The following is a 72,089-nucleotide window of genomic DNA, read 5'->3' on the forward strand; positions in this document are numbered from 1 at the left end:
GTTCCCGGAGGTCCCGTTTTACCTGCACCCAGGGCACCCGTGCAACCGGGCCAACCCATGCCCGGTCCTTGGAAACAACTCAAGTTGAAAACTACTTACGATGGATCTCTCGAAATCCTGCCCTGTTTCTTGCATCAGGTGGACAGCTATATGCGAGAACAAGGACAGTTCTTCCCTACAGAGGACAGCCGGGTTCGCTATGTGGCTTCCCTTTTGACAGGTAAAGCAGCCGACTGAATGGTCCTCCAGTTCGACACCCGATCCCGCTCTATCCGTTCCCTCAACAATTTCATGACTGCCTTACGGAGGAGGTTTGAGGACCCCTTTCTGGGGGAACGAGCCAAAGCGGAGCTTCTACAACTAAGACAGGGCTCTACTCCAGTTTGAGAGTTTGCCGATGAATTTCAAAGACTAGCAAGCAGAATTGTGGGCTGGCCCGAAGCCACCCTAATTCACCATTTCAGGGAAGCCTTACACCCTGACATTCTGAACTGGTCGTATATGCGGGGTGATCCCGACACCCTCGAGGATTGGATCCTATTAGCTGAAGAGGTGGAAAGCCGCCGGCGCTTTATTTCCCTTGTCCGCCAAAGACACAAGGAGAAAAGCGTCCAAAAACCGCAGCCCAAGGCACCGCCTCCCAATCCACGGAAACCCGCGCGTCCACCCCAGGATCGCGAAACCTGATTTCAAAGAGGTGCTTGCCTCACTTGTGGGGAACTGGGCCACTTTGCAGCACTCTGCCCACATCGCCCTGAACCCTTTCGTCCCAGCATGACAGCCCGAGCTAGAGGACGACCTCAACGCAGAGTCACCGCGGCCACCCGCAGCGCAGCGACGGGAAGACCCACACCCTCTGCACTTCACGTTGAGGACTCATCTATCCTTCCTTCATCGAATGACCCCGCCGGGTCCCGGATTACAAATGCCCCATTGGGGGACAACTTTCCTTCTTCTGACGAAGAGAACCCATGGAATCCTCCAGCTTTAAACCTGGAATCCCTCCTTGATTTGTCAAAAAACGGCTCCGGTCTGTGGTGAGTGGAGCGTCTCCACAGACCTCTGCAGAATCTCCTGCTAAACCGAAAGCTCCCACTAAAGTAAAGGAAGTAGAAACCACCGTTTATGTGGACGCAGTTTTACAACACTATGAAGGTGGTCCCCAACTACCCGTTAAGGCACTCATTGACTCTGGTTGCGGTCGCACTCTCATCAATGAAGCCACATTTGCAGCACTCAAAGTCAAGTCCGAGGCTTTACCAGCCCCGTCCAATTTGCCCAAATGGATGGGAGCCATTTCAAGGGGGGCCCAGTTGATCATCGCACTATAGGGGTGGCGATGGGTATTGGCTCCCACTGGGAGCAAATAGACTTTACCATAGCCCCTATCCGATTTGAAGTGGTCCTGGGAATTAACTGGATTAAAGGTCATAGTCCCAGTATAGACTGGGAGACGAACACTATCTCCTTTGCCAACCCCAAATGCGACCAGCACCGACAGCAAGTTGCGGTGCTGTCTCCACCCGCTCCGGCATTAATCTCCAATGTCCCATCACCGCCGTCCCTACCTGATGTATACCAGGACTTTGCGGATGTCTTTAACATTAAAGAATGTGATGCCTTACCCCCCCACCGGGCCACTGACTGTGCTATTGAGGTGGTGAAGGACTGCACATTAACCAAGAGTAAGATTTACCCTATGAGCACTTCCGAGCGCACTGTACTACGGGACTTTTTGGACAAAAACCTTGCCAGAGGGTTCATTCGCCCATCGAATGCTCCCAACTCAGCCACCGCGTTCTTCGTCCGAAAAAAGGAGGGCGACCTGTGACTCTGCATTGACTTCCGAAAACTCAATGCAGTTACTCAAGCCAACTCCTATCCTATACCGCTAATTTCAGATATTTTGGGGCAACTACAAGAGGGACGTATATTCTCCAAATTGGACCTAGTAGAAGCCTACTACCGCGTCCGTATCCGCGAAGGGGACGAACCCCTCTCTTCCTTCTCTAGCTGTTTTGGAATGTTTGAATTCCTTGTGATGCCCTTCGGGTTAAAAGGGGCCCCGGGGGTCTTCATGCAACTCATCAACGAAATCCTCCATGATTTACTGTACTGCGGGGTGGTAGTTTATTTGGATGACATTCTTATTTATTCAAAAACCATGGACGAGCACGTCACTTTGGTCCGAGAAGTTCTGCACCGCCTGCGCAATCACCAACTCTTTGCAAAGTTGGCTAAATGCGAATTTCACCAGAGCAAAATAACTTTCTTGGGATATATAATCTCCCACCATGGCCTTAGCATGGACCCGACCAAGGTCCAATCCGTCCTCGATTGGACTCCTCCCTCCAACCGCAAGCAAGTACAACAGTTTCTGGGCTTTGCTAATTTCTACCGCGGATTTATCCCTAACTTCGCCCAAATAGCGCTGCCCATCACCGACCTTCTGAAAACCAAGGGTAAAGGAAGCTCTGCTACATTACCCTCCGCTAAGGTACTGTGGACTGATCAATGCCAGACCACCTTTGTAGCCCTCAAACGCCTTTTCACGTCGGAACCTGTGCTACGGCACCCAGACCCAAATCGAATGTTCATTGTACAAGTCGATGCCTCCGATGTAGCTATGGGAGGCGCCCTGCTCCAAAGAGGACCAGATGGTCTCCTTCACCCCTGCGCTTACTTCTCAAAGAAATTTGCGCACTCCCAATTGAACTGGCCCATTTGGGAGAAAGAAGCCTCGGCCGTTCACCATGCACTTACTCTATGGCGACAATTCCTGGAAGGGTCTAAAGTCCCCTTCGAAGTTTGGACCGATCACAAGAATCTGGCCGCCCTCACAGGAACCCATAAGTTATCCGCGAAACAACAACGTTGGGCGGAATTCTTTGCTCAGTTTCGTTTTGTCCTGAAGCATGTCCCAGGAAAACAAAACGTTCTCGCAGATGCTCTCTCCCGATTGCCTCAATACCCGACTAAACTCGATCGGCCAACAGACTCTTTATTTACGCCCGCGCAAAGAGAAGCCCTGCCCGTACTGGCTGTACAAACCCGATCCCAAACGCTGCCCCAGCGGAAACACACGACAGCCGGTGAGCAAGCTCCTCCAGCCCTACCGGCCGCCCAGCTGCCCCCACAACGGAAGCACACGATAGCCGACGCTCCAGCTCTTCCAACCCAACCGGCCGCCCAGCCGCCTGCAGTCTGCACACCACCGCACGTAAGCGCTTCCCCCTCGTCAACCCCCATAACTGCTCCTACTACCACCGTAAACAAGGGGGGGTTCCCGTCTCCGAGTCTTTCTTAAATTCCCTTCGGGAACAATGCCTTATGGAACGCTCTGCTCAAACCCTGCCTCCTGGTGTAATCGAACAAGGAGGCTCTTGGTATAAAGACTCGAAATTATATGTGCCCAAAGCGCTCCGAAAAGACGTCTTACACTTGGCTCATGGAGTGAAAACAGCTGGACACTTTGGGTTCCTAAAGACCCTTCACCTGTTGCGCAGACAATTTTGGTGGGGGGGAATGCGTTCTGACATTGACTCTTTTATTCGCAGCTGTCCTGTTTGCGCCACAGTCAAACGATCTCAAGGCAAGCCCCCAGGACTACTGCAACCACTTGAAATACCCAGCAAACCCTGGGAAGTGATTGCTATGGATTTTATGACGGATCTCCCTCTCAGCGGGGGAAAAATTGTGTTATGGGTTATCACTGACTTATTTTCTAAGCAAATACATTTGGTTCCATGTGCAGGGATCCCCTCCGCTCAGAAGTTGGCCCGCCTCTTCGTGTCACATGTCTTTAGACTACATTCGTTTCCGCGCAAGATAATCTGCGATCGCGGAAGTAGTTTCGTTGCTAAGTTTTGGAAAGCTTTTCTCAAATTGGTGGGGGTGGAGCAGGGATTGTCTAGTGCATACCATCCCCAAACGGATGGTCAAACCGAACGTGTCAATGCTGTACTTGAATGCTATTTGCGCTGTTATGTCAATTACCACCAAGATGACTGGGTGGAACTGCTGCCTTTTGCAGAATATGCCTACAATAATGCTGTACATCAGTCCACAGGTTTCAGCCCGTTTTATGCAGTGTATGGACAGGACTTCGGTCCTATCACCCCAATAGAAGGATCAGAGGGGGAGGGGGATGCCGACATCGCCTCTTGGGCACACACCCTCCGTACAACATGGCCCTGGCTGGTTAGCAACCTAGACCGAGCCAAGCGCAAATACAAGGCGCAGGCTGACAAGCATCGTTCCCCCGGTAGGGACCTGCAAGTGGCTGACTTGGTATACCTTTCCACCAAGAACCTGCGCTCCACCCGTCCGTGCCATAAGCTCAGTGCTAAATACATTGGCCCATTTCCCATCACCCGCCTCATAAATCCTGTCACGGTGGAACTGTCTCTCTCCAAAACTCTAAGGTGTGTGCACCCCGTTTTCCATATCAGCCTTCTAAAGCCCCATGTTGCTTCCCCACAATGGCACCCGGAGCCGCCTCCTGACCAACCCATAATGGTGTGGGGGGGGAAAGAACATTTCGAAGTCTCCAAAATCCTGGATTCCCGCATACACCACGGGGCCTTGCAATACCTGATCCGCTGGAAACACTTCCCCCCTGCCTATAACGAATGGGTTCGCGCACGGGATGTCTCCGCCCCCAAACTCGTCAACGCCTTTCACAATGCCTACCCGAACAGACCAGCCCCCTTGCCGGATGGGAGGGGGCCTTAAGGGGGGCAGGATGTCAGGCTGTTATCTCGGTTTAGATGTTTCCTTTCGTTTCTCTGCTGAACCGTCCAGACTTCAAGGACGGCTACACATACCAAAGCCTGGGAATGCTACTCCTGGGAAATAATGTTCTGTTTATGCTTTGTAATCTCCCGCCGTTTCTCTGCCTTATATTTTCAAATAACGGGCAAGACAAACTATAGCTGTCATCTTGCCTTCAATGCACTGTATTGCCTATTTGACCAGTAAAGCCATCTGCTTGGAATCTGATTGTCTCTGTGGTGATTTCTGGTTCGATGGGTCAAGAGCTTACAGCAAGACCGTGTGTCTCGATTTCAAAGGGGAGCCTGTCTCGTTTGCAGAACCATAGGCCACTTTGCAGCAGCCTGCCCACTTCGACCCGACCGATTGGTTCCTTCTCCACTGGATGGACCGCCCCAGAAACAGGGGCGAACTCAGCGAAGAGGCACCGTGGCCAACCTGGAGCATTGCTCCAGGACGAACCGCGCCATCGGCTCTCCACGTCGGAGAGGCGCCTTGTGAATCTGCACCGGCGAACCCATCGAGGTTCCGGATTACAAGTGCCCCAATTAGGGACAGCTCACCGTCCTCGGATGGGGACAGAGACTGGGACCCCCCTGCTTTGAATCTTGAATCTCCTTTGGATCTGTCAAAAAATGGGCGGGGTTTGCGGTGAGTGGAGCGACACCGCGGACGCTCGCAGCTTTTCCTTCAAAACCCAAAGCTCCAGTGAAAGTGAGTGAGATCGAAGATACTGTGTATGTGGACGTAGTGTTATGGCACCATAAAAGGGGCCCCCAGTTACAAGTCAAAGCGTTCATAGACTCCGGTTGTGCCCGCTCCCTGATCAATGAAGCCACTTTTAAAGCATTCAAAGTCAAGTCAGAGACCCTGCCAACTCCCATCCAGTTTGCCCAAATGGATGGCAGTGACTTCAAGGGTGGGCCAGTAGATCGTCGCACTCGCGGAGTGGTGATGGGCATTGGCCACCATTGGGAGCAAATTGACTTCACTATAGCCCCTATCAGATACGAAGTGGTGTTGGGGATTAACACCACATGAGATCCTACATGACTTGTTGTATAGGGGCGTGGTGGTTTATTTGTATGATATTTTTATTTACTCTAAAACTATGGACGAACACGTTGCCCTGGTAAGGGAAGTATTGCAATGCCTCAGAGACAATCAGCTCTATGCTAAAGTGTCCAAGTGTGAATTTCACCAAAAACAATTAACCTTCCTGGGCTATATAATTTCACACCATGGACTCACTATGGACCCTGACAAGGTGCAGTCGGTAACCAGTTGGAAACCACCCTCCACCCGTAAGCAGGTTCAGCAATTTCTTGGGTTCACTAACTTCTACAGGGGGTTCATCCCCAACTTCGCTCAAATCGCACTCCCCATCACGGATCTCCTCAAGACTAAGGGAAAAGGCAGTGCTGCCGTGTTGCCCTCCACTAGAATCAATTGGACCCCCCAGTGCCAAACCACGTTCGATACTCTCAAGTGACTGTTTATCTCTGAACCGGTGTGAAAGCACCCTGATCCTGATCAGATGTTTATAGTTCAGATTGACACCTCAGATGTGGCAATGGGGGGCGTACTTTTACAACAGGGGAGGGACGGTCTTCTGCATCCATGCGCTTACTTCTCTAAGAAGTTCGCGCAATCTCAGCTCAACTGGCCAATCTGGGAAAAGGAAGCGGCTGCCATCCACCATGCCCTTACGGTGTGGAGACAGTTTTTGGAAGGTTCTAAAGTCCCTTTTGAAGTATGGAGCGATCACAAGAACCTGGAGGTGCTCACGGGGGCCCGTAAACTGTCCGTGAAACAGGTACGCTGGGCGGACTTCTTTGCTCAGTTCTGTTTCATCTTAAAACATGTACCGGGGAAACAAAATGTCCTGGCTGATGCTCTTTCCAGACTTCCCCAATACCCAACCAAGGTTGAATGCCCCATGGAGTCCCTGTTCACTCCTGCTCAAAGAGGTTTGCTGCCCACTCTAGCAGTCCAAACCTGATCGCAAACCCGGCTCCTGCCACAGCTGCCACAAGGGGGGGCACTCCAAGCCTGACCCCGCCGGTCGGCCCGACCTCGCCGCTCCCCCTGCCTCCATTGCCTGCTCCGCCGGCACCCAAGCATCCTGTCAGTCCAGCCATCCAACCCCTCTTGGAGACATCAGCTTCCCCTCCCGCGGGCACGGAGCCCACGCTACCTAATGGGGTGGATCTAACAGACTTTTTTTTAGCCTCACTTCGGTCCAATTGCCAAGCCAAACTCTGTGCGCATACCCTCCCCACCACTCTAACTGAACGTGGAGGTTTCTGGTACAAAGATACTAAGCTATATGTGCCTAAAGGACTAGGGAGAGAAGTACTACAGCTAGTCCATGGAACCAAGACCGCAGGACACTTTGGGTTTCTAAAAACGTTGCATCTGTTACAGAGACAATTTTAGTGGGCGGGCATGTGAACTGATGTAGATTCATTCATCCGCAGTTGCCCAGTCTGCGCTACTGTTAAGCGGTCCCAAGGAAAACCTCCCGGATTGTTGCAACCATTAGAGACCCCCACTACACCTTGGGAAGTTATTGCAATGGATTTTATGACTGACCTCCCCCTCAGCGAGGGAAAAACTGTACTTTGGGTGATCACTGACTTATTCTCTAAACAGATTCATCTTGTCCCTTGCGCAGGTATGCTGTCCACTCCGAAACTGGCCCGCCTCTTTGTGTCGCATGTCTTCCGCCTACATTCCTTTCCGCGCAAGATAGTCAGCGACTGCGGAAGTAGCTATGTAGCTAAATTCTGGAAAGCTTTCTTAAAATTGGTGGGGGTAGAACAAGGTCTCTCAAGTGCCTTCCACCCCCAAACCGACGGCCAGACGGAACAGGTTAATGCTGTGCTAGAATGCTATTTACGTTGTTATGTTAACTTCCATCAAGATGATTGGGTTGAATTGTTACCCTTTGCTGAATATGCATACAATAATGCTGTCCATCAATCCACTGGGTATAGCCCCTTCTGAGCCGTATATGGTCAGGACTTCGGCCCCATCGGCCACTACAATGTCTCAGGGGAGGAGGGGGGCGAGGGTGTAACCGATTGGGTACACACTATTCAAACAACCTGGCCCTGGCTGATTAAAAAGCTGGAACGGGCCAAACGTAAATACAAGGCTCAGGCTGACAAACACCGCTCACCAGGGAAAGATTATAAAGTGGGGGATCTGGTGTACCTGTCCACCAAGAATCAGCAGGCCAACCGCCCGTGTAACAAACTCAGTGCCAGGTACGTGGGACCCTTTCCCATTTCTCGAGTCATCAACCCAGTAACTGTGGAGCTCTCGCTCCCAAAGTCTTTGAGATGGATCCATCCCATATTCCATGTCAGTTTACTGAAACCGCACATTCCCTCCCCAGAGTGGCACCCAGAACCCCTCCCAGAACCGCCGGTGATGGTGGGGGGGGGAATTTTGAAATTGCAAAAATCCTAAACTCACGTCTCCATCATGGATCCCTCCAGTATTTGGTTCGTTGGAAACACTTCGGTTCTGCGCACGACGAGTGGGTGCGCGCACGTGATGTTTCTGCACCCCATTTGATCCGTCAGTTCCATACGGCTTACACTCACAAACCTGCACCCATACACGGAACGGGGAGGGGGGCCTTAAGGGGAGCAGAATGTCAGGCCTGCTCTTCACTGAGACAGCCAGACTGTGTGTGTGTGTTATGATTCCACCAGGTGCGGTTCCAAGGCCAAGCCTGGTAACTGCCAAATTCCTTTTCTCTGTGAGAACTGCTCTTGTAGGGGGGGGGGTTGCTTTCACTATCTGATATGACCAATGCTCTTCCATATAGGCCTTAGCCGTGCCTTTAGTTCTCATTTGTGCCAATTTACCTGTTAGCTCTGTATACCTGTAGGTTTTCTAATAAATCAGCTCTCTTTTGGGCTCCTCGTCTGTGGATGTTGTTTATGGGATTACCACGGGGACAAGTGCTCACAATGGGGGAGACTTCTTAGCAGTAGTGTGTGTGAAAAGGATCTCGGGGTCTTAGTAGACCAAATACTGAACATGAATCAGCAGTGTGATGCAGTAGCTAATTTTATATTAAAACCTATAGTTATTATAATAAGATCGATTTCAAGGTGGATAATAGCTACATATGATTTGATAATATGAATTTACTATATTTTATTTTGATACAAAAAAATCAACTATATGTATGTGACAATATTAGGATTAGAACTTTATACAAGAGAGTATATAAATGTATAATGTGATAGACGGAAATGAAGGGGAAATCTTTATATTTTACTCTAATGTATTTGTATTTTCAACAATAATTCACTGTTTTTTACCTTTCTTGACAATTTTTATTAATTGTTGAACTGTTAGTTTTTATTATTTTTCAAAATATATAAACAATTATAAAAAAAACATTTCTTGGTGGACAAGAAAGGAGGTGGCAAACAGCCCATTTTAGATCTTAGGGCTCTGAATAAATTTATATCTACCAAATCCTTCAAAGTGGTATCCATTCCAGAGATTAGTGCGCTTTTGACTCAGAATGTGTACCGCAGTCTTAGACTTAAAAGACAACTATTTTCATATCTCAATCAAGGGAGAGAGCCAGCGTGGTATAGTGGTTAAGAGCGGTGGTTTGGAGTGGTGGAGTCTGATCTGGAGAACCGGGTTTAATTCCCCACTCCTCCACATGAGCGGTGGAGGCTAATCTGGTGAACTGGATTTGTTTCCCCTCTCCTACACACAAAGCCAGCTGGGTGACCTTGGGCAAGTCATTCTCTCTCAGCCTCACCTTCCTCACAGGGTGTCTGTTGTGGGGAGGGGTAGGGAAGGTGATTGTAAGCCAGTTTGATTCTCCCTTAAGTGGCAGAGAAAGTCGGCATGTAAAAACCAGCTCTTCTTCTTCTCCTTCTCCTTCCAGTCTTGCAGAAAGTCCTTCAGGTTTTCATGCAATGGCATACACTACCAGTACAACATCCTACCATTTGGGCTTTTGACTGCCCCTAGAACGCTGACAACACATTTCCCATCACATTGCGAGGAGTAGCACTTACTGCTCCCATGTCTTGCCTCATTTTTGCTTCTGGCAATGTTTGCTGCTGCTTTTTGAGGACAGGAATCATGACAATGCTGTGTTGGTTCTTGAACTATGTTGCCATCTTTTGTTTTTATAATTAAATGGCACGTTATAGAACGATCCTGTCTGCATCTCCAAGTCACCACTCCATTGATAGTGCGAAAAGTGAGATACTCAAACCCCAAGTAAATCATAACTTTATTGTTCTTCTGGCAAACTCCACTGTTTGCACTACAAAAAAATAAAAAAATAAAACTCATAATGTACATTTAAAAGAAACAGCAATAAAATAGTTGTGTAATAATTGTGCAAGTCAGTAGTGTGCCTGTGCAACTCAGGCTTGAGGCAAATGCTGAAGAAGGCCTCTGGCACACCACCCTGCCATCCCCCTGCTCCCCGGGCCAGTCCTCATCTGGAGGCCTGGTCTACCCAGGGGCCCATAGAAGCCAATGGATAGACCTGGCCTCCAAGGGGGGGAAACCATCCCCCTCCAGAGACCAGGTCTACCCTTGGCTTCTATGGGCCTCCAGAGGCCAGGTCTACTGCTAAGAAAGCCAATGGGTAGACCTGGCCTCTGGGGGGAGACGTTTCCCCCCCCCCCTCAGAGGCCAGGTCTACCGATTGCAACCACTGGGTAGACCAGGGGTGGGGAACCTCAGGCCCGGGGGCCGTATGCGGCCCCTGAGGACATTTTTGTGGCCCTCGGGAGCTCCGGGAAACCTGCCGCGGAGGCGGGGTGCAGGGTAGCCCTCCCCAAGGGTGTTCTTGGGGCCATGGCTTACAGCACCCTTGTAGCGCCCTTTGGACCTCCTCTCACCGACTGTCGGTTGTTGGTCGGCGAGAGGGGAGGGGGAGGGATGCTTCCCCCAAGGCTGCCCCCTACAGCTGTGGCGTGCAGGAACGCTGCGGCACATTGTAAGCCCCTCTCGCTGCCTGTTGACTGTTGAGCAGTGGGGGGCGGGAAGAGTCCCGCGGCTCCCGGTGGCAGAGCATGCATGCGGGAGCCGATTTGGCTGGTTTTTTTTTATGGACTCTGGGGGGGGAGTGCATGGAGACTGGGGCCCGGTTGCTTGGTGCTCTGTGCGCCGCCGTGTGTGTGGGCGGGGAAGGTGGGGTGGCTGGGGCCCGGTCGCGCAGGCCGGTATGCGCGGGTGTGTGTGTGTGTGGGGGGGAGGCTTTTCTCTCTTCTTCCTCTTTTTCTGTCACTCTTTCTCCTTTCCCTCTCTTCCTCCCTCTTTTTCTGTCTCTTTCTTTGTCTACCTCCGTCCTTTTTTTTCTTTCCCTCCGTCCTTTTCTTTCTTTCTCCCCCTCCATTTCTTTCTCCCTCCCTCCCTTATCCTCTTTCTCTGTTTTCCTTCCTCCCTTGCCAATCGATTGTGGGCTGCGCCCCCCTGGCGCCTTGGTTTCTGGGGCCCACTGCTGGCTGCCCTCCCCCCTGGGAGGGGGGAGGGGGCGCCCTGCAGGCCTTCTCTGGCTGGCCTCCCCTGAGGTTGCCAACCTCCAGGTAGTGGCTGGAGACCTGGCAACCCTAGCCTCTCCCCCCCACTGGGAGATCTACACCTGGTGTGGCCCCCGAAAGATGTTATTAATGTGCAAATGGCCCTTGGCAGGAAAAAGGTTCCCCACCCCTGGGGTAGACCTAGCCTCCAGATGCCCATAGAAGCCAATTAGTAGACCTGTCTTCCATGGGGTGGGGGGGGGGAGTCAGCCCCATCAAGAGACATTTATGTTGTATCCATGAGTATTTTTCCGTGTTGGCTTCTTTCCCTGTGGGCTTTTTTCAGTGTGGGCTTTCTTCCAGCTTTCTTCCATGTGGGCTTTTTTCTGTGTGGGCTTTTTTCCATGTGGGCTTTTTTCTTGTGTGCATTTATGACCGTGGGTTTTTTTTCCTATGGGCAATTTTCATGTGGGCTTTTTCATGTGCGTTTTTTTTCATAGAACCTATCTGGCCATACAAGGCCTAACTATTTTTTCCCTGTTTGGATGACTGGCTAGGGCTGTTGATTCGGTTCATCCCGAACCGAAAAACAGCCAAATTGCCCCTGATTCAGCGGTTTTTAGTTCGGATGGAACCAAACTCAAAAAAGGCGGGAAAATGGGGAGCCGAATTCATCGAGTTCGGGGTGTTTGGTGAATAAATTCGGCAAATTCAGGGTTCGGTGCAGCAGCATAACCATCAGTTCGTAAGCAGCATTCTCCCCCGGCCAATCGGTGGCCAAGCTGGGTCTTCTTCTGGCTAATCAGTTGCGATTGAGTGCATGAGCCCAGCTGCTATGCGGCCCGGCCGGGGAGAGAAAGAGAGAGTATCTGTTTGTGTGTGAGAGAAATCCCCGTGGGGCAGGGTGCTTGCGCACATTCGCTCCTTTCCATGGCTGCAGGGGGTGCATTTTTGGGGGTAAAGACCCCAAACTTTCAGCATAGCTTCAGAGGAGCCTTCTTGCAAGAATCCCCAAGTTTTGTAAAGATTGGATCAGCAGGGGCTGAGATATGCCTCCCCTTTTCCCTATTGGGATGAATGGGATCAGCCGATCCTATGTGCATCTCGACAGCGGCAAATCCAAGGCAAAACCTCCCGTGCTTAAATGGAACCATATTGGATTACCCAGTCCTCCAAGTCCCTCCTGATGGAACAGAAGACATCCACAGTTAGACCCCTTTTGGGGCTTTAATCTAGAATTTTTCTCCTGTGTGTGTGTGTGTGTGTGTGTGTGTGTGTGTGTGTGTGTGTGTGTGTGTAGGGGGGAAGCAGAGTCTGTGTGTGTGGGGGGAGGGAGCAGTTTCTGTGGGTGGGGGGGAAGCCAAAGGGGTTTTTTGCCCATTCTGTCTGGGGTGTGCTTGCCCCCTCCAGTCTCTCCCTGGTTTGAGGGGGGGGGCTTCAGTTGTGTGTCCTCAGGTTTTCCCTCATTCATAAGATCGGTTAGGTCTATTTTGATGCTTGCTCAAAAATTGTTTTCAAATTGTTACTTAAAGAATGCATTTGCCTGGTCCCGAGTCTGATGCAAAAGGGGAAATTCCACCCCTTCCTGCTCCTGATGCTTAGCTAGCATGCCCCTGTCCCTTTCCATGGTTTGCAAACTCCCAGGCGTCAGGTGTTGCTTTGCATGGTTGCAAACATGATGCTTTGCATGGTTGTGTTGCTTTGCAAGGTTTGCAAACTTCTTCTGTCCCTGTCCATGGTTTGCAAACTCCCAGGAGTCAGGTGTTGCTTTGCATGGTTGCAAATGTGATGGTTTGCATGGATGTGTTGTTTTGCATGGTTTGCAAACTTCTTCGCACCTGCCCCGCCCTTGCTCCCTGCAGCTCAGCTGTTTGTCAGGGCTGGGAGCTTGGGCGGCAAGCTCTGCTAATTGCAAATGCACATTAAGGAAGGGGGACCCCTTTCGGGGCCCATATCTCAGCCCCCGCTGATCCAATCTTTACAAAACTTGGGGGTTATTGCAAGAAGGGTCCTTTGAAGCTACACTGAAAGTTTGGGACCTCTACCCCCCAAAATGCCCCCCCGGAGCCGCAGAAAGGTGCAGTTGTGATTTTAATGGCTTTATTAGGCCGAAGTTTCCCCCGAACTCCAAACCTCATGCCGAATTGCATGGACCCGAAATGGGGGAGTTCGGACTTCGGCATTTCGTGAATAAAAACGGGCCAAATTTTGCTGAATCAGAATTTTACCGAATTCTTTTTTCCAAAAACCCTATGACTGGCTCCTGGTGGGTCATTCACCATCAGCTTTGACAGAAAGTGTTAACAAGACAATGGATTTTTTTGTTGACCTTAGGTCTTGTGGTAAACACAAAGAAATCTCGGACTCAGCCAGTTAAAGACATTGAGTTTATTGGTGCACTGTTAAACTCGGAAGTGGGTCATTTCTTGAGACACCATTTTGGCCACAACAAGCTATCAAGTCTACTCTTCTGGAATGTGTCCCAAGTCAAAAAATTTCAGCTCCTTAGGAACCATCTTCAGCATATTTTCTAATACAGCTTTCTTCTTCATTACATTCCAGAATATCATCAAGATCAAAAGTTACTCCTTCAAGAAGGTGCTGATGTGTGCATTTCCACTCAAAAATATAATTTGAAAATAGAGGTTAGAGATCAGAAATGCTTGACAGCGGCATTCCCATTGCCACTGACCATATGTAGAGTGTATTTAGGAAATTCTTCAGGGTTTGCAGAGATCATGAATTGTGAAACCCCTCCCCCCAAAAAGTCCTCAAAATTAAGTCCTCGTTTTTGTACAATGTTTATCTAAATCAGTTTGCTTTAAAGACACTTTGTGAATTAAGAACACTGACAATTTGGCTGCAATCATAATTATGAAAATAAGGATGCTCACACATATAGGGTTCATCAGGAAATGACTGGAACATTAGGTGATGTGAGTAGACAAGCCATCCGGTTCATACACTAGATTAATCTCACATCATTTCATGGGATACATTCAAGAGGTGGCTGTTCACATTTAATGATATGGAGTCATGTACCGAGAATCAGTCCTAAGAATGCTTTAATTTTTATTTATTTTATTATATTTTTATCCAGCCCTTTCCCGACCAAGGTTCGGCTCAGGGCAGCTGATGTTTTTATAATTATGTTGTAACCCACCCTGAGCCTGGCTTGCCAGGAATGAGGGCAGGATATAAATGCAAATAATAAATAAATAAATAAGCTCACACCGAAACAACACTTCAACAATAATTCAAATTAAATACATCATAACATTAGAATAATCTATAATTTAAAACCTTCAATATAGTCTAAAATTGAGCAGAAAACTACAGAAAGATCCAGATGATGCCTTTCATACCAGTACTTGTGGTAGAACAGGTGAGATGAAAACACAGATGCAGCAGGGAGGCCAGCTTATGATGGAACCGTCACTGCCCCCAACCATAGGCCTGGCAGAACATCTCCATCTTACAGGCCCTGCAGAATTGAACTAAGTCCTGCAGGACCCTGGTCTCATTTGACAGAGAGTTTCACCACGCCGGAGCCAGAGCCAAAAAGGCCCTGGCCCTGGTTGAGGACAGCCGGTTACTTTCGGGCTGGGGACCACTAATAAGTTGGTACTAGATGAGCGCAAAGCTCTTTAGAATTGATCCATCTGCCTCACAGATGTGTCTGATGCCAGAATGGATGCTCTTCACCCTTTCCCTCCCAAGGAACTTTCTGTTGTCGTGATTGAGTATAAAATTCTGGTACTGACGAAGGCAGGCAGAATTAACAACATAACTGCTTTGAAAGGCAGGTATTTTAGAGGTGCCTGGATCTCATTTAGCTGGGTTATGTGACTTATGGTGTGAAAAGCAGTGTGAAAAGTGTGCTTCTGAGGAGAAAAGGGACAGTGTGAATTATGCTCCGATTACGCATTTTGTTCCTTACACCTCTCCGCCCCAATCGGGTTGAAATATAACAGGCTACCGAAGAGGCATGTTGGAACCTCATGTTGTTTGCTCCAATTGTAAGAAGTATTATACCTGTCTAGGTCCTTTTTATCTTGAATCATAAAATATGTACAGCGATTACTCTAGACATATGCTTCCAAATGGTCCTGAAGTGGGGTTATCTTGGGTGAGAGAGCTTTAGTGGATAACAACAGGATCCAAAGGCAATTTGGCGCTTCCTTGGGACATGAAGAAGGGGTGGCAGTGGTTAGTTGGCTGTTTACAACCCTCCCCCCAAGTGAATAAACTGCTGCAGAAAGGGAGCTCTGGAGAAAAGAGAGACGGTGACAGGCTATTGTCTGGAGCGGAGCCAGTAACCGGATTTTTCAGAAAATAAATGAATGTATAAATAAAAGGAGCTGTTTACTGTGCTCCGGACTGGAACAGTTTCTAATCAAGACGGTTGCAATATTGAAGGGGGAGGGGGGAATGTGCTGAATAAATAGCAGGCTTGAGGTGTCAATTAGGGAAGTCCAGGAGCAAAAGGGGGGGGGGCTGCTCAATGGAAGGTCACAGCAGGATTGCAGCTCACTGTGCCGGATTAAAAGTGGACAAAGACTCACCAGGCCACCCCCACCCCAGAGAGCGGGTCAGGGATGAGAGAAATGTTAAGAACAGAGGAAATGATCACCACAGTCATCATAGCAGTGCCTCTGAGGATGTCTAGAGTTCCGCTCCACTAAATCGTTCAGGAAATGAGACAGAAGGAGGCGACCGCTGCCTTGGGGCGGATCTCCGCCTGCCTTCTCCTTTCAAATCCATTCTCGCCGTCCTCGGGAAGGCCTGACCCGACGCCCTGGTTTGGCCGCCTCGCCTGCTCGGGGAATCCCGCTGCGAGCTCAGCCAGCCAGCCAGTCGAAAGAGCGAAGCGGCACTTTCTCCCCAGTATACCCTGGGAGGGAGGGAGGGAGGAGGCCGGCGAAGCTCGCTCCAGAGGCGGGCGGCTGTGACGGGTAGCAGGGAAGGAGGCGTGAAAGGGGGGGCGGGGGGAGCCGCAGCCAGAGAACCGCTCGCCTCGCTCTTATCTGGGTCAAGAGGGTTGCAGCGCCGACGAGCGCCCGGTCGGAAGCGACAGACCAGGCGAGGCGAGGCGAGGCGAGGCGAGGCGAACCCGCTCTGCGCTGCTGCGGCGGCTGCTTCTGAGCCCGGGAGGCGGCGGCGGCGGCGGCGGCGGCTTCGCGAGCTGGTTGCCGCCTCCCCTCCCCCGCTCCCCTCCCCCGCTCCCCCAGCCGAGCGAGCTGAGCCAAGGCCAGGTGCGCTGCGGCTTCTCCCGCTCCGGCAGCCTGCCTGGTCCCACCCCCGGCACAGCCCAGCCCAGCCCAGCCCAGCCCAGCAGCGCCGCGCCGGAGCTGGGGGAGGGAGGCTGGGGCGAGCCTCCGGGCCCCGAAGCAGCCCGCGCTGTGAGCCAGGGAGGGAGCGCCGGCCGTGCCAGGCCACCCCAGCCGAGCGCCGCCCTTGGCCGCCCTCCCAGCCCGGCGGCTGCTGCCGGTGCGGCGCTGCTCCAAGCAGACCCCAGCCGCGCTCGGGAGCGGTGGGCAGCCTCGAGTCAGCTGTGCCCCGCCTGCCCCTCGCCTGGCGCTCCGGGCAGGGGCGGCGCACCGGGCCGTCCCTCTGGCGCCGGACGTGGGTTGGAGTGCTAAGGCGCTGCGCGTGGAGGAGGCTGCTGGCCAGAGTCCGAGCGGAGAAGCCAGCCTCCTTGCCCTGGATTGCAGGGCTGCTCGGGGGGCGGGGGGATGTCTCTCGCACGGCCAGGCAGAAAGCTTCCGCACGGTTCCCTGGGAGTCAGCCCCCTTGACTTCAGCGGGACACACGCCCCACTCAGCGTGCACGTCTGTGCCAGACACCTTTCTGACTTCCCGCCGACAAGCCCTGAGAGACCCTCGTTATTCCGGGACCTTCGTCAGCGTCCTCCTAATTGGGGCGGTGGGCAGCAGGCAGGCACGGCTGAGGGCGGCTTGGCGCTCACAGAGCAGCCCAGCCTTGGCTGTGGCCCAGGATCACTTCGCAACCCGCCAGCTCTGGATCTCAGCCAAGGGAAGCCAGCCGAGAGGAGCCGCGGCAACCGCCCTCCCGGCGCACGTTGCTGCTGCTGCAACCTCCCGCTCCTCCCTCCCCTCCCCTCCCCCCCCTCCCCTCCCCCCCCCCACCGGTGCAGACGCCCCCGCTCCGAGCCCCCTCGCATTGCAGGGGATGATGGATCGTGCCTGGCGGGGGTGATTTGGTGTTGATCGCACATTATCACTGGCAGGTTGCACCGGTTGCTGATGGACGGCTTCTACCGGCGGCTCCTGCCCATGCACACTCGTGGGGGGAGAGGCTCCTTCCCTCCCTCCCGCCCGCCAGCGAGCCGCACGGAGAGGACCGAGGCCTCCTGAGCCTCTGTCAGAACATCTCGACCGGTGTCACCTGCCTTCCGCCCACCGCCGCCACCAGCCCTGCGTTCCCGCCCTCGGCAGCTCGGAAGAAGTCGACTGGGGAGGTTTCACTCTCCAGCAGCGCCGCAGAAGCTTTTGGGGAACATTTTGGGGAGACGGAGCAGATTACAACCCCCACCTCCCGCATCTCCAAAACGGAGGATGCTTTCTGTTGACTCAGTTAAACACGGGGGTCTTCGGGGAAAGAAGCGCTTGACATATGTGACACTCTGCTCTTGGCCCTGGCACAAAGCTGGCTGGCTCGCCCGCCTCCTGCGGCGCTGGGTTTCGTAATGAGGGGGCCGGAAAACCTTGCCTAACCTTGGCTTTCCTGCGCCGAAAGCCAGGAAGCAGGCGGCGCTGCTGGTCTAACACTCACGGAGCCTTTGCTGCGACTGCAAAAGAAAGGAGTGTGTGTGTGTGTGTGTGTGTGTGTGTGTGGGGAGGGGGGAGGGTAAACCCTCTCTCGGTCTTCGCTGCCCGTCACAAAGCAGATCCTCTCTATTCCGTCCGCTTAAGCCGGACTAATTGATGGGCCACAAATCTAGACTTGAAGGTAGCCCACTGATGTCACCAGGAGCGAAACAGCCACTAAGTCTGCGCTGGGCAGCCGCCGCCAGACAAAGCAAATGCCGATTTTTAAAAAGTGTATCCTGAACTTTCTTTGGCTATTTCTACTCTGTGCCTCTAGCCAGGACAGAACATGTAAGAAGAACTCCGGGCTCAGTAAATGTGGGCATCGTTTTTTGCTTGCTTCCAGGTTAGCATATCGTTCCTAAGCCCCTTGCCTTGTACCTTGAACCCACCGATTTCCCACTGTCCTTAAAAGTGGTGGCTAAGAAGGCCAGGCAGGAATCAGGAAGTCCCGGTTCCAGTCTGGCTCTGCCGAGAGCTGGCTGTAGGCAAGCCAGTCTTGAGACGCCCGCTTTCCCCAAAGGCGAGCAACATTACAGGTCTGCAGGAAGACAATGTATGCCAAGCGCTTAGAAGGAGGAGGAGGAGGAGGAGTTGGTTTTTATATGTTAACTTTCTCTAACACGTAAGGAAGAATCAAACCGGCATACAATCACCTTACCTTCCCCTCCCCATAACAGACACCCTGTGAGGTAGGTGAGGCCGAGAGAGCTCTAAGAGAGGTGTGATTAGTCCAAGGTCATTCGGTTGGCTTCATGTGTAGGAGTGGGGAAACCAACCGGGTTCACTAGAGTCCGCAGCTCGTGTGGAGGAGTGGGGCATCAAACCCAGTTCTCCAGATTAGAGTCCACCGCTCCTAACCACCGCTCTTAACCACTGCACCATGGTGGCTCTTTGAGCATTCGGAAAGCACCATCGATACTAACATTTATGCTTTGGACAATCGTCCTAGGCGTCTTCGGCATAAGTGTCTCCAGTGCGAGAGGGTTAGTCTGGGATGCTCTCCAGATCAAGCCTGCTGGAGAAATTAGGCGCTTGCCAGGAATCCACAACACCGCAGCAATCCCAAAGGGTGTGTGGCGGCTTTGTGGTTACCCTGAGGCGCTCTGCGTGTGTCCAGAGGGCCGCTTGGTCTGGGTCAGGACCAAGGCCTGACGTCGCTGGAAAACTCGTTATATTTAAATCAGCGGGACTTACTTGCAAGCCTAAGCCGTGGAAGAGGGCTAAGCGGACCAGACACCGGAGTGTGCAGCCTCTATTCATTTCCACGGGAGCTGGCGCCACAAAACCTTTCGAAACAAATGGAGGTGGCAGGAGAGCGGCCTGGACTGGAGGATTACGCAGGAGCAAATGAGGCACTGCTGGGGGAGGGGAAGGAAGGGTGTGAATCTGCCCAAAGCAGCCGGAAGCAAAAGGGGAAGGGGAAGGGAGTCGGGACTGCCGTTCCCCGGCCACCGTCTTTCTTGGCCCCAGAGCGGGAAGCGTGGGTAGGCAGGCAAGCGGCCTCCCCAGCTTTCTGGGGTTAACTCCACCCCGCAAGTTCAGTTAACTGAGGATTGTTTTCTGTTTGGAAATCGGAGAAGCAGGGAGGCTATTGACAGGGAATCTAGCGTTCGCTTTCCCTCTGGAGAGCTCAACAGCTGCTCTCGGGTGGGCAGCGCCTTGAAATCTATTTAAAGAGAGGGAAAGGGGAGGAGAACAAAGAGGGGAGCGAGGGAGGGAGGGAGGAGGGAGGGGAAAGAGAACAAACCGGAGCCTCGGAGGGGGGAGAGAGAGAGAGAGAGAAGAGGAAAGGATGGGGGGGGGGCCAGCCTTAGCAGAGGCATCGAGCTCTCACATCTGTACCACGCTCCGATCGATCAGAGCGATAATATTTGTCAGCGGCAAACCTCCTTCTTTCTCCCACCCTCTCATTCCAAGCAAGGGAGGGGAAGAAGGAAGGTTTCTGGCCAAGAGGCATTTCCTGCCGATGCAATAAAAACGCTGTCTGGGAAAAGGAGAGATCCGATCCGAAGCAGCCCCGATCCACAATCCATTTAAAGAGGAATATTTCACCTTCTTCCTGATACACCATTTAAAGCACCATATATCTCTCTGGACCCTCAGCATGGAAAGCAACTTCCAACTAGGGGTCCCTAAAATCTTAATGTGGATTGGGTTTACGCTGACCTTCATATTAAATTGTTGCCCTGGATCTCAGTGAGACTTACTTCTACCTAAGGATTCTTAGGATAGCAACCTAACTTCACAATTGTACGTGAACAGGTCCCTTGGGAGTAAAATCTGTGGGATCTGTCCAAGAAATGCATCCAGGTGTGGAGTGCAAATCAGACTAAATCCGGTATTTGGAACTAAATAGTGTGTGGATCACTATTAATGGTATACAAACTCTTTAGAAACTGCTTGTCAGTCTAGTGGACAAGGCAATCTCTTGCACTTGTTAAAAAAGGAGAGAGGAGGAGGAAAGGGCGAGAAGCAAGTCTAATTGATGCTGCCAAGCAAGAGATGCAGCCCGATCCTATGCAGGATTACAATCTTGTTCTTGAAGCCCAGCGCTTTCCCACTGCCATCTTCCGCACGTCCATTTCCTCTTCAGACCAGGCTGTTTGAGATCCTTTCCAATGTTTCTCGGGAAAGGATTCATCCCTGAGTGCAGCGTGGGTGGTGAAAGACGGCGAGTCTCTCATTGCTTGGGCAGGCATAACCGCACTTTCGCTCACCGGGACCGGACAGACGACCTTGGCCCGAGGCCAAAAGGGCCCAACGCTGGCGCCCTGCGGACCGGCGTGGAACGAAATATTTCTGATCTCAATGGCAGTTACCTCTTTCAGCGGTGGGGCTTCAGCTCCCACTGTCTTTCGAGGCAACCACCCTCGCTTTAGGGGAGTCGTGGATCCATTCCTGCCCCTCAGCCTTGGCCTCCCAGAGAGTAGTTCCCACACATGCTCCGCATTTTGCACAGAGGTAGCAGCCTGTTTCCTTTAGCCGGGATCAGCGGGAGGGAGGGAGGGAGGCAGGGAGGCAGGGAGGGAGGGAGGGGGCTGCGGAGCAGACCAGCCCGAGCCTGAGGGGCGTCACGCAGAGGAGCCCTGGATCTCAAGCAAAGGCCGAAGCAGCGCTTCAAGATCTGCCCTCCTGGCTTCCTCGGACAGCGCAGCAGGCGGGTGCCTCGGCGTGCTCCGAGGGCCCTGACGTGGCTGAGAGCTCAGCGGAGCGCGAGTCTTCTTTCAAGCGGCCCTTTGTGCGCCGGTCCTTCTGGCGGGAGAGGATGGGTGTGGAGAAGAAAGGAGAGGCGCAATGCCTCCCCCTCCGGCGGCTGCTCTCGGGGAGGGGGAAGCCTACTCCTGGAACACAATAGGAGAGCCAAGCGCCTACGTGTGTTTGCCAAAATGCAGATTTCGTTGTTGGGGATGAGAGGAAGAGCCCCTCATGCATAGAAAGCCGTACAGGGCTAGAAAGGTCTCCGAGAACCCGCAGGAAATGTTTACAGACGACCGGTCCCCGGCAAACTTATTTCCACGGGCTCTGCTTTTACACAATGGCGCTTGAGAGCCCCAGTTATAGCTTCACCGAAATCAAGTCGACAACCTTCAAGCTGAGAACTGTAGATTCAGGGTAGAACAAGCCCCCTATTTAAATGCTCCAACGCAAAATGGCTCTAGCAGGGTTCCTTCCAGGCACTGCAATGGGAGGCCTCAATGTCCATGGTTTCAAAACAGGTAAAAGGGAAAGAACGGCTTCGCTTACCTGAAAGTAAGAACCACGTAGATCAAGGAGACTTTTATGCCTAGATCATCCAGGCGGCAGAGGAGATGCTAAAAGTGTTCCTGGACAGCGTCTGTCTAATTGTCCAGGGGGTCATACAATGTTATATTCACCCAGTCCTATGAAATATATTAGGTTAGGGGAGAATGGAGTGCGCCCTGTCTAACCAAAGTTGGAACTTTCCTCCAGTTAGACTGGAGCAACAGATCAACGAAAGGCTTCTTAGGCTGGCCGTTGGATCCCTCCCAATGACAGGCTCAAGGGTCACTCAGCACACTTCATGGCTGAGTGGAGAATGGAACACAGTCTGACCACTGCTTCACACTGCTTTTCACTCGGGTAGCCCGACTGAACGCTTCCCCAAAATAAAATTAACAAAACTCGCAGGGTCCAGAAAACCAGGTGTCACAAAGAAGAAAGAGTTCCAGTCTGGGTTCTCTATATACCAGTAAGTTGCCAAGACTAGCTAGTTATGTGTTTTTTAGGGAACTGTGTTTCTTTTTCCCGTTGGGAAGCATTCAGCAAGGAGATTCCTTCCCTGCGGCCTGAAGTGCTACAACCCAGGAAGATTTTTGCCACCTGGTCTGCTTTCTGTGCGAACTTGGCCTTACCGCCCAGTACAAAGCATTTGTATCGATCCACCCCAGCTCAGTGATCCTAAAGGCAGTGCGCAGATCCTAGTCAAAGACCTTCACCAAACGCACAGAGCGGCTTGAAGCTGCAGCCCCACCATCGCCTGACATCTTAGCTCTGGCTTCTATGTGATTAGGCTGAAGCACCCCGTGGGCGGACTTAACTGGAATAGGAGCGTGTCAGGCTTTTGACAGAGAAGTACATTCCAAAGAGATGAATCGGACTTGGCCTGTGGGCGGATCGAGGTGTTCTGCTCTTGAGAAACATGCCAGGCAGACCTGTCAAGTACCGGAATCATTAATAGTGTTAATACCTGCAAGAATTCAAGAGACCCTGCTCCGGCCTTGCTGTCCAGACCCTGTAAAGGCAGGTGCTCAAAGCCTGCTTATGGGACTAGATAAGTGAAAAACGCAAGCCGTCAGGAAGCGGGTATGGTGAAAGGCGTTCAACGGAGCACATTTCAAGCGCTCAAAGCATTGCGCTTTCTGCAAGCTATCTTTACCGGGGCCCTGCGATGCAGTGGGACAGTGCAGATGGCCTAACGAGGCTGCAGGAAAGACGCCCCCCCCCCCCGCCTCCGCCGCCGCCGCCCAGCCTCGTGTTGACAAGGGGTTTGCTGCTGGAGTCGGCGTCGCGGCATGACGGGACTCGCTGCTCTCCGAGGAAATCCTTTGGGGTCTCGGCGTGCTGCGCTCCTCCAGCTGGCTCTTGCCTTCCCGGCTGCCCTTTTACTGCGGGCAGGAAGCCGATTATTGTCTAACCACGGAGGAGGAAAGGAGCCGCTCCCCCCAGCCTCGAGCGAACCTTGGTGGTGAAGCCCCTTCGCAGCAGCAGCCGTTTCCCCCATGTCGCTATTGAGCAGAGAAGGCCGACTGTGTTCTCCCACACAGAGGCGCGAACAATGATGACATTCAGACCAGGCACCGTACGGCGCCCTGGCGAGAGAAGCGCCATTCTTTGTGCAGCCGGAGGAGGGAAAAGCAGCCGAGCCCGGTAAAGGTTCGCAGAGGCTGAGGTTTTTCGGCCATCTCCTATGGGCTCTGCTAGATTTTTCCTGAAATAACTTAAAACTCTGGTTGAAATGTGCCCGGCATTAAGAATCCTTATAATTTTGTAACTCCTAACTAATAAGCTCACTGATCGGGGATGGTAACTTGAGTGTGAGTCGCTCCAGTCTGTGGGCCTTATTCTCAGGTAAGGGTCAGCATGTGTGTGTGGGGGGAGGCGACGGGACCCAGCAGCTTGTAAATCCAGCACCAGTCGGTTCAAATGCCTTGGGGCTGCCAGCTTCTCTCCTGGGGCTTATAAACGACGTACAAGAAGGGAAGAAGGAAGGGACCAGAGGGTTTGGAGGCAAAATGAGTTTTCTTCAGAAACTGAACTCAGATCCGGCACAGTTCAAATGGAGCGCTTGGAGTTGTCGGGTTAAGTCAGAAAGACTTAACTGGTCAAGAACTTCCAGTTAACTGGGGCTGGATCTGGACCCTGACCAAGGGGCAGTTTTCCTGGCACCCCACTGAGAACACATCTGCAGGCTCTGCGTGGAGCAACTTCATTTGAGGAGACTTTCTTCCCTGTTGAATTTTAGCAACAAAATCAGGGTTTCAGATTGATAAATACCAAGAGGAATAAGTGTTGGTCTGAAGAAAGAAACCTTTGGCACTGGAACCTGACGTGCCTAAACCTTACTTCAGAAACTAAGAAGGCCTCCTAAGTGATCAGAAAAGTCTGGCTGGGGTAGCATTTTCAAGACTTTTCAAGAAGAGTTTTTTGAGAGCCCATTCTTGAGCTGCCCAGCAAACTTCGGTCTTGTGTTTCCTGTGGGAGTTAGCTTGGGAGTTGAGCTCAGTTCTTCAAATATGTCAAAATCAGAGACTGCCTCTCTGTATATGTATATGCCTGTATATGTATATGCCTCCATGTATATGAAGTGAGCTGTGAATCAGGGCAGCTCATATGGAAGCAAATGTTAGTCTTTAAGGTGCCACTGAACCTTTGTTCTGTTGTTCTACAACAGATGAACTACCCCTTGGCAATCCTCCTTGTTTAGGCTTCTCTGCAGAGGAAGCAAAGGGGAGGTGGATGGCCCAGACACCCTTGGGAGGTCACCTGGAGGGCCCTCTGGCCTGGGAGCATTGGAGGGCCCTCTGTTAGGCCAAAGGCTCCAGCTGAGGGAGCTGCCATGCCTGTAGGACACAGTTCCTGGCCTTGGGTTCACTCTATTGAGGCAAATGTCTGAGGACTTAATGCTTAGGTGGCTGGGTTTCAGCAGGACAAATCAGCCCAGTGCTCTGTAAGAAAACCATTGGAAATCACTCCAGCCTGGTAGGGAAGGCAGTTTCTCAGTTCCCCCATGCTTTAAAGAAGAAGAAGGCGGCTTCACGGCTTGATTTTTTGTTATTGGCATTTATCAGAGGAACTGCTCACTTTGGAGTAAATGTGTTTAGGATCTCACACTAAGAACAGACCCTCAGGTAGTTGGCATGAAGTGGCTTTGAGCATGTTCCTGGGACCCCTTACCTGATTGGAGGGACTAAATGTTCCCCGCCAAACAGCAGCAAACAGATTCGTTCAGAGACAAGGTCTTGCACTGTTCTGAAATTCTGCTCCATTGAAGAAGCAATTCATGTAACCAGAGTCATCCCTAGCTAAGCCTTCCTCCTCCTCGGCAGGCTGGATTTGACCTTGGCCCCCTTGATTGGGGCTGTTGTTCTGCTGAAGCTGCTGCTCTGGGGATATTTCAGGGGGGATATCCACCCGCCCTTTTTGCACCAACCTTATTTTCAAAGGAGGCAAACAGTTTCTTCCACCATGCCTCCCGAGCCTGCTCTAGCATCACACCTTTCCCCTTCCTGTCTGAAGCTCCAGAGATACTGCTAAATTCTGAGCTCCAGAGATACCCAACAGCTTCGATCTACTGTAGCGGAAGTACACAATTTGGTGTTGATTTTCAGTTCTGAACACCCATTATGATTCAACTTACTTCCGTGTAAGTACAGTAAGGATCACGGGCTAAGTTGGTTGCGCCGAGTTGGGCCGTGATCGGACTGAAAGACGGGAAAGCAGCTGTGTGATCCATGGCAGGAAATCATTTGATAGGCCAGGGCGGGGAGAGACAACAATAGCTACAAGCTAAAGGAAGGAAGGAAGGGGAAACCCCACGTTATAAATTCAGAGGCATCTGTAAGAGAGACTTTTATGAAACAATAGATGTAAGGGGAAAGGTTTATGTCCTTGACGTTAGCCTTCTCTGCAATAACAACAGATCGATTCCTGCTTTTTCACAAATGCACCCACGGACAGCATGTTCGATGGTTTTTATATACACAGGCATACGTGAAACCGGGAATGTAAATAGATGTCTACACTTTGAAATGTTAATGTAAAAGCAGAGCGTCGTGTGTTTGGCAGCCTTTGGCAACGCAGCCAAGAAAGCAAAACGCGATCCTCGAGCAGCGAAATAAAACATGCCCCCCCCTCCCCAATGCAAGTCGAGGCTCCAAGCGTACGGATGTGTGTGTGTCAAGTGCCGTCAAGTCGCTTCCGACTTATGGCGACCCATGGAGGGGAGGGGGGGAAACCCCGAAATGCTGCGACGAGAGGTTGCACTGAAAGGATCTTAGGGGAAAGACAGTGCAGGAAGAGAAGCAAAACCCCCCAAGACCCATCCGTGCGGGAGGGAGATCCGGAGCTGCCAAAGAACTCCTCTCTCGCTTCTGCCTGCCTGCCTGCCTGGGACACGTCGCGCCTGCGCACTGTGGCTCTTGATTAAGGCCTGCTCGCGAAGCGCGCCCGAAACAGCGTTCCCTGCCGCCCGAGCAACCTCTCCGGCATCTTGCTCCAGCAAAGGCATAATGCACATTAATATGAAACGGCTTGCTACACAATAAGGCGATGCTAATTAGGAAAATGATAGTGTGGCGGGGGGGGATGCCCTTTGTGTTAGCTGCGTGTGGGGAAAGCGGCACAGTGGAACCGCTTCTCTGGATATTCCTAGCCCTACAAAGTTTTCTAGCCTTTTGTTAGGCTAGCAAGTAGTTGGGGATGCCTAAGCGAGACCCATATCACCGCTAAGAGGCATGGTCTAGAGCCTCCAGCTACCTTCCTCCCTTAAAACCAGTTGAGGTACTTAGGTTTAAGCACATTCATCATGATTTAACTTCATGGGACCCAGCTGAGCCCCAGTTCTCACTGAGGCATGAATTTTTGTTTGGATTTTACCACATCAGATTGCAGGTGATGTTCATATGGTGAATATAAAAAATTAGCATGTTTGAAAGAAGACTCGGTTACACTCCCTTTCCCTGCCGTCTTGTTTTCCGTGTGCAGGGAGGTTATGGGAAATCCTTTAATAATGCCTAAGGCCTTTCTCTTCAGCCCCCCTCTTCACTGAGAGGAAATGGGGGGGATTGGGTTTGCAAGAGATCAATTGCCATTCTGTGGTTCATATCAGATACGTGCAGCCTTCAGTGTGGGCCCTGTGGCTGACCTTCTCCACTGGCCTCTGGATAAAAGGTAAATAGGCTCCCTGCCTTTGAGAGGTCCAAGACCTCTGAACAGAATGTTGGGGGCTCACAGTCATTGCTTTCTGTAAGAGTAAATTGGTCTGAGTGAAAATACATTTTGTAGATGAGCTTGGAAGGAATAACCACATTATTAATACGTTTTGGGAGAATAACCAAAACCTCAAAACAACTGAGGATATGAGGCCCAAAAAGTTAGGATGATGGCTAGGCTCTGATATTTCAGGCAGGGATGTGGCCCTTCATGGATGCCTCCTCCGCCTTCCAAACAAAGGGGCCGTTGCTGTCGGAAGTACAGCTCAGCTTCAGACACCATTTTCAGCACTCTCAATTCTGAATCAGTCATGAAACTGTAAAAAAAGGAAGCCATTAGAATTGTGCATACCAATGTATCCGGATTGAACATAAACCCGAAATTAGCAGTTTTGGCCATGCTGAAGCTGAATAGACGATTTCTGGTTATTCGCCTTTTGCAGAGTCTCCATTTTGTGGCCCTCCTTGCGTTTAAAGGAGAGCTATTTCCTTTCTTCATAATCCTGCTCCCTGGCTGGTTTCCAAGAGGGAGGGAGAGGCATCTTGGAGTGGCCAGTAGGAAGGCTCATTGGAGCTTCCCAAGTGGTCAAAGTCAGCTGGTGCAGTCTACCTGGACTGAAACAGAGGACAACCTAGAGAGGGGGAGGGAGGAGGGCCAGGAATTCTCAGTGGCCAATAGGAACCCAGGTAAGGAACAGTATCCTTTCACCAATCACAGAAAGTGTTTTTTGCTGGAATAATTTTCAAACTTTTCTGTGCCTGGCCAAAGACTATAAAGCAGGTCTGGTTCCCACATTACTCACACAGGTTTGAGAGAGTTTGGTGGCAAAGCTTGGCTTTAGCTCCTGCATCCTCCCTCTGCATCCTCCTGGTGCCTCATGCTGACCTGCTGGATTACAACCTGCTGCTTGGATTGGATTCCTTCCTGCTGCCTGAAGGAGAAGACATCGAAGGGTTTGAGATATCATTGTTTTCCTTTTAAACAAGTAGTTGTATTTGGGGCTTATTTTCTAAATTTTGCTAGAAGCCAGCAGGCCTTGCCGTGTTGGTTGGGGGGGGGGGTTGCTAGTTTTAGGGTGTGACTTGATTGTTTTGGGTGGGAGACCCTGCTTCTGTTACTCCGCTGCTTGCTATTACACAGCTCCACTGTTTGAATTTTGGGGGTTTCTCTGCCTCATTGCTGGCTTTCCCCTGAAAGGAGGTGTGGTGATTTGATTGGTTGGTTGGGGTGGAGGACGTGATTTGTTGTTGATGCCATCATTCTCATTGTTGCCTTTATAGAGAGGTGTTTTGTGGCAGTTTGGTGTCTTCTTGTGTTCTCTCATCTGCATAAGGTTTTGGTGGATTTATTGAGTCTAGCATACTCTCCTGGAAGGAAGGTTTGCAGTTCAGCCATTTTAGAGACACTGCTAGCTTTAATCAGGGCCTGTTAGGAACTTGTTGGGTTACATTTCCCTCAGATGTAAACCATAGCTGTAGGGTTGTAGTTTCATACCAATTAGACTTCTGTTAGGTCTTAAAAAGAGTGAAGGATATTGATTTCCAAATACTTAAATAAATAGCTTAAAATTAATTGGTAGGCTCTCCTGGGCTCTATTGAGGCTGGCTGAGGACAGAGTTACAGTTCCGCGGTTAGGGAAGCAGTTCCTTATAGAAAAAACTCCTCCTGGATCCTTGGGATTTCATTGGTGGAGCACAGTGTTAGATAGGGTTTAATTCTTCCCATTTTTATAAAGTTTCCTAATTCCATCTCCAGGACAGTGTGAGAGGTTAAACTTGGACTGGTCTAGACCAGAAACCCATCACCAGGTAGTTGTTTAAAAAACAAACAACTAATTATTAACTCAAGGTTAAGGTAGGGCCTCTTTTAAAAGAAACAAAAACCTTCTCAGTTTTCTGGGGTGGGGATTCATAAAACCTTTTCAGGGCCGGGACTGATCATAGTACAGGAAAGGTAGCTAGAGGCCCTCAATTTTCCCTGGATTACAGATAGCCAGAGTTTGGCCCAGGGGAACAATGAGTGGCAGAGGTGCAGCTCAGAAGGGCCCCTGGGGCAAAGAAAAGGAGAAGACTAGAGGGGGAGAGGAAGGGAGGGTGACAGCTACATGGAGACAAGCTCCAATGCTGCAGTCCACACAGGACTCTCTTTGTCGAGGGGGCCTCTGGAGCTGCCCCACCTGCACAGGTGACTGCAGGTGCTGTCTCTGGGCAGGGATCTGCTGCTCATGCTGTCCCTTCCCCTCCTGCAGTTCTGTTGACCCTTCCCAGCAGCAGAAAAAGAAGGAGCAGCCCAGGGTGTCTTTGGGGCTGAGCTTCATGGAGCTCACCCCAGGGTCCAGGAGGGTGGTGGTCCAGGAGGGTGGGTCTAAGAGGAGCTTGCAGAGGTGCTGGGCCAACCATAACCCTCACCTCCTTCACACCCCAGCAGTCCGTCCAAGGGGAGACAGGAGGAGAGGGTGGAGGAGGTGCACCCAAAGGTGCAGCCATCTCTACCCTTGAAGTCTGGTGAAAATTGGATCAGAGGGATCCAATTTTATGGGGTCTGGAAGGGGCCCTCCTCCATAGAAATGCATGGTAAAGTTTACAATGTTTTTCTATGGGGAATGGGGGCTACCCCTTCTGGTCCCCATAAAATTGAACTCCCTGACCCAATCTTAGCATAACCCTAACTTCAAGGTTCATGCAAGGAGAATCCCTTGAAGCTACCATGAAAATTTGGGAAGTCTGCCTCCTAAAATGCCCCCACAGGAGCTTTGAATTTTTTCCCCATAGACTATCATGGGAAATGGGGAATAAGCTGAATACCCATATTTACCAGTATGGGTATTCGGTTTATTTCAGGTTTACAAAAAAAAATCAGGCCCAATAAACCCGGACCTGAAATTTACCTTTTTTTTTTTTTTGGCGTGACCCTAGAAGCAATCTTACTGTGCATTTCCTTTACTTCATTCACTTCTTTCATCTAGCTTCCAAGCAGTTTTGAAAACTGGCACCTTGCTTTCAAGGGTGGTCTGGCCATTTAACTCACAGGGAAATTTCCTAGTGGGCTACTGCCTTGGGGTGGCACACTAGTAGCCCAGACTATGCAGAGTCAAGCTGCAGTATCTCATCAGCACTTCAGGGACCACTTGTCTTAGACTCTTCAGCAGCAATGATAATAGATGCCAGCTCAGTAATTGCCTCTTCCTGCATCGCTGCCAGTTTGCAAGATGAAGCAAGGATGCCCATGTTTCATGCCGCTTCGTCGAGTAGGCAAGCAACACGGGCTTGTTGTGCAGCAGCAGGGCCACTCAGTGTGTGGCTTGCTACCAAGGCCATTTTAACTTCCTGGTATGCTCCTGCTGGCTTTGTAGAAGTTCACCAGTGGTCCAAGGCCCTCTGGCCATCTAGCCCACTTTTCACTGTTCCACTCCCAACATCTTGCCTGCCCATTTCCCTTCATTTCTCACTCGCTACCCTCTGCATTTTCCATCTGCCCACCATTTCAATGCCCTTTTCAGGTGCATTTCTGCCTGCCAATAAATCTTTAAATCTCCTTTCCTCCTCATTCCGACTGATGATCCCTGCCGTCAAAGTCACCTTCTCTGCTGCCTTGATGCAGGCTTCACAGCTATCTCTTTGCTGTAAATTCTGGCAAAAGGGCACCATCCACAGTACCACTTTCCTCTCCCATATTGTCTTCAGGGTCCTCGACAACAGGGTACACAGAGGGACTGAGTAGGGCAGGGAGAAGCTGAAGCTGGGAGATGCAGGAACAACTAATGGCAAGCTAACCGTTGTTCTCACCGTTCTGAAGATGGTTTGGCAATGTGCCAGAAGTAACAGTGCCACATGGCCACCCTGAGATAGGTCTGATAGGACCATGGGGCCTAAGGCTAAGACTGCTGTATCTGGCTATCCTTGTGCTTCATGCCTGCCCCCACACATTTAAAGTCCTGTTTTATTTGCCAAAATGAACTTTGATTTCATCATGTATTGAAGAAATTCCGTTGGAACTACAAATATGTGTGCAACATATTCCCCCCCACACACACTCCAGAAGTGGTAACCAGCCTGTTACAGCCTGACGGTTCTGGATCCCATCTGACATTCCAGTGGTAGAAAACTTGCTTGGAAGAGAGAAGCCCTCTAAGATCAGTGGGGCTAGCTGTGCTTTAGAGATATTAACAGGTGTGCAGAGGAAGGCACTGGCAAACCACTTCTGTTAGTCTCTTGCCATGAAAACCCCAAAAAGGGGTCGCTATAAGTCGGCTGTGACTTGACGGCACTTTACACACACACAGGAAGCACCAAGTACGCTAAATGAAAATGACAAGACTCCTAGCCACATTAAAGTTATTTATTTTTGCAGGTACAATACTAGGATTTGGAAAATGCAGTTTCATTCCTATGCCTGTTTACTCAGAAGTAAGGCCCGCATGACACAATGCTTTCTCCTAGGAAAGTAAGCATGGGACTGCAGCTTTGTTTTTCTCCTGAAGCAAGAATCCACACCAAGACCCTTATAAGCCTATAAGTGAGTGTGGCCAACCATACATATGAAGCTATAAACGTTTTAATTTCTTTGTATTTGACTAAAGCCTACTCTTAAAAGGAGGCACTTAGCATCCTAGATCATTTATCTGCAAGTAACCTTCATACTGATTTCTATGCTACGTCCTGTTTCAGTGGTGGCGTGACTTCGCATATGAAAACTGAAGCCTCCTCCTTCGGATGCAACACGTGCCTGTTCAGACGCTACGGGGCCCTTCGACTCTCCACTAGCACTTATTTTGGATGGAGTACAGACCTCCCTGCCAGTCCTTGCAGGCGTTAGGAGAACCCTTGCTCTGATCCGCGCAAAGCCAGCCCCGTTCCGGCCCTCCATGTTGGCTGTCGGCGCCTCTCCCCCGTCCTCCCTTGGCGGTTTTTCATCGCCTCCGCCGGTGGCCCCGACTCCCCTGCCCGCGCCTCTCGCGGCGCTCCAGTTGCCCTTCTGCTCGCCCAGAGTGAAAGCGACGGGGGCCGGGGGGCCCGGGGGGTCCAGCTCCTGCGAGCGCGCTGCCAGGCTTGGCGTGTTAGTCCGTTTCATTCGGCGGCCACCAGTCCGGGCTGTGCGGCAGGGAAACACAAAGCGGGGAGGGGAGGAGACGAGGCAGGCAGGCAGGCAGGCAGGGAGGGAGGGAGGGAGGGAGAAGCGGCGGGGAGGGAGGGATGAAAACACAGCCGGAGGGGGGAGGGGAATCTGGCAGCGCAGAGCAGAGGGGAAGGGCTGGCTGCGAGCCTGGAGGTTTATCACCTCGCCCTTGGCTGCGTTGCAGCCGAGGCTGAGAAAAGTTGAGCCTGCCTGACGCGCCACCCCCCTCCTAGCCATCAGGCTGAAGACACGCCGAGAGCAACATCCTTCCGCTGGATGTCGGCAGCTCTCAGGCAAGGAACGACTGGCTGGCTGATCCCCCTCTGCTGAGAATAGCGTTTAGCCGCTCATGCATCATGGGTGTCAAATAAAGGCCTGATTGAGGCCCTCGGCGGAGGAATTAGCCGGCCCGGCGCTGCAAACGCACGACAGGCAGGGAAGTGCTGCTGAGCCAGTCTGCTTTCGCCGTTTAGCCACAGCCACGCCAGGAGGCTGTGGTGGGTCTCTTAATTGCTCGGGTGCTGTTGTCGATTTCCTTCTGCCATTCCCACCGACGAACTCCCCCCCTCCCCCCCCAGTGCGGCGCGGGAGGGGGGCGGACAGCTGGGTCACAGGAGCGCAAACGAGGCTGACAGACCAGCTCCGGCGGAGCGCTCGGCTGAATGAAAGCAAGCGACGCTCTCGGGATCGGAACGCTCAGCCTTCCGTCCCGATCCTACACATTGGTCGGTGGTTAAAAGCCTCCGGTGGCGTGGCCGGGACTTGCTTCCTACTGCCTCGGCTACGGGCTGTGATGCTTCTGGAGCCTACAGCCTAGTTCCCGCAAGGCAGGCCAGCCAAAGCGTTTGTCCACCGGACTTCGGCGCCATCAAAGATGACAGGAGCCAAACGAGCTTTAATTCTGGATCGGGGTTTGGATCTGGCGCCAGGCAGCTAGACAAAAAGAGAAAAGGAGGGAGCTGATGGCGGAACCGATCCCCTTTAGATGGGACGCTTCCCAAAGGCTCCTCTTAAAAAAAAAAAGCTGGAGACACTTTTTGCTGAGGAGCCCAGAAGAGCTAGGGCCTCCCTCCCCACTCTCTCCCGGACATGTGCTCTTCGCCACCATAAAGGTCAAACAGAATAGAACCACTGGTTTGAATAGCCCCCTGAATGTGGGCCTTCCTTCCAAAATGCCTCCCCTTCTTTACATAAATGAATGGCCAATTCACAGACTATTGAGATCCATGGCCTAGATTTTAATGGATCCGGATGGCGCCCAAAGCAAAAGTCATCCAGCTGTGGCAATTAAACAAGAAGGCAACGACTGTGAGATTTCTTCTTTCATCTCTTACCAGATCCTACTTACATTGGGTATAATTTAATTTAAACGAGGTTTACTTTCAAGGGGTGCATTTAGAACTGCTCTTTTATTTTTTAAAGGTGATACGTGATAACATTAATGCATACCAATTACATCCTTTATTTACCCCGGTCCTACTCATGAGTGGTAAAAACGGTGGATATGTAAGGAACCAGGAGGTGGCATATTTAAGGATTAATTAACAATAATGTTTTCCTGCGCCTGACTTGTTAGAATTGCATCTTTTTCATCGGCCATTTATGCATAGGAGGTTTTGCCTTGGATTTTCCGCTCTTTAGATGCGCATTTTCCCCATCCAAATTCTCAAAACTCAACAATAAGCCCCCATGCAGAGTTTTGAGAATTCGGATGGGGAAAATGTGGGTTTAGAGAGCTCCAAATCCAAGGCAAAACCTCCCGTGCTTAAACGGCCATCATTAGTTTTGCCTTCAGCTCTGTGTCTGCGGATACTTTGACCAAGACTGAGGAATATTTCAAAACATTTCCTTTTTCTTCTGTGGTTGACAGCCAAGGTTAAGATGGAGCCCAGGTTTGTTAAAATACCACCCGAAAGCCTGTTTTCAGTGCTTGGATCTGGCTCTGGAAAGTAAGAAGGATGTCTCAGAGCATGTGCAGAATGCCTCCCAATCTGCACTGTATAACTACCACGCCTTGTTTTTTTCCGGTGGGGAGGGGATCTGCTTTTTATTTCTCTGAATCAGAAGTCAGGTTGCCTCAGCGTCCCAGGCGCGCCTCTATTGAGGACTGTTGAGGACGTGAAATTATCCTCTTGCGTGTTCACCAGGTTTGGGAAGCCCGCCGCCACCATCCTTCCCTCCCTGTGAGAATTTCAGACGACAAAATGCACCTTTCCTATTTTCCATGGTTTAAAACAATTCTACAGGCCAATACAATTATGCCAACTATTTCAAAGTGTACTTAGAAGATGAAAGAGACATACAGAAAGGAGAGAGTAAGGGGAGAAGGTAGAGGCAGGAAATTGCTTTGGGCTGCTAGCAGTGCGTCAAGTTTCAGCCCTCGCTGACATTTCTGGCTCCGCGCCACAGTCCTGCAAATGGAAAATTAGGTGGTGCGGGAGGTGCTCCATCGGCAAATGGGGCCAGACCCCCCCCCCGCGCGTCCCTTGGGCAGAGCGGCCCTGGCGAGCGTCGCTGTGCGACAGAGGGGACGAATCAGGCAGGCAGCTGAGCGAAGCGCCGGCACCTTCCGCAATCCATTCAGGCAACCAAGCGCGTGAAAGGCTGCTGATCGCCTGCCATTGTTGCGCGCGGCCGGTGTGGGAACCGGAGCCGCGGCTCTGGCAAGAGATAAACAGCCTCTGACAGCGCCTCCTCGCCAGGGGATCGCCTCCAGTTGCACGCGGCGGCGGCGGCGGACGCTCCCAGGTCGGTGTTGCTCTCTTTCCTGCAATCAGTAGTCTCTCGTTCCTTTAGGTCCCGTCCCTCCCCCTCCCCCTCCCCCTCCCCCTCCCCCTCCCCCTCCCCCTCCCCCTCCCCCTCCCCCTCCCCCTCCCCGTGCTTGGAGTCCGAATCGCCCTGCTGCCTTCACTTAACGACAGCGAGGGTTCCGCAGACGCGATTGATCTTGGCCACCTCGGTGTTCAAAGCTTAACTGGGCACGCAGCTTCCGAGCAGCCAAACGACTCAAATCTCCAAACCCATAAGCCGAAACCTGGTCGAAAGCTAAAACTAAGATCCCCTATCCGCAAATCGGTTGAGTGAGCCCTTTTTAAAAGCCCTTTGAGTGAAAGTGCCTGGCTTTGCTAGCAACCTTGAGCCAACCCTTTGTCTCTCCGCGAATGATTTAAATGCCTCTTCTTGTCTCTCCTTAATGGTGTTGTGGATCAGAGTTATTAATTTCCTTCCTCGAAGTGGTTTGGCTCTCATCGCTAAACCTGGGGCTGTGGTAGGGAAACACTGAAATGTTTCAGGAGCTGGGGCGTGGGGGGGCTACCCGAGTCGCGCCCTTAAGAAATGACCCTGGCAGCCCGAGGTTATCATAGTTAGGGATGGCCGCGACCATTGGCTCTCTCCCTGCTAGAAGTATGGCTGTGGGATCGCAGGTCTTTATGGATAACAAGCGGAAAGTGAGGGATGCTGTCAGGCTGGATTGGGGGTGGGCGGGGGTGGCAAGTGGAGAGAGGCTACCGATCTTCGATTTAAGCCAAACAAGCCCTTCCCATAAAGAGACCCACACAGAGGAAGTTTCGACGCTCCTACTTTGAGGCCAGCACTTCTAGGGCACATTGGTGACTACTTTGCCTAGGAAACCAGACTATAGAATAATACCCTCCCAGAGACCGGTTTCCTTTATCGAAACATTCCCTCTAGTCTAATTGGAGAGTAGGCATTGCAGAACTCAGTTTTCATGCCTGCAGCTCTCCCCGAGTGCCTTCGAGTTCCCCCTCTTTTAGCAAAAAGATCACCAGGTTTATAGGAAATGGGAACCTTCTCCAGAGGAGGCCCACGGGGAGTGGAGCTTCTCTTACCCGCAGCAGCTGTTGGGCCAAGAGGGACAAATGCTGGGACACCGGGCCATTTAGTTGGCCTTGCAACTGGAATTGACTTTCAAGAAAAGGTGTTTTACTATTGACAACCGAGCCGGCTTTAATCCAGTGCACGCTTTCTTTGGAGTAAGCCCCACTGAATACACTAGGGCTTACTTCTGAGTAAACATACATAGAATCGTGCCCTTGGAAGAAGGCTCGGTGGGCCCGTAGTTCAAGCAAAGTTCCAGTGCCACTCAACCTTAGGACAGGCACATGTTTTAATAGCAAGCTCTCCAGTCGAACCGGTTTGGGGATCGCAATCCGGCACCTTCTTGGTTTCGCTCTCTTCCTGGCTGCAGCGCGGTGGCTGGCAGCCTTTTCTGTCTGGCCAAAGACCAGTCGAGCGGGGAGGCTCCCGGAGAAAATCCTTGCCTCGGGCTTTTCCTGTGGCGGGAACTTGGAGGAGCGCAGCACAGGCAAGCCTTCCGGCAGACCTGAAAATGAGCGACGAAGGAGTCTCAGGAAGCCTTCCCAGCGCCTGGCTCACCCGGATCTCTCTTGGTGGGGGGGGGGGGGAGGGCTGCTCGGCGTCTGCCTGGGGGACGCGGCTGCCACATTTCTACCGTCAGAAGCTAGAGCTGGGACGTAAAACCAGTCCCAAACATTGTCACAGAGAGCACTCGACTTTTACTTCCCAGTAAATAGAAAGCCAGGTGTCTGCATGTCTACAATGCATATCTGAAACTGCTTCACGTGTATTCAGAGGGTTCGATGCCGCCTCGTGTCCCCTGTTCCCACTAAAAGAAGAGTTCTCCAGTTCTGGGCGGGGTCTTTCCCCGTCCTGCTCCTTGAGGTACTTTTGAGAGATGGATGGTTTGGATGCTGAGGGAAAACACTGCACACGTTCAGAGGTCCTCTGTTACTTCACTTCTGAGAGGGCGAAGTCCTGGCCCTGAAAATAGCTGCAAGTGATCTGACGTTGTGAAAACCTGTCAGTTTTCAGGGCAGAGAGCAAGGGCGGATTCTCAGCAGGGCCTTCGGTTGCTCCGTCGCCTCCGCCCTCTTTCCGAGGGGGTACTTTGATTTGTTTGTATGGCATTAACGTGAGGTATGAACTGCTGGACGTTATTCTAAAGGAGGCGGGTAAAAACGTGTGTCTTTGTTTGCACCGTAGCCAAATGCCGCCTCGTGGTGTCTTATACCATTCTTTTCCGTGCAGAGTTTCGGCATCGCATGTTCATTCTTGAAATGCAACCGTGTGCAGTTAGTTGTCTTTGGCTGTGGGGCAGGGCTGAAGAATGGTCCAGCCACCCCTCATCTGGAAGGAAGGGAAGGGAGAATGCCCTCTTCTCGCTCATTCCTAGTGAGTCATCCCTTCGCAGCCGAACAGAGCTCGCAGGTGCAGCTAAGTTGGGCATTGCTACTCAGAGGAAGAGGGAGGCTTGGGTAAGGAGGCAGCCTGCGGAGCTGGGGACTGTCTCCACTCGACTCCCCCCCCCCCCCCGCTTTCTGCTGCTGGCAGCTGAATGATTAGTCCAAGCCCCCCCCCCTCTCTTCCCCCGGAGCTGAGAAAGCCTTCTTGGCAATGCCTTAACGCCGCCGGCACCGCGTGCTCTCGGCGGCCTGTGCCCCAGGGAACGCAGGCAAGGTTGTGCCAAACGCTGTTTTCCAGGAGCGCTTACTGCGCTTTTAGGGGATTGTTTCCCCACCCCCACCTTCCTTCTCTGGTGTGTCTCAGGCTAGTCTCGTAAACTGCTAATGATTTATTACCTAGGCTAAGTGCTTAATTTGTGAATATGAAACAGATTAAAAGGAGATCGGCATATTTTAGCAAGCCGACCACGGCAAGGCCAGCAGCTGGTTCGAATTTGGAGGAGGTATTTCTAGCCTCCTGGAGAACACCAGCCAAGCCCGTGAGTGAGTGTGTGTGTGTGTGTGAGAGAGAGAGAGAGAGAGAGAGAGAGATCTCGATAAGAAATACCACAACTGACTTTCCCTACTTGATTGGCTGAAACGCGACTCCAGACATGTTTACTCGGAAGTAAATCCCACTGGATTCAATGAGAGTTACTCTCCAAAAAGGTGCATCCAACGGTTGCATTACATGGATATCATGGATTTTCTTCCGACTATGCAGTGCAATCCTAACCAGGTTTATTCCGAAATTACAAAGATTGCAATGGGACAAACAACCTAAAGGCCACATGTCACACTGAAATCTAAACCCCTTCAGACTTCCTACCAATGGTTTTTTGCCTACTATAAGGGGGGTTAAAAAGACAACAGAAAGGTAAATATTTCTCGGTGCACAATTATAAATGATACTCTATTCCCAGGTAGTAATGAAGTAGTAGTTAATCCGAATTAATCCGCATCTAGTAGAAGGCTACAATGTATATGTGGCTTTAAGTCCCAATATTTGTGCTTGTAAGGTGTGGCTCCAGATGTCAATAAGAAGGTGCAGGAATGACTGAAGGTGAATGGGTTTTTATGTTACTTGTTTCGGAGTAATTCCAATGAGGTGAATCAAACAAAGGAAGGATGGCAAATAGAGAACAATGGGTAACTATTATGGCTGATTTTGATCATCAAGTCTATGAATTTTAAGTGATCAGCTACAAAGAGGAAGAGGTTTTATGGCACAATACACCGAGTTGGTAGCTAAAGAGTTAATTAAATCAGTGCGCGTCCCTCCACCCCCTTCCAGGATTAACTCCAAATCAAGCCAGTGCAACTGCAGACTGGTGGTCCCAGCAAAAGGCACGTGATGCTAAGAGCCACGTAAACATCCAGTAGAGAACAAAGACAAATCAGTACAGTCAATTCTGCAGGCAAAACTTAAGCAGCGAGGAACGAAGGAAGTTCTTGCCAAAAATAGCCAGGAGATAATCAAAATAAATACCTTTGATGTAGCCGTGGTCGGCTCGCCGCCACTTTGTGTGGAGTTCCCTACTGCTCCCTCCCCAAACAAGGAACCCGCACAATTGAGCGCCTTCCTTTGAAAGGAGGCCGGGCAGAGAGGAGAGCTGGGCTTTTGTCCCTTCTCGGCGGCTTCACACATCAAAGCCACGCGGCTTGGTCCTTGAAGGTTCCCCTGGCCGGGCGGTATAGCGAGACAGCGGGCGAACAGCCTCCCTTTCCCCGCTTGGGTACTTTTGCTGAGCGACAGGCCTGGCCTCGTGGAAGTCCCTGGAGGGTTGGGAGGGTTTCCGTAGAAGGGAAGTTACATTTCACAGTGGAAACCGTTTAATTAAGCCATGTTCTTCAGTAATGGAGCGCAGGCGATGGATAAGTTTCCCTGAGTTCAGTTCTTAGCGTCTCCGATTGTTGCATATTTATTTGTTAGGAAGCACTATTCAATTCAGTAGGGGTAAATTTTGAGTTAATGTTTCACAGGCTAAAGTTGCCAATAATCTCGGGATCTAAAAGGGGATTAGACAGATTCGTGGAGGATCGGTCCATCAATGGCTGCTAGCCAGAGTGACTAAAGGAAACTTCTGAGTTCAGAGGCAGGTAACTCTCCGAACACCAGTACTAGGAGGCAACATCAGCGAAGACCTCAGAGGTCAAATCTGGGGGTGGTGTGTCTTTGCCCTGTTTGTTGGCTCACCATGCAGGGGTCTGGTCTGACCAGCAGGGCTCTTCAGGTCAATCAGCCGGGCTGGTGAAGAACTGCGTTTCCAACACCTGCTTCCAATCTCTATAGCAAGTGTCTGTCCAGTATCACAAACCCAACTTGACATCAGTCATTCTCTTTACAAGACTTGAGTAGATGGTGGCTAAGACTCAACAGTGAGAGTTACTCTCCAAAGTAAAGCTGTAAGCCTCTAAACCCATACCTGGGAGCAAGCCCAATTAAATAAAGCTGAACTCATGTCTGAATGAACATGCGTAATAAGATATTGTCGAAGGCTTTCACGGTCAGAGTTCATTGGTTCTTGTAGGTTATCCAGGCTGTGTGACCGTGGTCTTGGTCTTTTCTTTCCTGGCGTTTCGCCAGCAGCTGTGGCAGGCATCTTCAGAGGAGTAACACTGAAGGACAGTGTCACACTGTTACTCCTCTGAAGATGCCTGCCACAGCTGCTGGCGAAACGTCAGGAAAGAAAAGACCAAGACCACTGTCACACAGCCCGGATAACCTACAAGAACCAATGTGTAATAAGATTGTACTGCAAGTATGTTCAGGATTGTAGTATTTATTTATATCCCACTTTTCACCTCAATGGGGCTCAAAGTGGCTTACAGCACCCTTCTCCTCTCCTCCCTTTCATACTCACAACATCAGTGGGGTAGTTTAGGCTGACAGAGAGTGACTAGTGCCAGTTTCCATGGCAGAGTGGGGATTCGAACTTGGTTCTTCCAGAAGCTAGTCTGGTACTTCTGACTGCCACACAACTCCAACCACTGGCTTGAAAGACAGCAGCATTGAGAGAAATGGATTTACCAACCAATTGTGGACTAAAAACTATCAGTGCAAGCCTAAGAACAGTTTCCTGGGAGTAAGTAAGCCCGACTGGGTAAAGCTGAGCAGGATTCTGAATGGAGCTGCCTAGTATCGCACTGCAAGGCCCACCACGTTTAAGCGTACTGCTCTGGAAGCCCCCTGCCCAAATGACAGCCAGGGGAGGCCCTTCAAAAGAAATGTGGTTGTGAGACTGCTCCTACTCCCAGGAGTAGCAAGGCAACAGCGGCTGAACATGAATCTCCCAATTGTTTACTTCTGAGTAGAGCAACGGAAGTTAATATAGAGTAAAGGATTAGAGGATTACAGCCTTAAATCCGCAGCTACTGAGTCCAATTTAAGGGAAAGGGGGGGAATCTTTCGGCAATCAATACAGCCTGGATTATTTATTTATTTAGTCTGCCTCTTTGCTGCCATGGATAAAGGGGGGAGGATTCCGTTTTAATATCCTCCTGGAATTCCTCTGGCCTGTCTCCAAGTGACACATCTAATTCACCCTGCCGCCTCCCTGCCTGATCCCATCCTATCTGATCACAGCTTTTCTCGGCCCGCCCTCCTGCCGTCAGAATCTGCGCCTGGGAAGGGAAGGGAAGGAAGGGAAGGGAAGGGAAGGAGGCGCCGCTCGTGCTAATTGCATCTCGGCCGCAGAAGGGGCGGCTGAGCTCTTCGACTGCTTCGCGCGTGGAGCTGGTTGACGGAGCCTTCCCCTCCCCCACTCCAAGTCGCCAGCCTTTTAAAACCCTTTCTGTCCTCGCCCCCCAATGCCCCATGATTTAGCTGAAGTCAGCTGAAAAACAAGGGGCTTGTATTGTTTCAAATAAATACAAATCGACGTGGATCGAGGCTGGGCTTTCTAGGCTGCAATCTTAGGCACCCCCTAGGATTTCCTTCCGAATAAAGGGGCACAGAAACGGGTGACAAGCGCCTCGGTTCAGTAGGACCTGTGCCTGCATACTCAGGCCCAGGGTTGGTGCGTGTAGGGCAGACCTCCTAACCAAGTTTCCTGGAAAATAAGGACAAGCCCCCCTCGCTGGTCAGTGGGGGCTGCATCTTTATGCTCGCCGCCACTTATTGTTACCCGCAGCGGGCGGCTGCAGCGAAGGGACGCGGTACCGCCCGACTCATCACCTTCACTCTTACCCACCCCGTTAGAAAGCCGCTCGTTTCACTTCTTGATAACCCCGCTTGGGGGGTCGCAACCTGACCAGCCGTCGCCCCTGTGTACGTTTGTTCTGAATTAAGTCCTACTGCGTACCAAGCGACTCTCTTCCTAGGTATCGTGCCGGGGGTGGGTGGGACAGCATCAGCCAGATGTAGGTGGAGGGGAGGCGAATGGTTCCCCCCCCCCCAGACGTGGACGGGATTGTACAGTACACTTTAAACCGGGCGATCCATTGGAAATGGGCTGTGTAGCTCTACTCTGCTGCACTGACGAATTTTCCAGCCCAAGTGCCGGAGGCGATCATTAGCTGTGTGAATGGACAACGCCGCCCTCTCTACCTGCTGGAGCCCCATCAGTCAGTCAGCCTGCTGCGAGCGAGAGGAGGGTTCTTGCCAGCTTGTAAAACCTTGCGGGAAAGGAGGAGAGAGCTCTTCTCTTTTCTCACAAGGCTAGCTGGGAGGAGAGCGAGCCAACGAGCCAGCAAGAAAACCATCCCTTGGAGACAGCCAGTGGGGATTTATGGGGGTGGCAGCAGCAGCAGCCTTTGCAAGGGGAAAAAGAGTGTGTGTGGGGGGGGGGGAGAGGACGGCTCCCTCAGCTGCCCTGGCTCTTTGGGCATTGCTTATGAACAAGAGCCCTGTGTCATCCTCAGCGGAGCAGAACAAACAGTGCTAGCTAAGAGAAAAATGACTCACGGTGCCCTTGTTGCGCCCAAAGTTATTGCTCTTGTGAGCCATGAACACGTCTGGTGCCCGAGCAGCATAAATAGCTGGACCGGGAGAGGATGCAGAGACCAGGTGTGCAATGTCAGTGAACAGATTGCAGGCAACGGTTGATCCCTTGTCAGATGTTGCTGCCAATTACCAGGAGAGAGATGACAAAGAGCCGAGCAATGTTTGGGAAAGGGATCCAAGAGAGGGAAATAGGCACAGGGTGGCTTGGGGGGCAGGGGGGGCGGGAAGCAGGGCAGAACAGCGCTAAAGTCGAATACTGGCCTCATCGCACTGCATGAAGAATTTATGAACCAAGATGCAAGAGAGAAAAGAGGAAAGGATACTACCCAGGAGCCAGTTAAGCCTTGGGTTTAAAGGTAGCCTCAAAACACTTCACTGGAAATACGTTTACACATCAGTGGCACTCATCTCCATATAAGCAGCCTATTAACGAGTGCAAGAAATCAAACAAATAAGACCCAGGACGGCCAGAAGGCTGTGGCTCCTTCATCAGAGGGGTAGAGTTGGTCGTGGGAAGGCCCGGTTTCACTGAGATAGGAAATTCTTTGGAAGACTGGTTTGGAAAACTATTACTGTTCATCCTAAATTTCATTACAGGACTGTGGTGAGGGATACAGTGAGTTGAACGGCTAGACAAACTGCAAACTAACAAGTCACAGGGACCAGGCGGTATTCATCCTAGAGTTCTTCAAGAACTCAAATGGGAAATTGCTGAACTAACAAAGATATGTAACATGTCCCTTCGATCAGCCTCTGTACCAGAGGACTGGAGAATGGCCAACGTAACACCCATTTATAAAAAAGGTTCCAGGGGGGACCCAGGAAATTACAGGCCAGTTAGCTTAACGTCTGTTCCGGGTAAATTAGTGGAAAGCATTATTAAAGATAGAATTGTCAAGCATATAGAAGGGCAAGGTCTGCTGGGCAAAACCCAACATGGCTTCTGTAAGGGTAGGTCCTGTCTCACTAACCTATTAGAGTTTTTTGAAAGCGTCAATAAGCATGTGGACAGGAATGAGCCTGTGGATATTGTGTATTTGGATTTCCAAAAAGTTTTTGACAAAGTCCCCAACCAAAGACTGCTAAGCAAACTTCATAGTCATGGGATAAGAGGACAAGTCCTCTTATGGATTGAGAGCTGGCTGAAAAATAGGAAGCAGAGAGTAGGAATCAATGGTCAGTTCTCACAGTGGCGGGATGTGAGCAGTGGGGTGCCTCAGGGATCTGTGTTGGGACCTGTGCTTTTCAACCTGTTCATCAAAGACCTGGAGTTGGGGTTAAACAATGAAGTAACCAAGTTTGCAGATGACACCAAATTATTTAGGGTGGTTAAAACAAAATCGGACTGTGAAGAGCTCCAGAAGGATCTCTACATACTGGAAGAATGGGCATTAAAATGGCAAATGAGATTCAATGTGAGCAAGTGTAAAGTGATGCATATTGGGACAAAAAATCCCAACTTCACATATACACTGATGGGATCTGTGCTGGCAGCGACAGACCAAGAAAGGGATCTTGGGGTGGTAGTGGATCACTCAATGAAGATGTCAACCCAGTGAGCGGCTGCTGTAAAAAAGGCAAATTCCATGCTGGCCATAATTAGACGAGGAATAGAGAATAAAACTGCTGAAAAGAGCAACCAAAATGATTAGGGGACTAGAGCAACTGTCCTATGGGGAGCGGTTAAGACGTTTAGGGCTGTTTAGGTTGGAAAGAAGGCGGCTAAGGGGAGACATGATAGAGGTCTATAAAAGTATTTTTTCACACAATGCATAGTTAAATTGTGGAACTCCCTTCCCCAGGATGTGGTGATGGCTGCCAGCTTGGAGGGCTTTAAGAGGGGAGTGGACATGTTCATGGAGGAAAGGGGTATTCATGGCTATTAGTTAAAATGGATGCTAGTCATGCTGCATGCCTGTTCTCTCTAGTATCAGAGGAGCATGCCTATTATATTGGGTGCAGAGGAACACAGGTAGGATGGTGCTGCAGCAGTTGTCTTGTTTGTGGCTTCCTGGAGGCACCTGGTTGGCCACTTTGTGAACAGACTGCTGGACTTGATGGGCCTTGGTCTGATGCAGCAGGGCTTTTCTTATGGCTGGCATCTTCAGAGGAGTAACACTGAAGGACAGTGTCTCTGTCCTTCAGTGTTACTCCTCTGAAGATGCCGGCCACAGCTGCTGGCGAAACGTCAGGAAAGTAAATACCAAGACCACGGTTACACAGCCCGGATAACCTACGAGAACCTATGTGGGCTTACTTGGAAGCCACTTCAACTGTACTGAACAGAATCTACTTCTGAGTAAAGATGCAAGGTTAACCTTCTATATATATATATATGTACTCGAGAGGAAATCCCATAGAATGCAGTGACCTTGGTGTTTGCTGCTTTAAACACTACCATAGCCAAGTAGCCAAGCTAGTATTTTAAAGCAACAGTGGAATGATATGAAAAAGTGGAAGTGGAGTAGTATGTAAAAACATTTTAAGAATAAAGCAAAGCAAAATTATTGCATACAAAAGTGATTGGGATTTCTTTCCTTGGAATGATTCAAAGAGTGCAAAGGTATCTGAAACAGATACACAGTCCACTTAATTTCTCTTCTTTCCCCTCAGATTCCTGGAGATCAACAGGGAACCACATACACACAGGCTGAAGTTGTATGGGTGTACCTTTACCATACCAGAGTCATGTTTTTTTGTACCAGTGGTGTTCACACAAATCAGGATTATACTGCCAGCTATTTCTGACAACAGGCTGAAGCTTTACACACCAAGGCTTGAGACCACGTATTCCAATATGACAAGCAGGAGACTCGCTAGGAGGGCATCTCATTTCCCCTTATACCCCCCTTCTTTCTCTGCATTCCCTAGCAGCCCTTATAGCCTTTCCCCATTTCTCGCTTTCTTCTCTTTTCTCCCCACCCATCAGCCAGCCTATTTTTATCTGTTCTCCAGCTTTCTCTTCTTCCCTCCCCTGGAAGCCTCTATCCTGGAAAAATCTGGCTGAGCTATGCAGTGGCTGGCCCAGGCCCAGGTCAGGCTGAGTGGTGTGAGTAGTGAGTCTTTGCTGGTTGCTGCTGGATCTGTCCCCAGCAAGTCCTCCTCCATCAGAGAACATGACAGGGGAGGGGGAGGAATTCTTTTGAGTCCACCTCTGCTCCCTCAGCTTTGCTTTACAGAAACCAAGGCTTGTAAAGCTCAGCAGTACTATTGTGGTTGCCTACCAACCTAAAAAAATGGCACCTGAAAGCTAAGTGGGCATTCAGTTCTTAAAGGCATTGTTTCTATTTTTTGGGGAGTGTGTGTGTCATATTTTTCAGAAAATTTGCGACCAGGTTTGTAGAGAAATCCTCCCCCCAACTGTTCCTAGCTCCATTTTTTGACTATATCTGGTTCAAAATTAGATATATGATAAACATCCACTAGTCTCTAGACCAGGGGTGGGGAACATAAGGCCCGGGGGCCATATAAGGCCCGTGAAATAATTTGGTCTGGCCCTTTGTGGGTCCTGGCAGATCTCTAGCTCAGAAGGATCTAAGACTGGTGATCCGCCCCCTCCCGGGGACAGGGACAGACTCTATTCAAGGTTGATGTGAGTTTGTTTTGCTGAGAGAAGGGACCTTCCCCCCCCCCGAGTGTGCTACCCGTTGGATTCTTGCCTGTGCCGGAGGGGGGGGGGGTCATCTGGAGCAACTTGGGGCTTGGTTGGCTAATTTTTAAGTTGATAATTTTGTATGGCCCGCGAATGATGTTATGAATATCCAAATGGCCCTTGGCGGGAAAAGGGTTCCCCACCCCTGCTCTAGACCTAGATAGCCCAGGTTAACCTGGTCTCTTCAGATCACCATTTCTGTATGCCTTGTCCCTTGAAACCCTGTGAGGTTTGCCATATGACAGCTGTGACTTGATGGCACAAAAAAAACAAGTCTCTCAAAGGGCTGAATCACAAATGTATGTAAGTCATGTAACATCACATCATCATTCATTTAGAATGATGTAATGGGTGATAGAAAACTCTTGTCTTATGCTGTTTGAATATCACTAACTTTTCCACAGATGCATATTACTGCTTAATAATGCCATCAGGTGATGAATGTGAGAACCGAAGATAATAAAGAACATTCTGATTTTGGGATCAGTAGCTCTCCATATACTGAGAGAACTTCCCATAAAGCTTTCTCAGTGCCTGAGAATCATTATCATATTACTTAAATTAACTCCAATCTTGAAGTCTCCCATTCCACAGGTCCTTCAGAATTTGTTTGTGTAAAAAATGAGATCATTTCTGATTTATTGCCAGTGTCCACTGCAAGATCTGGCATTTTTAACTGATAGAAGAACTGAAAAAGCTTTTGTCTGAAATGAAGCAAGCAAGCATATGTCACAAAAGTCCTATGTACAACGTGCTTATCATCCAGGTATGGATGAAAAATCTTGATTAGTCTGGCTAAAAGCAAAAGCACTCTTCTTTATGCTCTACCCTCTCCTACACCAATATTAAAGCTGCACAATAAATATTATGGGGAAAGTAACGTTCTTTTCAAAACATGCAACACCACAAATTTGCTTTATCATCTGCAGTGTATCTTTAACTGATGTAAGCTTTTCAGTTCTGCAGAGGTCTCTGCCAGGTTGAATTTGGAACAATACCAAATTGTAAGATGTATACAGAGCAAGGATATTTACTAATGAAATATTTAGGGCAGATTCCTAACTGAGATACTGATTTGGAAATATCTTCCATGAACCTTACTTTCAAGCAAACCTATTTAAGATTAATGTTTTGCACAGTAAATAAAATATACTAGATTAATTTAACAAGAATTTACAGAACATTACAATGATTCAAGAAGCCAAGCCTTTACTCGAGGTAACATATAGAATCAAAGAATCATAGAGTTGGAAGGGACCACCAGGGTCATCAAGTCCAACCTCCTGCACAATGCAGGAAATTCACAACTCCCTCCCCCACCCCCACACCCCTAGTGACCAGAAGATGGCCAAGATGCCCTCCCTGTCATCATCTGCCTAAGATCACAGAATCAGCACTGCTGACAGATGGCCATCTAACCACTTATTAAAAACCTCCACGGAAGGAGTGCTTACCACCTCCTGAGGAAGCCTGTTCCACTGAGGAACCGTTCTGACTGTTAGAAAATTGGTTCTTGTAGGTTATCCGGGCTGTGTGACCGTGGTCTTGGTATTTTCTTTCCTGATGTTTCGCCCGCAGCTGTGGCAGGCATCTTCAGAGGAGTAACACTGAAGGACAGTGTCTCTCATCCGGGTAATTAAAATCTCCCATGACCACCATGTCCCGTCTCTTTGAGAACTTTGTGATCTGGTCTAGGAGTGTCCCATCCAAGTCCTCTGCCTGTTTTGGTGGTCGATAGCAGACCCCCACCATAATATCACAATTATTTCTTTATTCCTTTTATGTTTACCCATAGAGTCTCGACTGCACCACCATGCTCAGATTCATTTACTTCTTCACAAGTGTACACATCTTTGACATACAGTGCTACTCCTCCGCCGTTTATTATCAGTCTATCCCTTTAAAACAAATTGTACCCCTCAATCTTAATATTCCAATCATGAAACCAAGTTTCAGTAATGCCTATTAGGTCAGAATGCCCTTTCTATATTAGGACTTTGAGTTCTTCCTGCTTGTTTCCCATACTCTGCACATTAGTGTACAGACATCGGAATCCGTGGTTTATGTGTCCCAAGGTTTTCGTTTCTGTACTTACCTGTGAGTTTATGCTTCCTTGCATACATGCCACTCCCTGCAAATCTTTATTGTTCTCGTCTCCAGGTATTGTCAGCATACAAGGCTTTTAGTTATTGTCTCACTCCCCCATAGGATTTAGTTTAAACCCTCCTGATCAGGTTTGCAAGGTTCTCACCAAACACATTTTTCCTACCCTCATGAGGTGTAAACCATCCCCCGACAGAAGAGCTTCTTCTCGAAAGTGTTAGCCATGGTCAAGAAATCCAAACCTTACTTGACAACACCACCTACACAGCCAGTCATTAATTTGTAGTATACGTCTTTCCCTTCCTAAGCCATGACTTTCAACAGGCAGAACTGATGAAAACACAACCTGCACCCCCAGGTCCTTCACCTTCTCACCCAGAGCCATGTAGTCTCTTTCAATACGTTCTGGGCTGTGCCAGGCAATATCATTTGTTCCCACATGAACAAGCAAGAAAGGGTAATAATCTGAGGGCTTTATTAGTCTTCCTACCCTTTCTGTCACATCCTGGATGTGTGCACCCGGTAAACAGCAGACCTCTCAAGACAACAAGTCAGGTCGGCATATAGACTCTACCCCTTTCAGTAGGGAATCCCCAATTACGAGAACACGCCTCTTCCTAAATTGTGAAGCGGAAGATCGAGTCCTCTCATGCGCAGGAGCCTGAGAAATTTCTTTCACACTTTGGAGGGATAGCCCTTGTTCCAGTGGTCCAGAATCAGTATCTATTGAGAGATCCTGGAACTGATTGCTGAGCAAGAGAGGATCAGGATGTGTCCTGATTTTCCTACTCCTGTGAGCCACATTCTTCCATGCATCCTCCTCCTGTGTTGCTTGAACCTCCATTTGTTCAGATTCCTTACTCTCCTGCTCCTGTTGCTCACTAAAGAGAGCTTCATGAGTTCTGTCCATGAACTCTTCACCCTCCTTTAAAAAATGGAGTGTGGACAAGCATGCCTCAAGACCCTGTATCTTCTCCTCCAGCAGGGCTACCAACTTATACTTGCTTCAAGTGTAATTAATGTTACCCTCAGGTAAAAAGACAAACATGCCACAGACCTTGCATGTTACTTCCTCAGCTCCCTCACTAGCCACAGTGCTGTGATCCATTGCTGAAGTTTCTTTCCTAGGCTACTCTGATAGTTCCCCTGACAAACCGCCTTTCAAGGCTCCCTCCTTGAAGAAGCAAAACACTCAGCACACAAAAAATATAGAAACTTGTCAGTGGCTTACAGAGCCCCCAGGCCAGACCCCCAATTTAAGAGCCACAGGGCAAGAGCCCTTGTGCTTGCGCCAAAGGCTCACGCCTCTGGCAAACAGAGCCTGTTTAAATACTCTCAGCCCCACCCCTCACCGATCAACAATACAACAATTACCTTCAGCCACTCGGGCTACAGCTAGATAAAACAACAAAGAGAACCAGTCAGAAACCCCCCTCCAGCAGGCTTCAGGCACTCACTCACTCACTCACACACAGCAACCTCAACTACTGCTCCCCAGCCACTGAGGAAAACAAAAACACAAACTTTAAAATAAAACTTTCACTGACCTGTCTCTAAGCTCCTCCTCTGTCTCTCTCCCAGCTGCTCAGGCCAGCATCTGGCAAGCAGAGCCTTTTTAAATACTCTCAGCCCCACCCCTCACCAATCAACAGCACAGCATTTACCTTCAGCCACTCGGGCTGCAGCTGTCTCTAAGCTCCTCCTCTGTCTCTCTCCCAGCTGCTCAGGTTTCCACAAATAAAAAATAGTGTTATAAATTATCACTTTACCTGATTTACACTTCCTGTTCCCTAGCAACAGCAACTGGCCATGTTAACCTGCAATATAGTAATCACTAACATTTACACAAGAAAATGTTATAATTATTACCATCTGTACTACTTTAGAGGTCATCATGCAAAACAGGGGGGGAGTTATTTATTTATTTATTAAATTTCTAACCCACCCTCCCTGGCCAAGGTTAGGTTCAGGGCGAGTAACAGTAAAAACACAAAATATGCAAAGCAATAAGACATTGAAAACCATAAAAACAATCTCATAAATTATTAAGATTATTAAAACAGATGGCATACAAATTAAGATAGTACCCGCTGTAGAATTAATAATACCAGAATCTAGTCTGTAGACCCCCCCTAAACAACAGTTATAAAGGTAAGGGGGGGAGGAGCAGGGAGGCCGGAATTGATATCACCTGTTGCTGCCCTCATTTGTAGGCTTGGTGGAATGGCTCTGTCTTACAGGCCCTGCAGAACTCTTTCAAGTCTTGCTCGTGTTGAGGACAACTACACACTCCTGGGGCCGGGGACCACCAACAGGTTATTACCAGTTGAATGTAATGTCCTTTGAGGGGTGTACCAGGAGAGGCAGTCCCGAAGATACGAGGGTACCAGACCGTGTAAGGCTTTAAAGGACAAAACCAGCACCTTAAACCTGATCCGATAACTCCAGCTGTAGCCAGTGCAGTTGTCAGAGCACTGGGCTGTATATGGTCCTCCCAGTAAGGAGCTTCACGGCCGCATTCTGTATCAGCTGGAGCCTTCGGGTCAGTCTCTAGGGCAGCAAATGTATGAAGCGTGGGGTGAAGGTAGTTTCTAATGACAAACACTCCTGAGTGTCTCTACTGTTTGGGATAGTCCCACATCGTGGATTCCTATTCTTTTTGCCACCTTTTGACACCTAAGGCTTGGCAACAGAGGGCCTCCTGCCTGAAGGCATCTCTGTGGGAACAGGCCTCACAGCTACCATGGATTCCTCTCAGAAAGAATAAAACACCTTCAGTTGTGTTTGGGCCTTTGGCGCCCTTGACTTCTCAAGTTGTAGAAGCTCCTAGATCTGTTTTGGAGCATCCAAAGGAGAAAAAGAAGAAACCGAACAATGAGAAGACATCCAAGAAGTCGAAAGATAAAAGTGAGTCTTGTCCTGCCAAAAAATGCCGGACAATACTCATCCTTCTGATGTCGAAGCTTGGCGCTGTTCCTCAACACCGACCAAGCGAACTTCTCTCAGCCCAGTTGCCTCGGCACTGATGGTCTCACTCCCCATCAAACCTCTTGTTTACTGTACGAGAACAGGGAAGCCCTAAAATGGCTATACATCAGCAGTCACTTTTGCCTCAGCGCCACACGCCTCGATGCCAATGAGAGCTGCTCAGCGCCGAGATTCTCTGGACTCAGTGTTTGGATCTCGAACTCCATCACCTCGAGTGAGGGATAGATCCTCTTCTTTGGAACTGCAGGTGGTAGATGTCTCCACTCATGTGGCAAAATGTCATAAATCCCACCACTCAGACTATAGAGATCACCACCTTCATCCTTGGCATTCTGCTTGGCCATACTATCTGCCATCCTTTATGCCATACTGGGAAGCTCCAACTGAAATTATTCTCATCAGCTTCAAGATGTGCCTGTATTGCCACCTTTGACATTGACTCGAGGTCAGCATGCCTCTGGGCAGTGTTACGATGATGACTCCTTGGCTCGTGATGCTGGGTGACTTTGACTCTGGTGATGATTCTGACAAGTCATCAATGCCATCTCCTGAAGAGGAGAAGATCCGTCTCCAATTTCACCCCCAGTTGTATTCATACCAGCTCATATGCAGAGCTAAAGGCTCTGGACATTCCATATTCCCAACCAGATTCCAGAGCATCTGACCCCATCATGGGGGTTCTTTATGGTGCTGATAAGGGACCGATCACATTACCCTTTATGCAGGGCTTTCAAGACACGGCAGCAGTGGTTTGGGCAAAACCCTCCACTTCTCGTGCCTCCACTTGAAAAGTGGAGAATTTATATAAAATTATGCCAGATATTGTGGGGCAAGGTTTCCCAATATTTGGAATTCCTCCCAGAGGATAAAAAAGTCTTGGGCAAGGGTCTTCTCTCTGAGGGCTCTAGACTGGGCAGGCAACAATTAAATGCTGCCCATCACTCAGTGGACAGTGCCAATCATACCATCGCATCTGCAGTGGTGCTCCGCTGCCATGCCTGGCTCCGCAATTCAGCTTTGCCAGAGCATGTATAGAAGATCTACCATTTGAGGACAAATACCTACTTATTGAAGAAACTGATCCCATCCTTGACAGGCTCTGAAAGAGCCTGAAAGCTGAATGCCAAATCTCTGGGGCTAACTTCCCAGCCTGCTGGCAACTATAAGCAGAGGTATTTCCCACATCACTCTCAGCAATATGGTGAACCCCTGTTGTTACCAGTCTACTTTTTCCAAACAGGGTTTTAAAGCCGCGTATGTGCCTCCACAACAGGGGAGACATTCCTCCTTTAAACAGAAAGGGAGGCAATTCAGGCAGTCTCCCAGAGGTCCCCAAGGCAGGGGTAAAAACTCTGCATGCATAGTGTTGTTTTCCTAGATCGGTTGTCTCTGTTTGTTGAAGGTTGGGAGAGGACTGTTGGGTCCTCTCTATAATAAAGTTTGGATACAGGTTACATTTCAAATCATTGCCTCCTTGTTCAGATCCTCCTCCGCCCTCTGCAGGGGATTCTCCCCTTTTGGCTGAAGAAATACAGAGGCTGTTATGAAAAGGGGCCATTTCCAGGTTAGAATCCTCTGTGACAAGTTTGGGCCTACTCATTAACAACAACAAATCTTGACTAACCCCCGTGCAGTCCATTGAGTTTATAGGGGCTGTATTGGATGCAACTTATCATATGGCCTTTTTATCATCCAACGTATCAAGGCTATACAGGCTCTAGTGCACAGGTTCTCATCCAACAGGTATCAAAAGGAAGTCCTAATTCAGAAGCTGTTGGGTTTAATGGCTTCGACCACTGCGGTCGTGCCTTAACACCAGGCTCTGTATGCGAACCCTTCAGAATTGGATCTTGCGCCATTTCTGGTTAAATGTCTGGTTAAAACCCACAAAGCCGGAAACTGTCCATTCCCCGGTTTGTTCTATGCTCCCTACATTGATGGACTGTTCCAGAGAACTTACTAAAGGGAATGCCCCTGGGCACCTTGCTCACAAACTGCACAGTCTACATGGATATGCTTCCCTGTGTGGGTAGAGTTGCTTCCTGCAACTCTATGCAAGTTTGGGGTCATTGGTCCACAGCTGAGTCTAGGCTTCATATTAATTTGCTTGAAATCAGAGCAGGGAGACATGGCCTTGTCTCTCTTTCAGCTGTCCTTACAGGGAAGAATGTCTTGATTGTCACTGACAATGTCGTTGCGATGTTTTATGTAAACAAACAAGGTGGCACAGGATCGCTAGCCCTGTGTGCCATTCTGCTCTTCTATGGCAGTGGGTCCTCCAGCACAACGTCTCCCTGTCAGCAAACCATATTGTGGGTTTGGACAACATCACTGCAGACGCCCTAAGCAGGCAGGTCACACCCACACATGAATGGTCTGTCAACCCCTACTGCCTATGCAATTGTTTCCAGTGATGGGGGTTCCCCCATGTGGATTTGTTTGCTCCCCGGCACAACACCCAGTGCTCCCTGTTCTGCACCAGAGCAGGCCTAGATCCACTCTCTTTAGGAGATGCATTCAAGATCCTGTGGGATCAAGGCCTGTACTCCACTTCCCCCCCTGTTCCTTTGCTAGGAAGAACCTTAGCCAGGGCAAGGGGGGAGAGGGCTCAGATCATCCTAGTGGCCCTGTTCTGGCCCAAAAGGTTTTGGTTTCCATCCCTGTTTCAGATGTCCAGGGGCACGTTCCAGCAGTTGCCCCGGTGGACAATCTCCTATTATGCAGAGACCTTCATCACCACGATCTAGCCTTTCTACATCTAACAATCTGGCTGATTCTGCCATAGGGTGGATGAAATTTTGTTGGCCGCCAGAAAGCCTTCTACCAGAAGGTCCTATAGCCAGAAATGGTCCCTTTTCGTCATCTGGGCTCCTGCTATGGGTATTTCCCCATCATCCTGCCCCCCCTCGTGATGTTTTCACTTATTTGTTGGAGTTGAAGGATTGGGGCCTAGCCACGACATCTATAAAAGTACACTTGGCTGCTCTATCCTCCTACCACAATAGAGCTGAGGGGTTTACCTTGTTTTCTTTCCCAGAATCAAAATGTTTTTTGAAGGGTCTGTACAACCTTTACCCTACTGTAAAACCCAGGTTACCTACTTGGAGTCTTTCCCTGGTTTTATCCTAGTTGATCCATAAACCGTTTGAGCCTTTATTTACGTGTGATCTCTCTTTTCTTTAATTTAAAGTGGCCTTCCTGGCAGCCATTCACCTCAGCCAGGAAGGGCAAGGGGAACAGTCAACACTCTCTGTTCTGAACCCCCATTTACAAGATTCCACCCAGATAAGGTGGTTCTATGACCTACCCTGGAGTTCAGGCCTGAGGTAGTCGCACCATTCCATTGTCCCAGGACCCCTAGTTCTCCCTGTGTTTCACCCACCACCTCAATCCCCAGCAGAGCAAGCATTCAACATTTGCAGGGCTCTTTTATTTTATCTTGATAGGACACATAATTATGTGACCTTCTTTAGGTCACATAATAGACTTTTTGTCTGTTTTAAAGGCCAGGAAAAGGGACAGGCTGCCACCTCTCAAGCCCTCTCCAGGTGGGGGGTGTCTGCTATCTGGCTGGCATATCAATCCACTAGGGTGACATGTCCATTGCCATTCAAGGCCCATTTGACCAGGGCCCAGGCTTTGTCAGCTGCTTTTCTTGGCAGGGTGGATCTGCAGGACATCTGCAAGGCAGCAACCTGGTCCGCTCCGTCCACGTTCCTGCCACACTACTCCATCGATGTCCACTCCAGGAGCGATGCAGCTGTGGGGACAGCAGTGCTACAGTCATTATTCCATTGAGGCAGCCACACCCGCCTCCTCAGGTACTTAGCTTGCCATTCTCCTATGCGGGACTACACTGAAGACACGATGATGAAAACAGGGTTGCACTTACCTGTAACTGCTGTTCATCGAGTGTCTTCTGTGCAGGCACGCATCCCTCCCTCCTTTCCCCACTGTGGGCTTCTATTGGTGACTGGTCTTACTTGTTACTGGTCCCCCTCCATGGTGGCAAAGGAAGGAGCACTCGCCCCTCCTCCGTCACATGACCGTTTGGGCAGGAAAATGCCTGCTCTTGGGGTGAGATCGAGGGACCGGGGAGCGCTCCCATGCGTGCCTGCGCAGAAGACACTCGATGAACAACAGTTACAGGTAAGTACAACCCTGTTTTATTACTTCAAACAAGCATAAATTATGCTTCAAACAAGCATAAATTCTGTAGCCAATTCTATAGCTACAGAATTTGTGCTTGTTTGAAGGACTTCTGTAATAACTTCAGATTCCCCTGAAAAAGCCTCTTGGGTGAAACATATAGGGAAATTCTATTCTGAGTAATGATTTTTTTTAACCTATTTTGCACCATTGGCCTTGGCCTTATTTTTATCTCCCGTTACTGGTTATCTCCCTTTTATTTCTCTTTGTTAGGCCATTTAGCATAACAACTTTCTCAGGTAAATTACAATAAATTGTTAGTAAAGAGATAATTATTAAGCACATTGAAGACTAAGGGGCCTGCGGAGGGAGAATCAGCCTGGCTTCTGCAAAGGGAAGTCTTGCCTCACCAACCTTCTGTAGTTCTTTGAGCAGGTTAACTACAATGTGGATAAAGGGCAATCTGGTGGATGTTATCTGCTTGGACTTCCAAACACTTTTGACAAGATTTCTTCCAAAAGACTCCTGGGTAATCTCAGCAGTCATGGGATAAGAGGATGGGTTTTAATTGTATGGAATAAAAAATTGGTTAAACAAGCGGGAAACTGCAAGAAACCTGGCGGGGGGGGGGCATTCCCCAATTCTTGCTTCCTTCCCTCTTCCCCCCTTCTCTGTCAAAGTTCCCTTTCTCTCTTTCTGCCCCACCCCTTATCTATCAATCACCGGCCTTCTCCCCCACCCCATATGTCAGTCTTCCGTCCATTCCCTTCTCTAGCAATCTTTTCCTACCCCCCTTCTCCCGTCAGCCCTTGTATGTCAATCTCCAATCTTGTGCCCCCCAGCCCTTCTCAGTTAATGTCCCCCAATCTTTCCCCACCCTTTTTCACCTCTCTAGGGGTTGCACCTCTCTTTCTCTCACCTCTTCCCATTTCTCTCTCCCTCCATCTGACAATCTTCCCCTTCTTTCTCTTTCTCCCCTCTCCCTCAGATGATCCCTGATTCTTTCTTTTTCTCTCCCCCCAGACAACCCCCCCTCTTTCCCCCTACTTTGGGAGCAGTGGCTGCTGCAGGGTCGCTAGGAGCTGCCACTTGTCAAGAGCCCTGGCAGCTGCATCAGGAGATCCTGTGCCGACTCCAGAGCTCCCAAAGAGCCATCGTGGCTGAGTCAGGAGATGCTACTCCAACTGCAGGACCATATGGAAGCTGCCATGGCTGCATCAGAGGCCTGGGAGATGCTGTGCATGTGTGCATGTGCAGAGGAGTTTGGTTGGGGGGGGGGATTAAAGATAATCTGTCAATTTTGGGCAAATTTTTAGAAAATTTTCCTTCTCTCCACCTGGCCCTGATCCGTGGAGTTAAGTGTCTGCAGATGGAGCCAGGTTGAAAAGTAGCTATAGAGATGACAGGCAGCAAAGAGAGGATTAAATGAATAGTTTCTCTCAATGGAAGAAAGTGAGCAACGGGGTCCCACAAGAACCAGCATTGGGACTGGTGCTCTTTAATATGTTCGCAAATAATTTGTGATCAAAGGGTGAGCAGTGTGATAGCCAAATTTGCAGATTATACCAGATTATGGGGGATGATAAAAACTAAATTGGATTGTGAAGAACTTCAGTTCTCTGTAAATTGGTAGAGTGGGCACTCATGTTGCAAATAAAGTTCAGTGTTGTTAAGTGTAAAGCAATGCACACTGGAACAATCGTTCTTAACCGGTTCTTGTAGGTTATCCGGGCTGTGTAACCGTGGTCTTGGTATTTTCTTTCCTGACATTTCGCCAGCAGCTGCGGCAGGCATCTTCAGAGGAGTAACACTGAAGGACTGTGTCTCTCAGTGTCAAAGTGTGTTGGAAGAGTAATATATATAATCAGCAGGGGGTTGGGTTTCAGCTGAGTCATTGTCCTGCAAAAAGTATCAAAGGTAATGTGCTGATCATTATCCTGTAAGTATCTAGATAATGTGCTAATGAGGGTGTGGTATGTCAATGTGGAACCCTTGTATCCTGAAGTGATCTGTTAACATGTGGAATCCAAAGCTAATCTGCATGGCTATTGTGGACTGTAGTCTTTGTTAGTCTGGAGTTTTTCAGCGCAGGAAGCCAAGCCAAAGCCTTCGACAAGCATTCTTAACTTTAAATATGTGCTAATGGGGTCTGAACCGAGATTGAAAAGAATGTCAACAGATTATGCAGTAGCAGTGTAAAAGGCATACTCCATGATTATTAGGAAAGGAACTGAATTAAAGTACCTGGTATTGTAATGCCCTTGTATAAAGTTATGGTGCAATCTCATTTTTAATACTGTGTACAGTTCTGGTCACTATATATCTAAAATAATACTGCAAAACTAGAAGAAGTACAGAAGAGCTCAACCAAGATGATTAAGAGGTTGGAGCACCTTTCCTATAGGAAAAAGTTTGAAGCATCTGGGATGTCAGGGGGGCATATAGAGGGTTATAACATTATGCATGGGGTGAAAAAAATGGATAAAGAGACCTTTTCCCCCCATAATACTAGAACTCCCTATGGAGTTGATGAACAATAGATTCAGGACAGACAAAAGGATATATTTCTTTACTCTATGGTTAAGTAAACTGGAATTCCTTGCTAGCAGATGTATTGATGGCCAACAGTATAGATGGCTTTAAAAGGGGTTATAGCACTGTGCACAAATATATGTTAAAAAAAACTGGGCCTACAATGTAGGCTACCTAAAAAGCATGAACAAATATTAGCAACACATACTCAGTTGTGAATATTTGTTCATGCTTTTTAGGTAGCCTACATTGTTTTTAACATATATTTGTGCACAATATTTGAAAGGCTTCAGGCATTGCTCAGTGGTGTGGTAGGGTACATGCCAGTGTGCAACCTACTGCCAGTCCTTTATCTGACCCTGGCCACTGCAGTCGCCAACAACTTTGTTTTTGCTTCTGGCCTACTCTTTTGTCACTCTTTTTATATGGGAGAGAAACTGAGTGTTGTTCCAAAACAATACAGTATGCTTTCTCCTTACGTTTCACCTGTTTTTTCAAGACTAACAAATGAAGAGTAAATGAAATGAAATGATAGTTGTGTTGTCAAAGAGAGAAAAGGAGGAGATTGAAATAAGGTACACACAAGGGTTGGGTCCTGCTAAGCAAGAACAGAAGGGAAGTTTGTTTAACACAATTCTATTTGTTCAAGTCACTGAGTAAGAGCTATTGTAAGATCAAGTGCTAATTTTTCATCCCCAAGTCTTGCTATGTACAAAAGTCAAAGTGCTGTTTGTTGCAGTCATTACCATCTAATTGGGATGAGAAATATAATTTGATCAAAGAAGGTCATTATTGGGGAGGAAGTTGAAATAGAAACATAAGATATGGTCAAGCTGACAGTGCTTGTGATGATTTCCTTGTGTTTCTACTCATACAAGAGTGGAAATCTTACATGGATTAAAGGTAAAGGTAGATCCATAGAGTGACATCACATCACGATGGTTAGTAGGCAGACTATATTTACGGGGTGGTTTGCCATTGCCTTCTCCTGTCATCTACACTTTACCCCCAGCAATCTGGGTACCCATTTTACTGACCTCAGAAGGATGGAAAGCTAAATCAACCTTGAGCTGGCTACCTGAAACTGACTTCCATTGGAATCAAACGCAGGTCATGAACAGAGCTTTGACGGCAGTACTGCAGCTTACCACTCTGTTCCATGGGGATCTTTAGGAAACCTATACAGAACATGAGAAGGACCCCCACTGAGTAGTCTGTTTAACTCTGTAACTGGCCAAACAAACCATCCCTTTACCTAAATCATCAGCAATGGAATTTTTATGAAGATACTATTTCAGAGGTTGGATATGTGAACAATTATTCAACATCTATTTATCATATGTACCACTAACCAAATAAGACCAGCTGTAAGAATGAGTGCAACCAGTAATAAAGTCAAGTGAGAGAAGATGAGATTCTATTTCCACTTATGATTCAGAATGGACCAGCAGCATTTTGTCCAGATTGAAAAGCAGTATTTATTTATAATTCTCTGTATTATCATTGGTTTTGGTTAGCCTCATTCTAGCTGCAGTTCTATTTCTTTTACACCTCTTTAATTCCATTTACATGCAATTGGTATACATATAATGTTGAAACAATGTACACTTTTACAGGAAAAAATAATAACTAGGAAAGAAAATCGTGTGAACATATTCATGAATTTGTTTCTTGAAAAGGAGAGGCAAAATTGAAATGAACCTGCAAGCTGGTCAAATATGGTAATGTCCTTACTTGGAACTAATGTTTAGATTACTCAATCTGCCTAAAGCTATTGCAAAAGCCCCAATCCAATTCTACTTCCTCTTCCTGTGCGCACACATAGGCATTTCCTCCACAAAGCTACAGTGCACACTGGAGAGTGTACTAAAAATAAATGTTTAGCAGTTTGCAAAACAAAAGGTTCTAGAAATGATAACTGTGAAATAGTTTTGTAGGTGACCAGGGGCCCAGAGAGTTGTTCAGGCATGCTGCTGCAACACGAGTAAATTTGAAGTGAATTATTTGTTTTTTCTCAACTGAAGAATTGACAATTGGTCATGCTAAGGGATTGTAATGCAGTGCTACTAGCACCAGTCTTCTTTTTTTAAAATATCATGGCTTTGGGGGAATGCTATGCTTGATTTTGTGAACAGTGATTTACTTTGAAAATAAGCCTGAACGGTTTTGGTACATGCTAAAGGGCAAATGCTTTGGCTTCAGAAGTTGATTCTTTTGCTCTATGTTAGAGATTTTATTATAGTTATCATATACTAATATAATATAAACTATTCCTAAAGTTGACTGATTTTCATATTGTTTTTCTAAGAACTTAAAAGCATCCCTGCTGGATGAGACCAGTAGTCCATCTAGTCAAGCATCCTGCCTCTCACGGTGGTTGACCAGTTACTATGGAGGGCAAACAGGCTGAGGCCTTCCTTCGATGTTGCCTCCTGCACTGGTATTCAGAGGTTTACTGCCTCCAAATGTTGAGGTTCCCATTAATCTCCATGCTTAGTAACCACTGATGGACCTATCCTCCATGAATCTGTCTAATCCTTCTTTTTAAACTGTCTACACATGTGGTACCATATCCTCTGGCAGTGAATTCCACATTTTAATCACATACTGAGAAATAAGTATTTCATTTTGTCCATCCTGAATCTACTTCATTGAATGCCCTTGAATTCTAGTATTTGGTGACATGGAGAAAAAGTTCTCTCTGTCCACTCTCTTTACCCTGTGCATAATTTTATGAAACTCTATCACATCCCCACTTAGTTATCTGTTTTCTAAACTGAAAAGTCCCAGACTCTAGGGAACTAAGGGACTGAATGCTTGCTGCCCTCCCTTGTTAAAAACCAAAATGCCCTCCTTTCACTGAGAAAAGGAAAGGGCCTTGTGCAAAACGAATTCTTCACCACTGCAGGACCTGTCACATATTATGGCAAACCTGCCAGGCTAGAGAAACCTGTTTATCTGTGATAGAAGTTGCAGCCCCATCAAATCAGATAATCCAGGCAAAGTGATGGGTTTGTTCCATGATATTTGCCTCACATTTATAATGAATTGGTTTTGAACATGTATCTTACATTGTGATCCTAAGCAGGGTTATGCTTTTCTAAGTCCATCAATTGATGGAAGAGTATAATGTTGCTTAGGATAGCAGTGTTAGAAGCATATAATAATACATGGGCATAAGAAAACACATACTGTATTGATAATACTTCCATATTTCTGGAACAATTTAAAAATCATTATCAAAATGATCAAAATTTGAAACAGGTTATTGATAAAATATGGTTAGAGAATTCTGAGAATAGAAATGCTGAAAATAATCGATAGAAAACTTAAGTAAACTGAAGAATGTTCTTCAAGATAAAACTCTGTGTCAATATGCCTGAACATAGAGCATATCTAGCATTGCGCATTGTTAGCAGCTTTTCAAAATGCACTGGTTCAGCTCACATAAGGTTTACCAATTGCAAGCAGGGAGCCAGTGTTTCCTTGATCATTTGGGCTGTTTCTGAACAGTTTGAGCCTATTGATTGGTTTACTTGTCACATATTCAAACATGTGTTCCATGTGTGCACATTCGCATACACAGCCCAGTTAGAGTTGTAGTTTTCAGTTGAACAGGCCCAGCTTTTGAGTACCTGCAGCTGTCAAATATTGTCTTTTCACCTCTCAAGCATGTTGAAAGTACAATGCTGACAGTGAAATCCAAAAGACAAGAAGACATGTAATATGTTGTATTAAGAGCAGTCAAAACAACACAACACAGCATGCAAGTTCTTAACTTCCACAGAATTTTTCATCAGGCTGGAAGTTAAAATATAATTTCAAAAGGTGGGGAGGGGAGAAAAGGATCTCTCTGCCGTCTGTCAGCATCCTATACAGAATGCTTTGCTGACTTCAGTGGGAGCAGGATGTGGCTACTATCAGGTTGCACCCTTGGCACTCTGGGAGTAAAAAGCAAAAATGTGAAGTTATACAATTGAAAATATAACCAATAACTGATCAAATATCTTTCTGATTCTAACAGTACAATTCTAAAAACAATTTCCTGGGCATAAACCCTATTGAATAGACTCAGTAGGATTCTGAGTAAACTTGCTCAAGATTGTGCTCTAAATGGAAAAAGTGGGTTCTTTAAGAGGCCCCATCATAGGGTCTCCCCTACCTTTTAAAAACATCCAGTCCAATGAAGAGCTCTGGAGAACTCAGACGCTTTTGCCCCCACCTGCACTGCAAGGATTCCAAAGGGATAAGCCTGAGTCCCATCATGGCCCATCAGTTTATATGTGTTTATATTTACACTGTCCTTTATACTACCATTCCATTTGGCATAGTCTGAAGCCTTCTTCCAACACAAGGAGCTTTTCCCCAACTTAAATGGTTCTTTCTCCAGCAGAAGAGCCACTTAATATGGAGAAAAGCTTCAAACTTCGATGAGCAGTGTGGTACGATACAGACCACTGTATGGCGTCATTTTAGTTGCCCATAGTAAAAGATAGCAGTCCCAATAGCCCAGTTTAGCCTGAGCTTGTCAGAGCTTGGGTGCTAAGGAGGGTTGGCCATGGTCAGTACTTGGATGTGAGACCACCAAGGAAAACTGAGGTTGCTTTGCAGAGAGAGGTAACAGTAAAACACCCCTGCTTGTCTCCTGCCTAGAACATCCTGTGAATGGGATCTTCATGAGCAGGCTGTGACTTGAATGAACATTCTTCTTTTTTCTAGTAAAAGGTATTGTCTGGCTTTTGGTTTTGGAATTTGATAGTGAACAATGTGATTACCTACTTTTTTGGTACAATGCTCGTGGATTCAATTTTATTTCCTTAGCAAGTGAATTGCCACTGTGTCTTTCTACAAGTACCATAGAAGCTTCATACTGCTAGAGAAACTCCACAATCTTTCATTTCAAAAACCAGAATTTATTCCTTGACACCAACTGAAAGTACAAGATGTAGAATCAGGCTTCTGCATGAATACCCAATACAGATGTATATGTGGATGTCTATTTGCATATGTAGGCAAAGATATACATGCTGATATGCTGTGGAACAAGGGGGGGTGGGGTGGAACAAAATAGCAGATGGAGGTGGTTACTTTGTATGAATTTTACAGTTACGGTTCTTTGTTGTTAGTTTTTATCTATGGATTGATAAAAGAAAACCCTGTAGGTTCTGAAGAAACTATGGGGTGTGTTACAAAAAGCTCATCTGGGCCTCATTAAAGTGGCTGGGACTATTTTTTATGTAGATGAGGGATAAAATTTTCCATCTGAGGCTTCTAGTTATCTCTTGTGACTAGCTGTGCATGACTAGAGCTGGATCAGGGCCAGGATAATCACAGGTCCACCAAAGGCATAGACAGAGATCAGAGATGACAATATTCAGGGATGTTTAATCATTTGTTGTGTATTGAGAGAGTTTTTGAGAAGGGGAAGGAATGGCGCATGGGGGTGGTAGTGGTGGTCCTGTTTCTCAAATAGTGCCCTATAGAAACACAAGCCAACAAGAAAAATGGCTGCAGGCTTGCTCCTTACACCCTCAAGTAGAGGAAGTGCTAGTGTGGAGAGGCATGATGCTGCTCGAGCACAGGAAAGAGGTCTAGGAATACTGGCTTTCCAGAGGCCAATATTTCTCTCAAGGGGCCTGGGGCCAGAGTCTCCTGCAGTTACCAAAGGAACACTCCTAGTTATTAGATTGTGGCCACTGTCTGCAAATTTTCAAGCATGCATAGACAGTCATGGGAGCTGACATCTTTTAAAAACAGAAGTGGGTACTCCCATTTTAGATTTTACACAGCTTCTTAATTTGGTAAGAAGCTCCACATGTATTATGTAGAAATGCATTCGCAGAAAGTATTCCGAGCTCACAAAGAACAGAAGGCTCAAGAGAAGTCAGGAGTTGAATTCCCTCTGCTCCAAGACATTAGAAACTAGGCCTCAAGTCTGATTTAAGGGCATGTGGTAGTTTCTGGTGGTGACCAATCATTCAAAGCAGAAATATTGATTGGGTCAATAAATAAAAACACTTAAGCATGATCAGTACACACCCAGTGTCATGCATTTGAGAAGCAACTGGCCATAATATTTTGACATTTCTAACATGCACAGCTTTCACAATAGGTTTAACAGCATCCTTATTAATGTGAACACGTTTGGAGAGGGAACCTACAGCAGATTTCAGATAAGTGGATTTATATGCTTATTTGCTTTTTCATTATGTTCAAAGAAAACCTAAACATAATTTTCCAGTCAAAACAAAGTAGTATTTTCTTCTTTACATTTCTTTTTAATAATAAGACTCTCAACTCTCATCACTCAGGGTTTTGCTATCAGTGTCATCAAATGTGCATATTGTGAACTTTCTGATATTAATGTTTTAAATCTGTGGAAAAATAACTCTCCCAACCAAGGATCTCATTAGGCATGGAAACTCAACAGCTTACAAATGCAAAAGACTAAGGCAACCACCTCCCTGCCTGGCACAGTACCTTATTAAGCAGAAAAAAATATGGTGTGGAATAACCCAGTGGTAATACCACTCCAAAGAGCATAGGTTGCAGCCAAGCAATGTTACCAGTGATTACTTTGGTCTGCCATTTGGATTCTGCAAGTTGTTTTGCATCAAGAGGCAGCCAATAGGCAACCTTGGGGATTCATGCTGATGCAGATATTCCCCCCCCCCCCAAAGTACTTTCCCTGTTTCAGAGAACTGGCACCAGATCAACCCAATATAGGGTTTTCCCAAGGCCAGTTTTGGATTGTGTAAATTCAGAAGACAAGGGTCCAGATGGCAATTGACTGATGGCTAATAGCTTGATTCACAAAGGATTGAGTTTTGGATGCAGGCCATTTTAATCTTCCATCTTAAGTAGTTTGCGAATCCTATACCCAGTTCACCTCAGATTTTTAAGTGGTAATTTAGTTGCCCATCTACCATTTGGTCGCCACTGAATTCACAGATCATAAAACTGGTCTCTGAAATTACACTGTTGGGATGTTCTGTAGCCAGTTTCAAGAAACAGTTTACGTCTCTTTCAACTGCTCTGTGCTGAGTCTTGAGACAATATGAACACATTAGTTCTCCAGATCAAAGCTTCTTAAACTGTGGGTCGCGACCCCATATATGTAACCGAATGTGGGGGTCACAAAATTTTTGGTAACAATATAAATTTCTTTATGATTTATTATCAGTAAATGTTTGATATACCTATATACCCGAGTCGCATAAAAGTTTATCAGGTGAAAAGGAGTAGTGAGTGGAAAAAGTTTAAGAAGCCCTGCTCTAGATATGCAGGGGAGATAAATATGAACTTTTACAGTGAAAAAACCAAAACAATATGTCTTCTTTGCTCTCCAGATTCTTTTGTTTCAGAATGCCAACATGCATCATAAGTCAAGTGTGCCTTCAAGTTATAACGGACTCATGGAAACCCCACAAAGTTCCACCTCATGGGGTTTTCAAGGCAGGAGACAAACAGAGGTGGTTTCCCATTACATTCCTCTGCATAGCAGCTCCAGTTTTCCTTGGTGGTCTCCCATCCAAGTACCAACCTACTTAACTTTTGAGCTCTGATGAGATCTGTCTAGTCTGGGCTATTAGGACTGCAACACATGCATTACAGAGAACCAAAAACACCCAAGCCAAAAGGTATGAAGTGTGGCATTCTATGCACGTCACCTTAAAGATAAAAATGCATCTTACAAGAGTTCAAGGAGTCTGTATATCTGGGTAGTGAATAAAGGTTAAGGTATTTCAACTCAGGTATTCATAATATTGCTTAATCTGCTTACCAAACATCTTCAGCAACATTGTTGTTGCTAATTCACTCTGCTTCTCTCATGACTAAGTGAGAGGACCATGATTTCAATGCACTGCAGCCATTTCTGGTCACCTGAGTAGGAAAAAGAGCCTGCTGGCATTGAATCTTATAAGTAATTCCTACTGTCTCTGAGTAGTAATTCTACTGTCTCTCTCCTTGAGACCCAGTCAGAAAGACCTACTATAAACAATGTAAACAAATAAATATCGCTAGCTATTTCTATACCACTCGCTGTCATTTGAGACAAGGGAAACATAGGGAAGTAGGAGATGTGCAAGAAACTGAGGGCCAGGATGCATCGTCCGTGGCTGCTACAGGCAATAAGGACATTTTCAAACATGAGTCTTAACTAAACTTTGCTTGAAATCAGCTCCCTTCCTCAATTAATCAATAGCATTCATACATGGTGCACACATCACCGGTGGGATAAAATGCACTTTTGAATGCCACATATAAACAGGTCAAAAGGGGAGGCAGGTTGGAGTATTACAAAAAGAAATCCAATGAAGTCTACAGCGTTATGTTTTCTGGTATCTTGAATTAAAAGGGTGACTTTCCTTTGGAAAAGTCCATTGTGTGAGTGTAAATTGCTCTCAAGTGGCAACCCTATCAATTAATGACCACCAAAACATCCTATGGTTAACAGCTTTGCTCAGGTCTTGCAAACTGAGGGCCTTGGCTTCCTTGATTGAGTCAATCCATCTCTGGTTGGGTCTTCCTCTTTTCCTGTTGCCTTCCACTTTTCTTAGCATTATTGTCTTTCCCAGTGACTCTTGTCTTCTCATAATGTGAACAATGTACGATAGCCTCAGTAATTTTTGCTTCTAGGGACAGTTCAGGCTTGATTTGATCTAGAACCCAACACTTTAAAGACTAGTAGATTATTGGTATAGTCCTAAACAGAGTTACAACCATCTAAGTTAGAAGTCAATGGGCTTGGAAGGGTGTAACTCTGTTGAGGATCCCCCCCCCTTGTTTCCAGAAGTGGCGTCCTCAGGGAAAGGGGTCCAAGTGCTGTCTCCCAGACAGTAAATGCTAAATTGTCCTTCTTTCCTCCCTTCACAAGAAACAGTGAGCATCCAGCTTCCAGAGCACTCTCAATTAAATATTTCCTTGTGGGAAAATGTGTATCCTATCTATAAAACCCAATCAGGAAGCAACTTGTATAAATTAACTACAATTCGAATATAGTAAATGGAAAAAAAATATGGCCACAAAACCTGGCATGCAAATGTACAGTGAACACAGCGCGTATCACGGAACCTTAAACACCAACATTTACTGTAGTGTAAACCTTTGTGATCCAGAGCCCCACTCCGTTAGTTGCCTGTGTAACCACGTATCCAATAAAGGGAGTTCATGGAAGCTTCTGCCACAATAAACATGTTTGCCTTTAAGATGCCACAGGACTATTTCTTCTGCTTCAGCAGATTACCACGGACCAACCCACCACCAAGCCAGCCCTATAATTTGAAGCCTGAAAGAACCACAGAGCCACAAGAGGAAGTTTGGAACCTTAAAAACTTTTAAAAGGGAAACTTCTAAGCTTTTTTAAAAATTAAAAATTGATTCACATATCAGATTCTTAAGCAAAGGAATTCTTAAGCAAAAGAGAAATTGTGTTGTACCATTGCAACAAAAACAAATTGCCTGTAGAAGCTTAAAAATCAACAAATGTATTTGTGGAATAAATACATATATTTCATCAGACTATTCCCCAGGTTCATATTTCTTCTTTTCCTCCACCCTGAGAGACCCATATCCTCTCTGGCTCTTTCCCTTCCCTTTCTCCCTTTCCTAGCTCAGCTACTTCCATTGGTTCCGCTGCCTGCAACAATTACAGTTCCATCCTACCTACTTTCCTGGATCCGGAGCATGAGGAATAAGTACACTATGAATACTAGTCAGCTTCTGGATATGCTCCACAGCATAGTGTAGGTATGCCTTTTACCAGCTGCAACCTGAATCTAGTAAAATGAACCCAGCAAGCCTGAGATTGGCTGCAGGAGGCAGTACAACAACCATCAGTGGCATTGAATAACTGGCTGAGAACTCCTTGGCAGTCCAGAGAATGAACAAATGTTAGGGCCAGTGGGCTGTTTGCAAGATTCCTGTTTATTTTTATTCTATAGCCATTATAATTCCTTCAGTGTTAAACTCAGTTTCAGGAAAAAAGAACAACTCATTCTGCAAACAGGTTCAAATTAATTTAACTTATGCTAAGCAAACTTGTTAATATGATATATTGAACATAAGCTAGCCCACGTAGTCATTCAGTGAGGCAAGACGATGCAGATTCTGTAGCTGCTGTCCAAACCAGCATGTGAGCCTCAACTTGTCCTCTGAACTCTAACCTCAGTTGCTGGAAGGTGCATTCACTTGTATCAAGCATGTACCAGCCTAGCTGTTATTCCCAGCAGTGGGTTGTCCCAAATGCAGCTTTTGAGGCTGCATTATAAGCACAGGAATAGGGAAGTCACTGCTGTCTAAAGGGGAATGATATTTTGTGTAAGGAAGCAACACTTGACCTATTAAGAAAGTGTAAGTTCTACTGATTTAGCTAGGAACATTTCTTCCTAATAAATGAACTTACAAAATTGTACCTAAGATATTTCTGCCAATGCACCTTCACAAAACATCAGCAGACTGATATGGTTCTGCAAATGAATATGATGCTACATTTAGGGATGTTGCTGTTGCAGTGTGTCTCAAGCTAAACATGGAAGTTCTGGGGCACCAAATCATAGCACCAGTCTTAAAACCTGGTCACTGGTGTGCTATAGAAATGTGAAATAAAGGCAGCTATAAAACTGGTTCAGGTGTAGACATTTACAGTGCGTTCCTCAGCAGAATGCCTGTGCCAGGCTTAGGAGGCAATGCAGCGGCTCTGCCTCCTAAGGAGGTTTCAGCCCAGCTGAAACCTGTACCCGGCGCCAAAGGTTGCACAGGAGATACGCCACCTTTTAGGGGGTGTTCCCAAGCCATAATGGCTTAGGAGGCCGCCTAACGGCGGCCCCGCCCCCAAGCCGGCACTGGGACGCCCCAGGAACGCCTCCTGGGATGCCCCTGCAGCCTTTGGCGGCGTCTGGAAGCCGGCGGCAGGCTCCATCAGTGTCCGGGCCCGGCGCTGCTGTGGCAGTGGCCAGCAACCAGCATCTGGCCCTGCTGGGGCCACAAACGCCAGTGTGCACCGCCGCTCAGATAATGGTGCTGTGGGCCCTTGCATCAGCGGAGGCCTTCACCGGCCTCTTGAAGACTTTTGTCCTGGTCGCCAGTGCGGCTCAGGAATGCGCAGTTACTAGGGTTGCCAACCTGGAGGTTGGCTATTACAACTGATTTCCAGCTGATAGAGATCAGTTCACCTGGAGAAAATGGCCGCTTTGGCCATTGGACTCTATGGCATTGAAGTCCCTCCCCTCCCCAAACCCTGCCCTCCTCAGGCTCCACCCCAAAATCTCCCGCCAATTGCAAAGAGGGGCCTGGCAACCCTAGCGGTTACTAGTCAACAAGAGAAGCATGAACTTTAAATACAAACAACAATATGCCTATTCCTCAAACAACATGTTGTCCACGTCTTAAACCCCACTTAGAATTTCAATGTCCCACTCTGGCAGGAAATCTCATCTCCCAAGCTATTATTGGGGGAGGGGTCCCCTGCCCCACGGAACAGCATTGGGGAGACATTTTGAACTGCCACAGGAGGGGAGAGGAGAAAGCAAAAATGTCCCTCCTTCCATGTTGGCAGAAATGTTAAGCAGGGTTGAGGTCGTCTTTTGAGGGCTGTAACGACTGGAGTGAGGGGTGGAGGTTTTCCACAGAGGACTGCTGTCTTTTTGCCTTCTCTAAATCGTCACTTCCTACATGAAACAAAAATTTTAGTAGTCTTGCTTGCAGGAAGTAAAAAATAATGTCGGCAGTATTCTGCCCAACTACTCAGAATTAAACTTGCTGCCAGTGTTCTGATCAATCTGATTAATCAATCAACCAAGATGATTTGCAAACACCTGGCTGTTGTTGAAGTTTATTATAATGTTGTTTATTAACATATTTTTAAAGTCTGCATAGGCTTTTGTTTTTACAATGGCCCCTTTTGGACTCCCCCGAATACAATATGTCTGGATATGAAGCTGTATTTCTTTAGGGACCCAAGACCACTGTTGCAGCTAATCACAACAACCCTACCCAGATTTCTTCCTCTAGCTTTCTCCTTCACCTTTTCTCCATCCTGTGGGTCATTCTCTCTTCTGCTCCCCCTTCCCCCCTTTTTGCCATCAAGTAGTTACATCTGACTTATGGGGAGCCCAGTAGGATTTTTAAGGCAAGAGATGTTCAGAGGTGGTTTGCCATTGCTTGCCTTTGCATCATGCCCCTGGTATTCCTTGGAGGTCTTCAATCCAAACACTAGTGAGGGCTGAGCTTGCTTAGCTTCCAAGATCTGAGCCTGGGCAATCCAGTTCAGGGCCACCCTTCCCTGGTCTCCTCCTATTATTTGATTAATGGCTTCAGTAAATCATTGGTGCCTTCTTTCCAAGGACTCCCTATTTCTTTTCACCTTTTGTTGCTTTAGTTCCTCTGCTCCCATTCCTCATTTTCTTACTTCCCTCAAACCCATTTCCTTCCTCATTCCTGTAGAATCTTTCATGCTACGTTAGCGGAGTAGCTCACCTAGTAACAACGAAAAGGCCAAGAGGGCCTCTCTGCTTCTCCATCTCCATGTAACATCGGAACAGACCAGAAAAACAGTGGCAGAGATGGCACCTCTTTATACTAAAAGCATATTGAACACCAATTTCTGGTCAGTTGCATATAGTGAAGCAACTTTACCCTGAAACTTCTTTTAGCAGATAAGGTGGTTCCACTTATCCTTTCTAATGCAAGGTAATCATTATAATGGAAAAAAACAAGCAGGTGTGCATGAGCACACACACAAAGCTTTTCTTGTTCAATCTGTTAAATAAAAGCTGATTTAATTGGGGACCCTGGCTGCTCCTCCCCAGGCTGGCCGCAGATCAGTGTGCCAAGGAATGGTGCCAATTAGATGTTAATGTTAGGGAATGTTGATTTTAAATTGGCTGGAATTATTTTTGTATATTATATATTGGTATTATATTGTATAATTTTTAATGTTAGTCACTCTAAGCCCGGCCTTGGGCCAGGATAGAGAGTGGGATATAATAAACAAATAAATAATAAAAATAATTCATGAATCAAGATTACAGTTGATTACAAATTGATTCCAGGGGCTATATCAGTAACATGGAAAGCTTCAAAAAGAATTAAGTTTTTGGAGATGACTTGAGTTTAAGGTAAAAGAATGCCCACGGATTGTCCTACAACATCTTCCTAATCATGGAGTTGATTCTGCATTTTTGGCATATTTGCAAAGCAATCGTGAGCAGAGTTTAACCCTTCTAAACCTATGGGCTCTGTTTGGCATTGCACTGTTATTTGCAATTTAGATTAGGCCCAATAAAAGTGCAGGAAGGGGATATTAGTTATGAAAGTCCTTTCGACCTTTGCAGTTTCAGAGAAATGCATGGCTTGACAAAACTGAGATATGCTAGTTTAGAAAAGAGGCCCAGCACCTTACTTTACATGTCTAAAAGTCCCTTTCTTTGATAGGTAATGAGAAAGGATCATTTTGAGAAACTTCAGATCAAAGGGGACAGCATCACCAATATTTGCATAATTGTTGGGTTTCGGTGCTTAATATGCCAAGCCTGCTGCTCCAGAAGCTGGCCATAGCATTAGGCCTTCTGCCCACCTTAATATCTAGGGTAAAGGTGCATATTTACAGACTTGCTCCCAGACCTCCTTGGAGGCCATAGAAGGGGATTTGGAGATGCAGTAACTACAAAAATAACCCAGGCCTCCCATGACAAAAAGAATTAAAAATAGACCTGCTTCGCTAGCTGTTTCCAACTGTAGAGCAGTCAGTGTCTGATAGTAAGAACTCCTGCCATCAGGCAGGGAATGGCCTTGCTTATAAGTCCAGAAATTGCAAGAAGAAATTGCCTTGTGTGAAAAAAAGAGTATTTTTGCTGTTAATGGAGGACTAATCTATAAAGGGGATTTTAAAGAAGGAAAAGAAAAGGCTCCAGGTAAAAAACATATTTTTCTGGTACGAGAAGATGCAATGTAGGAAAACCTGCAAACAGATTACTCTGGGGGTATTTCCTTTTCAATAGGAATATTCTAAACAATTAAGGCTTGAGGATCAAGGTGGTAATCAGCACTGTTTGATTTCAGATCAATAAATAAAAAATGCAAGTTATTGTCCCCAGTAACTGTTGATCTGGATAGCCCAGGCTACTTTGACCTTGTCAGATCTCAGAAACTAAGCAGGGTCAGCCCTGGTGAGTATTGGGATGAGAGACCTTCCAGGGGTGCTACACAGAGACAGACAATGGCAAACCACCTCTATTAGTCTCTTGCCTTGAAAACCCT

Source organism: Euleptes europaea, chromosome 12 (assembly GCF_029931775.1).
Source record: "Euleptes europaea isolate rEulEur1 chromosome 12, rEulEur1.hap1, whole genome shotgun sequence".
In the NCBI taxonomy this organism is placed as follows: Eukaryota; Metazoa; Chordata; class Lepidosauria; order Squamata; family Sphaerodactylidae; genus Euleptes; species Euleptes europaea.